Raw genomic sequence first — 72,089 nt, forward strand, 5'->3', positions numbered from 1 at the left:
GTTTAAATACAGTCTGGAAATCTTCAAAATACAACACCATAACCAAATTCAAGATTTAACAGAGCTGTGTACTTTCAACAGTACTTTATAGTGCAGAATGCTGGGGAATGAGAAAGTATGACATGTCCAAACTGTCTTCATTCCATACAATCTGCCTCAGAAAAATCCTCTGTATCTTTTGGCCCAGAACAATTTCAAACCAAGATCTATTGACACAGTGCAGCGACAAGGATCTGAGCACCATCATTGCCAGGAGGCATTGGAGATGGATCCGTCATGTGCTTCGGATGGAAACTGATTCCATCACCAGAGTAGCAATAAGATGGACACCTGAAGGCAAGCGAAAACGAGGCTGCCTGAAAACAACATGGCGAACAGCTGTGGAAGCCGAGCTGAAAAACCAGGGGCACAGCTGGGGAACCATTGAAAGACTTGCCAGAAACAGACAGGAGTGGAGGAGCTTCATCACTGCCCTAAACGCCAGAGGTGTAATAGGAACATGATGATGATTGATGATGATGATGATACTAGTATAACTGATCTCTTACTAGCAGTTGTACCACTTTAACTGTACCTGTGTAGTTAAAGTGATATAGCTTCCTTGTGTGAACAAATCCTTACTTCTTGGAAAGATAGAGCAGATCAGCTACAGCAGGGGACCTGTAACACACATTCACCATGAGTTACATGTACATACACAAATGTGGCTTGTATGGTTCTTGAGGCTCTTTCTGGAGATAAAGCTCAATATCAGTGGCCATGTAAAAATGTAAGTCATTACCAGTACACTGACAAGGCTAACTCAATCAGAACTGAAAATTTGAAGGTGGAGATAAAGCCAAAAGAGTGTATAATTGAGGAAACTATTTTAACTTGCTAGTGTAACTTTAGTGAGCTTGTGGCCAAGAAGGAGTTTGCTTTTCAGACAGCTACAGCCAAGAAAAGGCGAGTGCAGTAATGCAGCAGGGAAACTCCCTTCCAACTCAGGAGTGTCTGTTCCATATCCCCTGGAGTAAATACACATGCACCAGAATAGTACAAGGAATATAGGAAAGGGAAATACTTCATCACAGAGGGATGAATGGAGAAAAACAGGGGGGAAGATAGGAGGAGCAGTAAAACAGGCTTACATCCAACACAAGGCCCCAGTGGTACCACAGTCTGAAAGGGGTAGACACTGAGCAATGCATCTACACTCAGAGTTCAGGAGTCCTGGGCAATGTTCCAGTCTGGCAGTGAGTCTTTGGTGCTCCTGGTCATCTTCGGCACCAGTAAACTTTCCCCAGCAAACCCTTCCAGTGCCCTCTTCTGCCACTCTCACACAGAGCAACAACCTCCCCACTTAACTTGCTACAGCCTCCCTCTTTATTCCAACTGCAAGGTTACAAGCCCCAGTACTCCTAGCCCCATAGAGCTCTGGGTCAGGCTCTTGTTTGTCCTTCTTGAGTGATTCCTCCCTGGCACAGTGCTCCTCCTGGCTCCAGTCCCAGAGTGGCCCCAGTCAGTCGCTTTGTCCCTCCCAAGCTCCGGGCTCGTTCTCCGCTGCTTCATTACATGAGGGCCTGCTCGGTGTAGCCCTTTTGTCTGGACCTACGGACATACCTGCCCTGTCACTCTTCCGCTCCCCAGGCCCCTGAAACAACATGCACTACTTCTGCCTCAGAATGAAGTTTTAAAGGGGCCATGCTCCCTGAACTCCAAGGGAGCTACGCTGGCAAATAACTAACTAAAGAGTGTTAAGTAATTAACACTAGAACTATTTGTTAGAGTTTGAAAACAGACTAAGAACAAACAGGAACAGAATTCCTCAAGAATCTTCAGCAGAGACTGCAATTTATGATTTTTCAATCTATTCTCAAGAGACATGCTAAATGTTTTTATGACTGAGTCCCACCAATAGTGCACTGTGCAAAAGACTTCCTGTTGGCTTTGTGCTCTGTGATTGCCTCTGACTAGTGTTGTTAGTCTCTAACTTTCAGGAGCACTAATATTCAATCACAAAAAAACAACGTAATATCTACAGGAGAAAGAGATCCCCATCTTACACCTTATAAATTTAGGGATGAATTCATGAAATTTAAATGTCATTATGTGCAACAGAATGTTTACACAGTTGTCTGGAAACATAGTTTGCCCACTTTTCAAAGCCAATTTATATTCAATCCACATAGCCGCACACATGAAATTTCAGACAAAAACACAGATGCACAAAAAAATCCCAGGCATGCTATTATTTATTGTTTGTATCCCAGAAGTACCTAGAGGCCACAATTGGTACTCGATGCTGTTCTAATGCAGAGCAAAAAGGCAGTTCCTCCCTAGAAGAACATACAACAACATTTAAGATAAGACGCAACAAGTAATTGTAACAATTGAAAAGAATGAGGGATAAACAGTGAGGGTAAAAGAAACAAGATCATGAGTTTGCAGAGGCCAGCTATGTGCATGGATAGATGGTTTTGAGTTGGTTCATGTCTTTAATATAATTAAATACGATAAATATTAGAAGTTCCTACTGAAGAGATCTGCTTAGCTGTAATCAGTTGGCAACTTACCATAGGCATCTGGAAGAAGTCGGTCTTAAGGAGCTATTTGGAGGAGCACAGTGTAGTGGATTTATGGATTAGTTTAGAGGGAGTGCCCATGCGTAAGAGTCAGAATGGAAGAAAATGAGTGTATGTGTGACAGGTGAACTAATGGATGATGGGGGCTGACAGCATTGGCAGAGCAGAAGAGGCAGGGTTGGATACAAGAGTAGACAAGTGGGGAAGGGTCAGTTTGTGAAAGGCCATAAAGGAGGAACAAAAAGCTTGCATATGACATCTTCTATGGGACTCAAGAAGGGGACTGTCATTGTCACTGTGACAGGTCAAAAAGGTGACTTTGCAACATCGTTTTGACTAGACAGGAGAGTGAGGTGGGTGCCAGGAAGGTCAGAGAGGTGGCAGATAAGCACCAGAGAGTTTCAGTCATGTAGATTGAGGGAAAAGGCCCAATAGTGGAAATGCGAGGGAGAAAGAGTGGCGAGGCTGGGATACCGCTTGGATGTATGGCTCTACAGAGGGTGAAGAGTCAAAGATGACTCTCACGATGAGTCTGAGTGACAGGAAGGATGGTAGTACTGTCAATGGTGACTGAGAATGCAATGGAGATCTTGAGAGGAATGAAAGAAGCTCAATTTTAACCAAGTTGCAATTAAATAGATAGCAAAATATCCACAAGGAGATGACACAGAGACAAGATGCAAGACTGTGGAGAGGAATCGGGTCAGGAATGGATCTCCAAACAACTGAATTTGTGTCCAGGTTTTGGTTCATTGTAGTTTCACTCCCACTGAAGAAAAAGGAAGTTTTGTCATTTGCTTCAATGGAAGGCTCTTGCTTTCCTGTTGCATTGCCATTTAATCTGGCAAGCCTGTGCTGGGACTGGGGACACTGTGCTCCTCTTTGTAAATTGGAGAGTACCATGTCAGAAACTCATTTACTGTATGAGGCCATTGGGGCCCTACCCCAAACTAGGCACCTGCATGACTGTGAAGAGGCACTCTCTCTTTGGACAGTACAGAAAGGCATGGAACTGTCCAGCTGATGTGACACTCAAAAATTGCAAGTGGGAAATGCACAAAATCAGCTAGACTTGCCCTTTGCTTTAGTCTTTCTGATATTAGACACAGAGTGAGCTGACATTGCTATTCGGTAAATAAGAACCTCCTACACAAGAAAGTCGAGTGGTTTGGCTATGCCTGCTACTAGCAAGTTTGTTGCCAATCACAAGATTTCTCACAGTGACAATAATAAGATGCTGTAACAGCTTAGAACTAAGTAGTGGTCCAGTTTTAAACAGTCATTGGTGCAGGACTAGAACTTCGGTCTGTAACTAGATACTATAATCCCTCTACTACAGAGTCATTCTAACTACTTTTTGGCCTACTGACTATTTAAGTATTTCATACAAAGTGAAGCAGCTTCAACAGGTGAGATTGAGAAAGCCCCTCCTCCCACCCTCCGTGTAGTCCAGTGCTTAGCATACTCACTTGGGCAGTGAAAGATCTGGGTTCAAGTGCTTGCTCTGACACAAGAAGAGTGGGGATTTAAACCCTGATCTCCCACATCCAAGCTGAATCTCTAAATACTGTGTATAAAATGGCATCATAACCTCCAAGTTGTCTTTTCTTTTCCCCATTCAGACAAGGCTGACCTGGTTTAAACACCTAATTCCAGGAAAGGGTTCACAGCTGTGAATCCCAAGTGGCATTAAATGGACTCGAGCCCAACCCTCTACTCAGCTAGCTGGCTAGCTTAAGCAGCATCCCCCTCAGCTTCTGGGAATCTCATTCTCAGGTGCCTAAAACTCCGCATACATTTATGGCAGTGGTTCCCAAATGGGGGTTCGTGAACCCCTGGGAGTTCACAAAATGTTACAGGGGGTTCTCAGGAGAAAAAAATTCCCTAAAGGCAGACAGAGCTGTCCATAGGGACCCTGGGCAGCACGGGTGAGCAGCCCGGGGCCTTGGGGACTTCCAAGAGCTAAGCAGATCAAAGCAAGCATGTCTATCACACTGAGGAGATTTAAATTTCAAGACTCCTTATATGAAATAGAAAGGGAGGTGGTTTTCTTTTTTTTTTTTTTTTTTGCTGCTTTTATAATTAAATAGGCTGCTAGTGTTGTTTTTAAATTATTATGAAGAACAAGTTTAAGCTTTATTTGTTTGCCTGGACTGCTCAAGACCTCAATACTTGTGTAGGAGGAACTCTTTGAGTTGGCTTCTTAAATATTTTCATGCTGCTTCACATCTGATACTCCTTGATGAAACATAGGAGCCAGAGGCGCCAGTATGGGTCGTCCTCGTGTTGCCCCCCCCCCACGGGTCCCTCCCCTTTTTTTCTGGCAGATCCTGTAGGGCACCCCACTTTTCTGGCAGTGCCACCCCCCAGGATGTGGGGGGGGGGCTTTACCCCTGCACCCATTTTTTCTACTGGTACCTCTGATAGGAGCCTTGTCTTATAACAGGCTTAATCAAAAGTGATACAAGCTACAAAAGTGAGATCTTGGAAGGGTGTTCCCGTTTTCATAATGTAATAAAAATATTGTAATGATAAATAATAATTAATAGTGTGTAATAAGCATGTCATAAAAACAAATTTTAAATTTCCATGATCACTGCTTTTATAATTTACGCTGAGGTAAGGGAGAAAATCCCTGGAAATATTCATTTTTAGGAAGTGGTTCACGAGACTTGACATTTTAGTGAAAGGGATTCGTGGGTTGTTAAAGTTTGGGAACCACTGGTTTATGGGGAGCCTGTGTACCTGAGTCAGAGTAGAAGATTCCAGTAAGTGGCAGGGGACCTAGGTTCAGTGTTGCAACACCTAACTTTAAGTCCACTTTGTGGATCTAGCCCCAAATTTCTCCTTAAAATGTGATGCCATATAGAGCTGCCATATAGAGATGCATGTGATTAGGGCAACCCTTGGGAATTATTGGTTCGCCAAAAAATGTGAAGCAAGAAATATTCTATTAGCTTTTTTATTTTTAAACATCCTTCGGTAGGGCTATTGTGAATTCCTTATAGGCCCATGCTCATGGATCAGATTACTGTGCCAGTGCTGGCTGGCTTTCAAATTTATTTCACAGATTTTCAGGAAACAGATGCAGATACCTGGTAAACGGCAGCACCTGACTTAAAGATGGGTCATCAGCCTCAGACCTCTCTCCACCAAGTTGAGATTTTACTTGAATGTTAATCTAACTGATGAACATATTTCAATGGGTGGAAATAAAGTCCCTCATCTAGTTACTGACAGATTGATTCACACCTTTGTGTTGTTCTAGGAGCTATGGAGTATGATGATCTCTGTTTCCAATATTGTTTGGTCAAGCTGGCTTTTTGCTGCATCCCAAAAGTTTCCCAGCTGTCGCATAATGACTTAAATAACTGTAGGGTTTGGATTTTTAGAACACTTTTTAATTAAACAAAAATTAATCCTTCACATCTACTGATCCAGGTTATAAGAAAACAAAGATAGGGTTAATAAAATAAAACCAGCAAGCATTCACTGCATTTTCATAATTGTACACGTCAGTATTTCTGACATGATTACAGTACAGATATTGATAAAAAATATTATGTGGCATTTTAAAAATAAAGAGCATCTGACTGATTTTTTTCCTAACTTCAGTATTCTGTAACGGACAAATCATGTGCCAGATTCACCCCCCCAATGTAAAATAATTGAAGCCAATGGAGTTATACTGGAAATGAATTTTGGCTCCTTGTTTTCGGAGTGTTTTTGAAAGATGCTAATGGAGGTCACAGTAAATTGCAGAATGCTAAATGGAAGCATGTAGGGTGGCATAGTTTCTGCTCTACTGCAGCATATGGCATACGCCAAGGGACTGCCAGAGACTATTAAAGTCAATGGAACTCTTTCCAGGGTTTTCAGTGGGGTATGGCTCATGCTCCCAGGACACAGTGCTAAGAAAATGCAACCGTCCAAAAATGGGTAAGGTTTTTTTCCCAGGAGTGCAATCCGAAGAAGTGGGCTGTAGTCCACGAAAGCTTATGCTCTAATAAATTTGTTAGTCTCTAAGGTGCCACAAGTACTCCTGTTCTTCTTTTTAGGAAAGTAGTCCATTGGAGCCCTGCCATCTAAAATACATTGATGGGTTGAAAGGAAGGCGCCATGGCAACCGTTTGCATAGCTTCATCTTAACCGATGGTCTGCTCTTTGAAGATCAAGTCTTAATTCTCCTCTAATATTAATCTTTTAGTAATTGAGGCCAGTGATTAATATATTTATGGCCTTCCATATTTTGAGCACTGATGACAAAACAGCAGTTCAGTTTCCATGTTTTATCCAAATACAGACATTCCTCCAAATGCACATCAGTGTGTGAGCCTATTGCTATGCATGTTCTGTCCATCAATAAGTCATCTATTTATCTTTACAGCAGAGGCATTTCTAGTACACCTGTCACCATTGAATCTAAACACCAGTTAAAAAGCTAAGAACCCAATCTTGCAACTAGTTATTACCAGGCATAGAGGTTATTAGTGTAAGTAATCCCTTCACTGGGACAGCTCATGGTAATAAACCCTAGGCCCAGTAGCTACTCTTGGGAGGATTAGGACATTAACATTGTCCACAGGGATATAAAATTGGACTTTCTATGGTCTCTAGCCGTTATGTAAATTCATATCAGTGTAACGCAGGTTGAAAAATCAGATTGTATCTAACAAGGTAGCCATCATTGTAAACATACAGGATTTGGTCTGAGGGATTATAGTTGATACTCTGAACTGTTTCTAACATTTTGTCCATAATTATACTAATTCTACCTTCCTGTTCAGTGTTGGTGTCATACATGTAAAATATTTCCTCTTTCCTAGTGCTGACAGGTCTTGTGGCATATAGAACACCACATATGATGAAAGCGTTAGAAACAGATGGCTTGTACTGCCTTGTTTTCCAAGTATGGAGCACATCAAGTGTGGTCTCATTGAGTTTGCTAATCACAATGTTACCCGTGCTTTCCTCGGTTGAATAAATTACCCATAATCCACTTTCATCCACAGCAAAGTCTATATCTTGCCACCCAACACCAGCATAAGAGAAACGGTTACCATAAGCAGCGTTTGGCAGAGTTTTCCTCAAAGCCAATGTGTTTGTGTTTAAATCGAGCTTGCCCATATCTCTTGTACTATATATATTATAATACATGAAATTATTGTAAACTGCAATGCCACTGCCTTCCCCGTATGCAATTCTACTTTCTTTAGCGTTTTTGAATAGCAGCAAATCATCATAGGAATTATGAAGTCTGTAATATTCCAAGATTCTCCCATCTGGGTTCAAAGGTGCAACCCAGTATAGGTCCTTCTCTGGCGTCCGAAGAGAGTAATCCCTACCCCAGGCACCATATTTGAAGGAAAATCCTCTCCAGTTCAGCTGTACAACATAGGGCTGGCTGATATTCACAATTCCACCATGACCACAACTACCTGTAAGCAAAAAGAAAATGCGGGCTTTTCAAATGGCATGATTAGGGGAGAGGATTTACAGTGTGTGTTTTATAAGAATCAGGTTAGTTGCAAGGACAGAAATACATACATATCTTTGTCAACGACTTGCTTTGCACCATGTAAACAGCACACGGATTTCATTACTGTAGCTGTTCCAGTCTGACTGAGATACAGCAGTCAAAGGCCCATACCACTAGAACGGGGGTCATACTAAAAAAACAGCCAACAATCCAGCACCAAATTATAGGGACCTCTGTTTTCAGTCAGTACTCACTCGCAGTATATACGTGATCAGCTTCTGTTTCAGATAAATGATCAGTTTATGATCAGATGGGTTGGGAAATCACATAGAAAATACAATTTCAGAAGCATTTTAGGTCATTGGCTCCTGCAGTGGAGCATAATTCTGAGAATATAGGAAACAAGAAAAAGGAACATCTTGTCTCATTGTACAACAGTGAGTTTTAGAAGTTGGAGGGAGAATTAGCAGCGCTAGTTCTAGAGGCTCATTTCAGATTAGCATGCTGCTGTCAAAATCACCACTTTAAAACAATACTTCACAGTACCTTCCATCTGAAGCTCTCAAAGCAATTCAGACATTAATGAGCATAGCCTTACAACAGCTCTGTGAGCTGGAGTTAAATATCCCCAGTTTACATGTGAGGTAACTATAAAGTGACCTTACATAGTTTAAACAGGACAGTCCTGGTGTTTCTTATGATGTCACAGGAGCTTCAGGATGACTAAAATATTCTGGTGGTTTTTTTTCCATTTCATCAGCCAAAATGTTTCGTTTTTTATAGCTACACAATGCTTGTTCAAGATGTATTGCTATGCTGAGTAGAATTTACACTGTTTACTGAGAACAACCAGCACAGTGGAATGAGCTGTTCATGTTCATGTTTCACAATGAACGCAGAACACTACATCATTGGAACATAAGAACGGCCATATTGGGTCAGACCAAAGGTCCATCTAGCCCAGTATCCTGTGTTCTGACAGTGGCCAATGCCAGGTGCCCTAAAGGGAATGAACAGAACAGGCAATCATCAAGTCATCCATTCCCTATTGCCCATTCCCAGCTTCTGGCAAACAGAGGCTAAGGACACCATCCCTGCCCTGCTAATAGCCATTAATGGACCTATCCTTCATGAATATATCTCGTTCTTTTTTGAACCCTGTTATAGTCTTGGCCTTCACAACATCCTCTGGCAAGGAGTTCCACAGGTTTACTGTGCGTTGTGTGAAAAAATACTTCATTTTGTTTGTTTTAAACCTGCTGCCTATTCATGTCATTTGGTGACCCCTAGTTCTTGCATTATGAGGAATAAATAACACTTCCTTCTTTACTTTCTCCACACCAGTCATGATTTTATAGACCTCTTGTCATATCCCCCCTTAGTCGTCTTTTTTTCAAGCTGAAAAGTCCCAGTCTCTTATTAATCTTTCCTCATATGGCAGACGCTCTACACCCCTAATAATTTTTGTTGCCTTTTCTGAACCTTTTTCAATTCCAATATATCTTTTTTGAGATGGGGCGACCACATCTGTACGCAGTATTCAAGATGTGGATGTACCATGGATTTATATAGAGGCAATAGGATATTTTCTGTCCTATTATCTATCCCTTTCTTAATGATTCCCAGCATTCTGTTTGCCTTTTTGACTGCCGCTGCACATTGAGTGGATGTTTTCAGAGAACTATCCACAATGATTCCAAGATCTCTTTCTTGAGTGGTAACAGCTAATTTAGACCCCATCATTTTATATGTGTAGTTGGAATTATGTTTTCTAATGAGTATTACTTTGCATTTATCAACATTGAATTTCATCTGCCATTTTGTTGCCCAATCTCTCAGTTTTGAGAGACCTTCTGTAGCTCTTTGCAGTCTGCCTGGGACTTAACTATCATGAGTAGTTTTGTATCATCTGCAAATTTTTCCATCTCACTGTTTACCCCTTTTTCCAGATCATTTATGAATACGTTGAATAGGACTAGTCCCAGTACCGACCCCTGGGGGACACCACTATTTACCTCTCTCCATTCTGAAAACTGACTATTTATTCCTACCCTTTGTTTTCTATCTTTTAACCAGTTACCAATCCATGAGAGGACCTTCCCTCTTATGCCTTGACTGCTTACTTTGCTTCAGAGGCTTCAATGAGGGACCTTGTCGAAGGCTTCCTGAAAATCTAAATATACTATATCCACTGGATCCCCCTTGTACACATGCTTGTTGACCCCCTCAAAGAATTCTAGTAGGTTGGTGAGGCATGATTTCCCTTCACAAAAAACATGTTGACTCTTCCCCAACAAATTATGTTAATCTATGTGTCTGACAGTTTTGGTCTTTACTATAGTTTCAACCAGTTTGCCCGATACTGAAGTCAGGTTTACCAGCCTGTAATTGCCGGGGTCGCCTCTGGAGCCCTTTTTAAAAATTGGCATCACATTAGCTATCCTCCAGTCATTCGGTACAGAAGCTGATTTAAAAATTGAAAAAATCCTCCACTCCAAAATACACATGTCCCTCTCTGAGTCAGAAGCTGGCCGTGGTGACACCAGCACACTTTAAAATAAAAGTGTCCTTTTGTCTGACTCTTTCCAGCCCTAAAAGATGTCACCATGTACATGTGCCAGATTTCTTTTTCCTTTAAAAATATGGTCATCTGAGACACAGATGCTAAGTGACCTGCACAAGGTCACACAGCAAGTGAGTGGCAATGCCAAGACTAGAACAAACATTTCTTAACTAGGGTGCTTTCACCACTAGATAATGCTCCCTCCTTCTTAGAGATGAAGGACATTTTACCTGCCAAGACCTGAGTTTCATGTTTCTATTAATTGATCAATTCATGGCACCAGCTGATTACATAATAAACACCTAAATCAGTGTAGAGGTTGCACATGCTCTAGTGGGGGAGGGGTGTATCTTTGACACAAGTCACTTAAGAACATAAGAACGGCCATACTGGGTCAGACCAAAGATCCATCTAGCCCAGTATCCTGTCCACCGACAGTGGCCAATGCCAGGTGCCCCAGAGGAAGTGAACCTAACAGGTAATGATCAAGTGATCTCTCTCCTGCCATCCATCTCCACCCTCTGACAAACAGAGTCTAGGGACACCATTCCTTACCCGTCCTGGCTAATAGCCGTTAATGGACTTAACCTCCATGAATTTATCCAGTTCTCTTTTAAACGCTGTTATAGTCCTAGCCTTCACAACCTCCTCAGGTAAGGAATTCCAAGTTGACTGTGCGTTGTGTGAAGAAGAACTTCCTTTTATTTGTTTTAAACCTGCTGCCTATTAATTTCATGTGGTGACCCCTAGTTCTTGTATTATGGGAATAAGTAAATAACTTTTTTCCTTGTCTACTTGCTCCACATCACTCATGATATTTTATCTTTTCAGTGAATATCATTTGATGGCTGTTTGCAAGCCTATATGAAAAGAGTTGCTGGCCTTAATCTATTCCTAATAGAGAAGTAGCCACAGCACAAATAACACCATCACCCCCTTATTAGCATTGAGAACTGAGATAACACAAAGACAGAACTATGCTCTCATACCTAAAGCTGACCCCCTTAAGGAGGGTTGAAGAGCACCCATGGAGTAGAATAGGGAAACGCATACTGCCACTGACAGACCCAGACGAGCAGGTTCCTTTGGCCAGAAACATCTTCTGAACAGTCCACAAAATACAAAGCAATATGCAGAGGGGGGGAAACCCCTTATGGCCGGTCTGAAGATGCTCTCTCTGGGAAATGATTGGAACACACCTGCCACTTGGAGAAAACTGGCGCTTACAAATGCAAAACATTTCTTCTTCAGATATAGAGGGATCAAAGTCATCCCTGGCAGGGATGATTTATCGACATCTAGATAGAGGGATGCATTGCCCTAGAGGCAGGACAGTGTCTTTCTGGCCTTTCAGTCTAACTATTGGTAACATCTGCAGAATCCAATATTAATGTGCATTTAACTGTAATTGTAACATTTGTAGCAGTCTATGAAATACGGTTTTGCAGTGAAACTCACCATGTCTCCCTTCCTTTTGTCTTTCCACCTTTCCTAAGCTCCGCTGTCTCCTTTCTTCTGTTGTATAGCTTTTCCCACATCTCCCTAGCCCAGCCTGACCCCTGGTGCCAAAGCAGGTGGGGATCAGGAATTCACTCACTGCCCTCACTGTGGGGGGTGGGAGGCAGATTTCATTTCTTCGTGGGGCTTCTATGGAGCCCTGCTGATGGAAGCTGCAGAGAGACTGTGCTGAATTGTTGCCTCCCCTGGCCACCTGGGTCATGCCCCTTCTTGGTCAGCACCAGCCATCTGTGGGGCTTGGTTGGCCAGAGCAGAGGTTACAGCCATTCTGTGCCACTGTAACTTCCCCTGGATCAATTTTCTCTGAGGACACAGTGCTAGAAGATGGTGTAGCCCTGGGTTTTGCTCCCTCGTTGAAAAAACTATCAAATAATGCTCCAATTATAGCAAATCAGAATTCTAGGCTCAGATTCAGCAAAGCATTTAAACACGTGCTTAAGTGCTTTACTGACTGGGAATGGACCGCTGAGACCTGAGACCTCATTTCCAGATATAGCACACAATGCAGGCACTGTCTGGCCAGGCAGGCTGTAGCTCTGCAAATGGCAATTAGCATGGCCTCGGTACTTGGCACACATACTGATGTTTGGAGGTGCTCATACCTCAGCTAATGCAGTGCAAGAAAGATAATGCAGATGATGATGCACAGTGGCTTGCAGCCTGCCAACTCCATAAATCAATTTGAGCCATTTGCCTTATATCTCTATTGTGTATCGCTACCTCCGGCATTATGGTTTGTTCTTAACTGTCGACATATTGAATCTATTATTGAATTTAACTCACAGCAATCTTATTTCAAAATTAAATGGTTATTAAGTGCTTCTATAAATCTGATTTGTTCCAAATAATATTGCTGGTACTGAGGTACTACTAAACTCATATATATGCAACCTCAAATAATTTTTCATGTCATTAAACTGAACCCAATCCAGCTTTATTTTAATAATTCATGCACTGTTTCATAAATAAAAAACAAACGTGTGTTCAGCAGAGAGACCGTTTCTTACAAAAGAAATAATAAATTATTATTTCTTCCCTTAAAGAGATCTCTCTGCTGAACACTTGTTTGTTTCTTATTTATGAAACCATGTATGAATTATTAAAATAAAGTTAGGAGCATGTTTAGTTTAATGACATGAGAAATTGTGTGAAGTTCCATACAGTGGATGTTTGATTTTGATTTTTGAAAACTTTCCCAGAAAGAGTTTTAAAAAAAAAACCTCTGTGGTAGTCAGGGTGGGTTATCTGTCTTCTGCACAGGTTCAGAGGAACTCATTGTTGTTTATTTAATCTTAACTTGCCTTCCTGTCTGGATCTTGTGGAAAAAGATACACAAAAGAAACAAAGTGTCATGTCATTTTGTAAATATTGGGCGGCACTCGAAATAAATCCCTATGAATTATTCAGACTTTAGCATTTTAACTCCTTTTTTACTGTGTTAGACGTCTGATCATTGAAGTCCCAGGGCTAAAGCCGTGTCTTGTCTCTTTTTCAGAGGTGGGCTGCATGTTCACGTGGGGGAATAAGGTAGAGGGAGCTAAGAAAACACATACACTTTATTCCCCCACACAGGCTACCCAGACTTTGGGTCAGGATGCGCAGGGGGAAGTGGCGCTGCATGTCTGCTTGCTAACCCACTTCTGAGGGGCAGAGGAGTGAGCATGGAAAGGCGGGAAGCCATGGCTCCATAGCCCCAGTGTGCCAGTCACCACAGCTAAGCTGGCAGGCTGGGGGTTGTGACTGCAGTGAATTGATATCCTTGTGCCCATAGTTCCCTCTAAGCTGCGCGGCCAGGCGGCCGCCCAGCAGTCTATCAAGTGCCGCGCGCTTTAGGTGCCCTCTTCCCCCCACTGCTGCACTGCTCCTGCCCTATGCCTGGGAGTCCCTGGCCAGCTCCTCCCGGGAGCCTCCTGCTTGCTGTGCAGATCAGGAGGAGAGGAGGGGTGTGATGTCAGGGTGTCCCCCTCCCCTGCCCCACCATCCCTATATCCCATCTCTGCAGAGCGGGGGAGGGACACGACAGAGCTCAGAACTGGGACGGAGCTTGCTGGTGGCTGCTGCTGTGTCTGAACAAACAGGCTTCAGACTGGTGAGTGCCGATCTACGTAAAGGGGCAGCATACTTAAAGGGGCAGCGTCTGTCTCACACACACACACACACACACACACACTGTGTCTCTCTCACTCACACACACACACTGTGTGTGTGTGTGTGTCTTTCACACTCACTTCCCAACACATACTTGTGGTGTTGTTGTTGCTGTTACTTCTTAATACTTCCTGCAATGCACACATAGTCTCTGTAATTTTATTCTTTCAACATGCTGTTATTTGAGTTTTTTGACTCATCTGTGCATTTCATAATTTTTATTTCTCTTACGCTTAAATTTAATGCTTTGAGTAGTGAGTTCTAAAATGCCTAACCTGTCCTGGATGGAGTAATTATCCCTATGGTAACTTTTTAAATATATATATTATATCTAAGTATTTTGTTTCTACTGATAGCAAACATCCACACATTACCTCGATAATTTGGTGCACATAACAAAATTCATTCCTCACATGAATGGAAAAAAGTAGAGGGAACATTGCCTGTGCCCCCTGAAGAACAAGGCAGAAAGGGAAAATGTGGCTCCTTGCACCACAATTTTTCCTGTGTTGCTCCTGGGGCAGCCCGGCAATGTGCCACCTCTTCCAAAGGGCTGGGACACCATCCAACCCAGAAATAGTAAGCTCTCTGGGGAAAGGAACATATTATATTTTGGTCCTACTCCTGTGATCTGGCCCATGCAGGCAGATCCTTATACCCACATTGATTCCCACTGATATCAGGGGCACAGGGATCCATCCACCCAGATCAGCTTTTTGGAGTGGGCCTGTGTTTGTACAAACACCATGGAAATATCCAGCTCTAAATAAACATATCTGTAACTAAGGCATTAACATTTCAAGTGATAACTGGTACCTTACCCCAAAAGACAACCAGACTATAGGCATTTATTTTCCTACATCCCAGCTTTATTTAGATGGGGAGGGGGCATGAAATCAGTGTGACCCTCATACCAAGATGCCTGAGCTTCCATGGAGGCTAATTCCATGTTCCCACCCTGGTGAGAGCTGTTTGCCAATAACTTGAAGTCTGGTATATTAGTCCATGAAGGCACAACGGGGGAAAAAACCAGCTTTGCCTTTCCATTTGCCTGTTAATGTCTCATTTGGCTCATGACTCTCCGCTGACTACCAGATAATTTTAATCCAGTGTGACAAAAAGCCGGCTGCTGAGCCCTCACTGAACTCGTCTCTGTACTCCTGCCCTGATGCAATCAGTTGAAATCAACACAAATGAGAGACAGTCATTCAGTTTGTCAAAGGGATGGGAAGAGGTTGGATAAGTTTCTGCTGATTTGGGGCAGTAAATAGTGACAGAGGTGCTGGAAACTGCTGCAGGCATGGTAAAAGTAATGAGTTTTTATTATCAACACGTTTACTGAATCCCATCTCGGACTGGGCCATGCACTAGAAAACTGCAGTCAGAGAGCAGGCCAGATGGAGAGCAGTACTTACTTTCTGATAGGTTGCTTGAGAATAGGCCTGCTCTCGCTACACAGCGTGTCAGTGAGCAGCACCTTGGGATGCAGTGTTTGAGGGGCTGTATTCCAAAAAGCAAGAGCAAGTAACTTTAATTAAACCCTCCTTAGACAAGTTAGGGATTTTTCAGGCTCTCCCAAGTCCACTTTACCCAACCAAAATACGAAGTAGGGGAGGGGGGGGAACAGATGTGAAAGCAGGACAAAGGATCAGTGTAATACAAATATTATAAATATAGTATGAGCCAAAAGCAGAGGAAGTGGTTTGACAGGAATCAAAGTTGTGGAGGAAATGTATGGAAATCTGTGTGTAACTGCTTAAAGGCGTGCTAGGGAGTTTTGATAGTCTAGTGTGTGCAACTATTCGCATCCTCCAGAGGAACCCATCCAGGAAATCCACCAAGCTCACTTATTCACCCCCTGTTCCCAAACAGCAACTTCTCCCTCCCACTTTCTCTCTGTTAAGGAAATGAACTGTACTGTGTGCAATCAGTGTAGAAAGTTTTGAACAATATGACATGAAATGAAAGATTGCACCCACTGCAAAGAGAGTGCAATTCATCTGTTCCCCTTCCTTCTTTCCCTCCCCACCAAAGTCAGGCTAAGCAGGCTTTGTGTGGTCAATTATTCAGCAGGTTAGGGAACTGAATCTTTGTCTCTATCTAGGTATTTACACAGTAGTAGCTGAGCAACTCCACTCCCTAATAGACAGGAAAATTCCCAGGCTCACCATAGTTGCTATTCCAGTCTTGGGCTGGAGTAGGAACCATGGCACTGATATACTCCCCTTCAGCATGGTTTATTGTCATTGGATCTCCCCCTAATGGCACATCCAGAAATCACAATCCCACCCTGCTCCCAAACTCCCACCAAACCTTGTTTTGACCTATTTGAAATTGGTGGCAAGTTACCTCTACCGTTCACAAGACGTACAGAGTCCCTCCCTATGGCCTCTCCACACTTCACACACCCCTCAAACAAGAGAACCACTGAGGTTTCATTGCAGTAGGGGCCTTCTGAAGCCTCTGTGCCAATGGGGGAATTGAACCCAGAAACCATCCAAAAAGTAATCAGCTAGGTCCTCAACTGGTATAAACTGTCATAGTCCAACCAAAGTCAATGGAGCTATGGCAACTTATGCCAGCTGAGGAGCTGGCCTTCCATGTCATTCCCGGTGCTAAGAAAGCTGCTGTGCCCTCAGGGCTGGCTCCAGGATTTTGGCTGCCCCAAGCAGCCAAAAAAAAAAAAAAAAGCCGCGATCTGCGGCGGCAATTCGGTGGAAGGTCCTTCGCTCCGAGCGGGAGTGAGGGACTGTCCACCGAATTGCTGCCGAATAGCTGGACCTGCCGCCCCTCTCCGGAGTGGCCGCCCCAAGCACCTGCTTGCCAAGCTGGTGCCTGGAGCTGGCCCTGTGTGCCCTGCAGGCATGCCACATTCAAGTCAACCAGAAAGAGGTCCAGTCCACTAACCCTGAAATGAGCCCCTCTTCCTCTTACATACACCTGCTGAACACAGCACTATGGTTAAAGGTTTTAGCACTTTTTAACTGTAAGAAAGACTTGTTCTCAGGCTTGAGAAGAAAGAGGCAGCCTCTCTCTACACACCATCACCCTCAATAAATCAATGAAATGCCCTTCAAATGCTTTTTTAAACCCTACACTTTCCACTGAACAATTGGTAAGCCTTTCCTAAGGATTAGCAAAGGACTTTAGAGTGTATTTCCCTCCCCCCACCCCCGCATCATCTGACCCAACAGAGAAAGTGCTGTTCATTTTTCCTATCAGAGACAAACTGTACTGGCTGCAAGACCTGAAGAGGCCGCAGAGGGAAAACTTTTACTTCTACCAGTTCCTCTCTCCTGCTAATGGGAAGCTTGAAATAACTGACCTGAAGGTGGTAGGAGGCAAGTACCGGTAGGTAATACGTGAACTATCTGTACAGTGGAAAGTGCTCTGCTTTGTTCAAAGGTTTCTCCAAACTCTTTGTTAGTAGTCTGGTTCACCTCTGATTTGCTAGCCAAATTGTTAGGTATCGGTGAATAAGCAGTCTTCTTCCCCCATTGTATTATGAACATTGTAATACCTTCTGCTTTAAAATAATTTGGCAAAAAGAAGACATAAAAATGCATACAAAGGGAGTAACACTGCTTGAAAAATCCTCTTGCCTACTCATTAGTGACTGGGAAGCTTTCCCTTAAGGAGAGCTATCAATTGCTACAGAATTTAAACTTTCTTTAAAAAAAAAAAAAGAGTGAAATCCTGGCTCCATTGAAGACAATGGCAAAACTCCCACTGAGTTCAATGGGACTAGGATTTCACCCTAAGATTCTAGCCTTTATGTGTTAGAATAAATTTCTGCATATTAATGAAAAATGTAAACTACGCAATTTTGTCTTCTTGAGTCTGCATACAAACAGCGCCATGCATCAGCTGCTTCTCAAATTTCCCAAGCAGCAGTAGAGTGATGCTGACAAGACACAAATCACTTTAACAGAAGTTAATCATGATCAGAGTTAGTCAGAAAAAACATCTCTCTCAAAACTGGGTGACAGGGCAACAAAATGGCAGATGAAATTCAATAAATAAATAAATAAATGGAGATATCCTATCTCCTAGAACTGGAAGGGACCGTGAAAGGTCATCGAGTCGAGCCCCCTGCCTTCACTAGCAGGACCAAGTACTGATTTTGCCCCAGATCCCTAAGTGGCCCCGTCAATGTACAAAGTAATGCACATTGGAAAACATAAATCCAACTATACGTATAAAATGATGGGGTCTAAATTAGCTGTTACCACTCAAGAAAGAGATCTTAAAGTCTTTGTGGATAGTTCTCTGAAAACATCCACTCAATGTGCAGCGGCAGTCAAAAAACCAAACAGAATGTTGGGAATCATTAAGAAAGGGATAGATAATAAGACAGAAAATATCCTATTGCCTCTATATAAATCCATGGTACGTCCACATCTTGCATACTGCATACAGATGTGGTCACCCCATCTCAAAAAAGATAGATTGGAATTGGAAAAGGTTCAGAAAAGGGCAACAAAAATTATTAGGGGTGTGGAGCATCTGTCATATGAGGAGAGATTAATAAGAGACTGGGACTTTTCAGCTTTGAAAAAAGACTACTAAGGATATGATAGAGGTCTATAAAAGCATGACTGGTGTGGAGAAAGTAAATAAGGAAGTGTTTTTTACTCCTTTTCATAACACAAGAACTAGGGGTCACCAAATGAAATTAATAGGCAGCAGGTTTAAAACAAACAAAAGGAAGTATTTTTTCACACAACGCACAGTAAACCTGTGGAACTCCTTGCCAGAGGATGTTGTGAAGGCCACGACTATAACAAGGTTAAGAAAGGAACTAGATAAATTCATGGAGGATAGGTCCATCAATGGCTATTAGCCAGGATGGGTAGGGATGGAGAGATCACTTGATGATTACCTGTTCTGTTCATTCCCTTTGGAGCACCTGACATTGGTCACTGTTGGAAGACAGGATACTGGGGTATATGGACCTTTGGTCTGACCCAATATGGCTATTCTTATGTTCTTATATTATACCACCAAAAGAGAGTTTGGAAGAAGGGCAAAATGTTACTTTTTGACCTGTGCTTTATTGTCATTTAATTTAACTCAGTCTTCTTCCTACTTCTACCATCCTTTCTCATGTGATTTATACACGGAATGCTTACCTGGTGGGAAATAGGAGGGTGGAGTGGTTTGATTTCTATCCTTTTCACATTCCTTCAATCGATTCTGCAGTGTCACAATTTCTCGACGGATTGCAAGGATATTGTTTTTGTCCAATGATTCCAGATCATTTACCATAACAGTCAGATTCCTAATCTGGAGAAATAAAAATTTAGCATGACTTTAAATTACAGTCAAATTTATTTCACAAATATTTTAGGCTGAATTTATCATTTCACAAGAATATGTTTTAGCATAAACATCAGGTCTCGTGCGGATGTGTGTAACCACAAGAAAATGTTTGAGATTTTAGCACTCAATCATATACCGTAATGCTAAAGATCACCCCAAAATATCCAATAAGGCTTACTTGGTTATTAACTGTTACCTATAAATGATTTCAGCCTTGCAGATATGTCTTGAAAACTTACCTGCCTAGATAAATAATCTACTCACACACTCATTTAATGTTGAAGAGGACAGTGAAGAAACTAATGATATTTTACTTACTATCAAAAACAATTATTCACTCCAGGTGAATGAGTGATAATTTTGAAAATTTGATTTATTGAATATTGGGAAGGTATGAGTCTTTTCCAGTTCTTGATTTTATATTAATCGGGTCACTACCATAAAATGTTAAATTTTTAATTATGTTTATTAGAGCACAGAAGCTTTCAGGCATAGGTGCCCATAAATTAATATTTATTATAATAATTTAGACAGCATATTTATTTAATATAGCAGCATCCAAGAACTTTAACTTTGTCACACAAACGATAAAAATTGCCATTTTTTGCTATATATGAAGAAACATGCTTAAGGCCAAGATTTGCTTTAATTTACACTGATTTAAATCCAGACTAACTCCACTGACAATAGTAGAGACATTCCAAATTTCACTGGTGTAACAGAGAACTGAATGTTTCTGAATGGCAGAATAACCCTCATACTCTACCTCCACGTATAGTTGTTCAACAATCACATTGCTTCCAACAAGTGTGGATTTCAGCTGAGTGACCAGTCTCTGCATTTCATTGATTTCCAGTTTCAGTAACTGAAAGTCCAACTCAGTGTAAGAAACACTGGTTGACTCCATATGTTCCACCTTGATGGTTAGGTTTCGGATTTTCTGTTCATATATTTCAATTGCTTTGGTATATTGGCTAACCTAAAAAAAAAAAAACAAGCACACTTTCAAGTTCAGCTGAACAAATATAACAGGCATGTTTGACATCTTTATTACATGCATTTATATATAAATTTGTCAAATTCTGCCTTCATTTACCCCTGTGCATTACTGAAGGCAGAATTTCATTCATAATTTTCACTTTTTTATTCCTCACTGTAACAAGAGCAACCACACTGTGAGCAAGCCCCTATGGCCAGAGGTCACCCTGCAGCACCTGCGTGTTTCCCCCTCAAGGGCCCCTTATGAAGACTCCACACTCCTTTTCTGGTGTCAAAATACCCCTCATTGGAACCTAGGTTTATTCACAAAACAAACTCAAAATAAAACTCAGAGTCCCAAATTAAAGTCCAACAAGCAAACGTTTCTCTTCCTGCTCCCAAGCCTCCCTGCTTGGAGAACTTTGGCTGTCTTTCCCCTGCTCTCTCAGGGTCTTCCCTGCCTTAGCAGGCTATTGCCAGCACTTCCTAGCTGGAATCTTAGGCTACATCTGTACTGACCTGTGGTTCGGACTGCAGGGAGCACCAAAGAACTACTCTGTAACTCCCCTGTGTGGATGCCAGGGGTGTGAACTAAAAGGTTCCTTCTTCCCATTAATGTAGTCCTGTTTGAAGAGGATGACATGAAGGCAAACTAGGAACCTTATGGGTTGCACCTGCAGCATCTACACGAGTGAGTTACAGTTCAGCATCCTGGTGCGCATTGCTATTCACATCCCGTGGTCCAGACTCGGCCAATTCATTAGCCTTTTGTCATCACGTTTACATCATTTTAGTTTACACAAGTGTGTAAACAGACAATACTGTACATAGAAACAACCTATCTAAATACATACAACACAAGCTAAACTTCAAATATAAATCAATACATGTAACTTTAAATCTTATTAAAATATGTAGAATCTGTTTGGCCCACATAAGGTTTATGTGGCACTCCTGTGTAATAAGGTTGGGCACCACTGGTATAGATAAACCAGAGTCACAAATCCCAGGACTCTGCTGGAGCCTCCTCACTCCCGGCAGTCTTTGCTCTCCCTGAGTTTTCCCCTCACTTCAGCTTCCAGCTACTTTTTATAGGGGGATCACCTGATGCCGGGCCGGAGCCGCTGGGGCCGGGGCTGGAGCCACCGGGGCTGGGGGTGCTCGGCCAGCGCTGCTCGGCCAGGGCCGGGGCTGCTCGGCCAGGGCCGGGGCTCCGGGGCCCGAGCCAAGCCGAGCCAGGCCGGAGCCGCTGGGGCCGGAGCCGGCGCGCTCGGCCAGAAACGGGGCCAGTGGGGATAGTGGAGCATGGCGTGGGGAAGTTGGTCCCCAGAGCGAGGGGCTGGCTAGGGGCAATGGGGCATGGCATGATGGGGGTGTCCCCACTCCGCCCAGCCCAGTGCAAGGGCACTGTTTACAAACCGGCAGTTGCCAGATACACCATGGCCCACCCAGCCCTGTGCTGCCAGCATGCCTCTTCCCCTTAGGGGCGGGCCTGGGCCGTGCCCCACGGTTCCCTGCCCAAACACCCCTCTGCTCCCAATGCCCAGCATCCCCTGGACCTGCTATGCCCATTTGTGGTGCCCCTCCACATCTCCCCCACCACAAACGCACAGTGACCTGCACACAACCACCCACAGCCCCACCTAGGGTTACCAGATAGCAACTGTGAAAAAACACGACAGGGGGTGGGGGATAATAGGCGCCTATATAAGAAAAAGTCCCAAAACACGTGACTGTCCCTTTAAAAACGGGACATCTGGTCACCCTAGCCCCACCAGAATATGTTTGGCACCAAGCCCACACAAGGTTAATCCGGCCTTGTGCCCCAGGCCCTCCAGCCTGCACAGGGCAAGCCACCCGCTTACACGCACTAATGTTCCCTCTTGGAGTTAACTTTATCCAGGATTATATAGAATTTCAGGGGCCAGATTCTACCAGGGAATCTGCAGTGATTATTTCAGATAAGTGATGTACATGAAGAATTTTGGGGTATGTCTACGCAGCCCCCGTCTGTGAGTCTCTGAGCCTGTCGACAAACGCGGGCTCTCACTATCGTGCTAAAAATAGCAGTGCTAAAAATAACCCCCTCCCTACACCTCAGAGCCTACACTCCAGCCTGAGCTGCAACACCTACACAGCTATTTTTAGCACAGCGTGCAAGCCCAAGCCTGTTGACCTGGACTCAGAGACTCACTGCTGCGGCCTGCCACTTGCTGTATAGATGTACTCTCTGGGGCTGAAAAAGATAACGAAAGATCCACCAATTTCTCCAAGATGACTTTCTGTTGACTTCCGTGGGCACTGGTCAGGCCACCACTCCGCAACTAGCAAAAACAAGTCCTGTGGTACCTTGTAGACTAACAGATGTATTGAAGCATAAGCTTTCGTGGGTGAATGCCCACTGCATCAGAAGCATGACTCTTTGTTGCTTTTTACAGATCCAGACTAACACAGCTACCCCCTGATACTCTGCAAACAGTATCTAATCTTTTCTGCATTAAAACTAATTGAGTCCCCTGAAGAAGGGGATATTTTAGCACCGTGCACTATTACAAATCCGATCCATCCATCCTGAAACTGATTTAAATGAAGGCCAGTTGAGGTGAAATAGTTATTTGAGCCTTTAGGTAGAATAACTGTTGCGCAGCAGCCTCTTCAGATGTGGAACCACTAAACAGATGGCTGGATAAATATACTTTTGCACATGTCTCTACTAATGTAAAGGTCATGGTGCAAACACTGTGAAGAAGAATATCAAGAACATTATGTGGATTTGGAGCATTCTCTGAAAAATTTGAGTTCCATACAAATGGAACATCTTGGGAAAGATATAATCTTCCTCCCACATGACTTAAAACTGTTCCCATTTTTCCTTAATGGCATTCCAAAAGGTAAGAAGTATCTCTCAGCAGGAATAAATAGAATTATATTATTGTGTCAAATTAGCAACTCTGAAGTTATGGACTAGAAGGCATTTCCATTATAAGCCCCAATTTTCAGGTGCTTATCACTTCCCTAAATATTACTTCTGGACTGAAATTACTCATGCATATTCTCAGACTTAAAATGAATTTGTTGGATTAAAAATCAATTTGGCAACTTTTGCATTATCTTAACATGAATTAAGAGCAACAAAGAGTCCTGTGGCACCTTTAAGACTAACAGAAGTATTGGAGCATAAGCTTTTGTGGGTGAATAACCCCACTTCGTCTAGGTATTCACCCACGAAAGCTTATGCTCCAATACTTCTGTTAGTCTTAAAGGTGCCACAGGACTCTTTGTTGCTTTTTACAGATCCAGACTAATACGGCTACTCCTCTGATGAATTAAGAGTGTTTTGCACCAGTCACAATTTTTTTCAGCTTTATTTTAATCAAGAGGACAGCTCTGAAATGGACTTTTAAAAATTTGACATGGGTACAGTTTTTCATTAAGACTAGAGCTTTGCTGTTCTACTGTCCTGGTGATATTGCCTACAGATTTCTGACCAGGGCTTTGTAACAACCAGAGAAGAGACTTCCCCCTAATAATTCTTTCCAAGATATACACTGAACCTCAGTACATGCTGGGGCAGGTCTTTGGGAGTTTAGTCAATGGTACATCAATTCTTGTGCAGGGCAAATACAATCGATTAAACAAATAATAATGTGTCTGACTACTGAATCTCAGTGATTTAGCTTAAGGAGGCAAACCAAAGATAAGAGGACCCTCTTTTCAGAGTTACAATTTTTTATGCAACTGTGACTGAACTACTTTTTGAGTCTGAGGGAAGCCATTTAGCATAAACCCATAGAAATGTAGGATTGGAAGGGACCTAGATAGGTCATCAGTCCAGAACCCTGCACTGAGGTAGGACTAAGTATTATCTAGACCAGGGGTCGGCAACGTTTGGCACGCAACTCGCCAGGGTAAGCACCCTGGCGGGCCGGGCCAGTTTATTTACCTGCTGACGCGGCAGGTTCGGCCGATTGCGGCCCACACTGGCCGTGGTTTGCCATCCCGGGCCAATGGGGGCGGCGGGAAGTGGCACGGGCGAGGGATGTGCTGGCCATGGCTTCCTGCCGCCCCCATTGGCCCAGGACGTCAAACCGCGGCCAGTGGGGGCCACGATCGGCCGAACCTGCTGCGTCAGCAGGTAAATAAACTGGCCCAGCCTGCCAGGGTGCTTACCCTGGCGAGCCGCATGCCAAACATTGCTGACCCCTGATCCAGACCATCCCTGGAAGATGTTTGTCTAATCTGTTCTTAAAAACCTCCAGTGATGGAGATTCCACAACTTCCCTAGGCAATTTATTCCAGTGCTTTATAGTTAGGAAGTTTTTCCTAAAGTCTAACCTAAATCTCCCTTTCTGCGATTTAAGCCCATTACTTCTTGCACTGTCCTCAGTGGTTAAGGAGAACAATTTTTCACCCTCTTCTTTATAACAACCTTTTAGGTACCTGAAAACTGTTTTCACCTCCCCCCTCAGTCTACTCCTCTCCTGATTAAACAAACCCCATCTTTTCAATCTTTCCTTGTAGGTCATGTTTTCTAGACCTTTAATCATTTTTGTTACTCTCCTCTGGACTTCCTCCAATTTGTCCACATCTTTTCAGAGTGTGGTGCCCAGAACTGTACACCATACTCCGGCTGAGGCTTTATCAGTGCTGAGTAGAATGGAAGAATTACTTCTCGTGTCTTTCTTACAACACTCCTGCTAATACCTCCCAGCATGATGTTCAGGTTTTTTGCAACAATATTACATGGTTCACTCATGTTTCATTTGTGATGCCACATAACCCCTAGATCCTTTTCTGCAGTATGTGTTCCTACACAGTCAAATCCATTATGTATTTGTGCGATTGATTATTCCTTCCTAAAGGTAGTACTTTGCATATGTCTTTATTGAATTTCATCCTGTTTATTTCAGACCATTTCTCCAGTTTGTCAAGATCATTTTGAATTCTAATCCTGTCCTCCAAAGCACTTGCAATCCCTTCCAGCTTGGTATTGTCAACATATTTTATAAGTGTACTCTCTATGCCATTATCCAAACCATTTATGAAGATATTGAATAAAACCAGACCAGGACAGATTCCTGCAGGACCCCATTCAATATGCCCTTCCAGCTCAAATGTGAACTATTGATAAATACTCTCTGTATACAATTTTCCAACCAGTTGTGCACCCACCTTATAGTAGGTTCATCTAGGCTATATATCTCTAATTTTCTTATGAGAAGGTCATGTGAGACAGTATCAAAAGCCTTACTAAAATCAAGATATATCACATCTGCTGTGTCCACACTATCCACAAGGTTATTACCTTGTCAAAGAAGGATATTAGGTTGACGTAATTTTTTCTTCACAAATTCAGATTGACTGCTACTTATCACCTTATTTTTTCTAGGTGCTTGCAAATTGTTTAATTATTTGCTCCTTTATCTTTCCGGGTACCAAAGTTAAGCTGCCTGGTCTATAATTCCCTGGGTTATCCTTATTCCCCTTTTTATAGATAGGTACTATATTTGCCCTTTTCCAGGCCTCTGGGATCTCTCCCATCCTCCATGAGTTCTCAGAGATAATTGCTAATGGCTCAGCAATATCTTCAGCCAGTTCCTTAAGTATTCTATGATGTATTTCATCAGGCCCTGCCAGCTTGAAGACATTTAACTTGTCTAATTAATTCTTAACATGTTCTTTCCTTATTTTAGCCTCAGATCCTACCCCATTTACACAGATGTTCACTATGTTAGTCATCCAATCACTGCTAATTTTTTTGGTGAAAATATAAACAAAAAAAGGCAGTTAACACTTCAGACATTACTGTGTTTTCTGTTATTGTCTTTCCCTCATCATTGAGTAATGGGCCTCGCCAGTCCTTGGTCGTCTTCTTGCTTCTCATATATTTGTAAAATGTTTTCTTGTTACTCTTTATGTCTCTAGCTAGATTAATCTTGGGGGGGTTGGCCTTTTTTAATTTTGTCCCTTAATGCTTCTGTTGTTTTTTTTTAATATTCATCCTTTGTAATTTCACCTAGTTTCCACTTTTGTATGACTCTTTTTTGAGTTTCAGGTCTTTGAATATCTCCTGGTTACACCAACTGAGTCCCCAATTTATACCAACTGAGGATCTGGCTCTCATAGTTTTAGTCCTGTATAAATTCAAGCTAAGGAATAATAAAATGTATTGTAGTTGGAATCAAAATAAATAGTGTCTGTTTAACTGTATTTCTATATATGGAGCTAACTGACTGGACATTCACCATAGATATGTCTAAATTTCCCTACCTCCACCCTAACATGGACCAGTCCATAGAGCAAGATCCATGTTGTTTGAAGAGAGGATGGATTCTGACTACCTTGCTACTCCAGTGAGAGCTGGGAGCTTTCCCCAGTAATCTCTGTGGGGAAGATGTTTAAAAGTTAGTGTCTAAACTGTGCCTGTAAAATTTGCACATGAACCCACCGCATGCACAAAAATACATTTGCATTTGCAAACTGGTGAGCACAAAGTAGGCAACCATGTGGAGAAAACGCGTACTGATGTGTACAATTACCTATACCACAGGCACAAACGTTCAGAAATGTGAGTATCTATCCCAATGCTAATAATATTAAAATACTTAAAGAAAATAAATGCTTTAAAAGAAAATCTAGTTGCCAAAAATATGCCAAATCTGCAATCCGTTGAAGTCAGTGGACTACCTGCATAAGTAAGGGCTACTCTCATAAGTAAGAGCTTCAGGTCTGAGACCAGCAACAGAGAGTCCTGTGGCACCTTTAAGACTAACAGATATATTGGAGCATAAGCTTTCGTGGGTGAATGCCCACTTTGTCGGAATGCCCAGTCTTCCTTCTACCTCAGACTGTTTTTTCCCAGTTGGCCAGCCAGGCCATCTAGGAGAATGCCTCCCATGAGGCTGCTCTATTGCTTGGCAGTTAGACCCATTTTGCCTTAATAGCTTGTGACTGTATCTACCTGTGGGGGATTGTGTTGAAACCATCTGCTCCCCTCTAACAGGCCAGCACACCATCTCTGAAATCTAGTACATAAACCACATTTTGGGGTACAGATCAGTATTCACCATGCATCTCACATTCATCACAGAGCTTTGCAGTGGGGTTTGAGTAGTGCATAAGCCTTGTGGTGGACCTCTGCAGGAGGTGAATTTCACCCTTAAAGAAATATAAAATTCATCTATTTTTGGCATGCGTAAGAATAATTCCTATCTAGTTTTTTCTGCTTTGCAAGCATTGTCACACTAAGGGCCTGAAAAGGGCAGGGAGAAAATCTGTAATGTTCATTTATTGTGTCAGTTACCCAAAACTGGTATTTATCAACACAGGTTTCTCAGCATGCAAGCAGACACTCCTCCAGCATGCAGGTGGAGGGTGGGGGTGGAGGAATGAAGAAGCAGAAGGAAGGCATAAAATGAAAAAAGATGGAGAGGGAGAGAAAGGGGGATAGAAATGAAATGAGCAAGCAATTCACGTGCAAGTGCATTGGCCACAGGCAAGACTGACTTCCATGATCACATGGTGAGCATGCCACCCACATGTCATATAACCCAGCCTGAGATCAAGAGGAATATTTCCAACAGAATAATCTATCTTGAATATAGTTTTCATCTTTGTTGGGCAGGTGTGTTTGCTCTTCCTGTTTTTATTGCTCAAGCATGTTCTGGGCATTGTGGTCAAAGCACTGAAAGGCACATTCTCCCATTGGATTAAAGTTGCTATTCTTCCCTTTTAATGAGATGCACAAAGAGAGCCATACTCCTCTTCACTGTTGTGATCAAAGCTGATTCCTGCATTAGTCTAACAAGTTAATTTTTTCATCATGATAATTACAGATGAAAAAATTAGTCCAACATTTTCAGGCTACAGTTTTTTACTGATTTGGAATATCAGAGTATCTCTTTGTGAAATTCACTGCCTGCTGATTTTATAAAAGGGCCCCCCTTGCTTGTTGAATTAGCAGCCTATGATCAGACAAAAGCTTAAAGATTCAATCAGGTTGTATATCTGGGACTTCTAATACATGTATAGCACCTCTTAAGGGGCTGGATCCTCCAAGTCTTACTCAGGAAAATCTCCCATTAGCTTTAAATGGAGTTTTGACTAAGCAAGTAAGATAAGATTGAACCCATCCACAATGGGATGCTGAAATATAGTTATGGCATTTGGGTCACATCCTCAGCTGGTGTAAATTAGTAAGTTGTAAACTAACTTCCATGGTGCTACATCCATTTAAATTAGTTGAGGATCTGTTTGTTATTCCAACCCTCTTTGTAAAGTGGTTCTCAGATTCAAAACCAAAATCCACGTGTTTATGATTTGCCTAGTTGTTTCAAATTTCACAGTAGTTCAGTAGACGCTCCCACTCCATAATGTGTAAAGACGAGTCTGGGCTGCAAAATTGGATGTAGATCTGAACATCCTCATAGTTAGGGGGTGCTTGGAACCCAGAATTTTGGTTCAGACCCCTCTATCGCTAGGATGAGTTGGGAGATCTTTTGGTTTTATTGTTTCATTTTGTCCATAAGTATTTTCAGGAAACAGCAGTACATTGGGTTACACACTGAGGGGTATCTTTACAACTAGAAAGGTAAGAAACTCATTTCAAAGAGAGCCTGAGAAATATGTTTACATGAGACAAGTACAGATATGCACATAGATTGAAGCATCTTCTGCCCATCTCCAGACATTTCAATTTTACTTGAACTCAGAGACGAACAAGTCAACGCCTGGTATCTTTTTCGTTCTATGGTCAAGCAACATAATAACTAACTATGAAATTGTAACACCCCTGTAGTTAAACAAAAATACAGTTTGTTTGTTTTCATTTCTGACCTGATGTCTCTTTGCCTGGGATCACATTGGAGGATCTGTCACACTATATCTAACTGGATGCATTGTAACACTGTTTGGCTGATCAAACTCAACATGATAAAGTGCAGTGAAACTCGGATTAGGTCAAGATTTTTTTTTGGTATCTCCCACTGGAGTTGAAAAGTGAGGGCCAACTCCTGAACTGGTATACACTGCCAGAGCTCCATTGACTTGAAGAAAATGACATCAGCTGAGGATCTGGTCACTAGAGTCCAGCCATTTTTTTAACAGAGAATGGCTACAGGGTTTCAAAAAATCAGCCAATTCCTGCCATCTGTACTTGGTCCTTAGTCAGGCAGAACTCCCAATGCAGAGTTTCACTTCAATAGGAGATTGGCTTCAGTTGGGTCTTATTTCAGTCCTCTCTGATCTGGGAGGGCCTTGCAGAATTAGTCCAAGTTTCAGGATGGGAATTATAGACCTGATCCTGTCCTACTGCAAGCAATTGAAATTTTGCCACTGATCACAGTGGGAGCACTTTGGGGCCCTTAAATACCTAGTGTTTTCATGGATCATTAATGTCAAGTTCCATATTCCTCCTAAAGTGATCAGGTAGCTCTTGTGCCGAGAGGCACTGAGATTTGTCAAATTGCCCCTTCATACCTTCACTGACAACTGAATGTATGTCATCGTTAGCGCTAGTTATTTCAAAGCAAATTATTTTAACTGAAAAGACCTTCTATAGGATTATGGCCCCACATTGTTGTGTTTTTATGCATAACTTCTTATCTATTCTTGATTATACTAGAAGAGAGTTATGAATATTTATGGTTAGAATTTATAATTTACTGCTGTGCCTTTTCTACTGATTAATTCAAGGACACTTCATTTCTTAAGATGTCTGGCTCCTGGAGAAGTCAAACACTTTCTCATGGACACCTAATTTAAACCCTGAATATTCATCTACCAGCAAAAATCAAATGTAGGTTCTCCTTCTCTCAAGAAACCACGGTAGTCCCCTAGTTTTGCCTGATTTTTGCAAGAAAAAGGAGATCTGAATCCTCATAACAAACAAGCAAAGTAGTGTAAGGGTAAGGAGTTTGTCTTTAACTAGAATGCATAATTCAACAGTCATTGCTAGAGCATCAGATGTTGACAGAGAAAATAACTGATTTTTTTTTCAACTGTTATGGGAATGGAGGGGGTCAGGGGGTGGGTTTTTGCTTCAACCTGGCTGAGCTGACATTTGCTCTCTTTTCCCTCATTCCCTCCCATAAGCTGGTTACATACAAGTAATAACCAGGGCTCCCGAGAGCAGGTTCGGGCCCCGGTGAAAAAATTTTTTCGGGCCCCCCAGCAAGGGCGGACCGGCTAAACAGGGCTGACGAGAGGGGGGGAAGCTGGACCCCGGGCCCCCTTCTGGACCGTCGGGCTCCAGTAATTTGTACCGACTTCCCCCCCCCTCGTCGACCTTGGTACACAGGAGGGAGCCGGAATCATGGCTTCCTCTGTGACTGTATATAGCAATTACAAGCCAACAAGACTGTTCCATGGTTCATAAAGAGTAGCATAGCTCTTCCTCCATCCCTCCAAGAACACCATGTGCCTATAGGCAGAGCTGTCCCTTGGGTAGGGCGAATTGGGATGACTGCTCCGGGCCCCGTGCTTTGGGAGGCCCTGCGGGCCGGTGCGATTGGCTGGCGCAGTAGGTCCCGGAAGAGACAAATCCATCACTTCCGCCCCAGGCCCCGAACCTCCATAGGGACTGCCTATAGGCCCAGGAATGAGGCCTGAGGATACTTGAAACTCATGTTGTTATAAGGCCCTGCTTGCATGCTACAATATTGAACATTTTATGTTTAATCACCCTTTTCCTTACAATTTTTACATGCCCCTCACTGCAGTGCTTGGAAGGCAGGCCCTGCAAAGTTCTGACTGCTGGACTGTTTCACATTCACTAAAAATAGGACTGGTAGATTTTTTTAAAAGAAAAACCAAAAATCCTTACTTTAGTAAGTTCTATTTCAAATTTCTCAGAAAGCACTCGGGCTGTGATTTCCAGCATCTCGACCTTCTGCACAGGAAACGCGGTGTCTGGCAGGTACACTGAGCATTGGCACACTCCATTTTCATTCAAAGAGCCGGTTACGTTGGCAAATGGCTGTAAGAACAAGTTTGTTTCAGAAAGCAAATAAAAAATTGTCAATATGCTACTAGGAAACAACAGCAAAGGACTGACAACAGTCCCCAAGCAGGGGAAAGTTGAGCGTAATAATTAATAATAATACTGACCCTGAAAGCATTTATTAATTATTATTATTACAAGTTTCTCCCAATAAACTCAAAGTATTTTCCTATATTAATTCATTAAGCTTCACCACACCTCTATAGAGGTACTTAAATTCTATTATAACTATTTTAACACTGGCAAAACTGAGGTACAGGAAAGTTACATGATTTTTCTAAGATCAGACAGTGAGTCAATGGCAGAGCAGGAAATAATCATATTAAATCTTATAGGGAGTCTTTCCATTGCTTTTAATGGTCTTTGCATCAGGTCCAGTTAGTGCTTTTAGTCCATTAATTTCAGAGCACTTTACAAAGTTTTGTTTGGATTTTACTGATGGAAGAATCCACAGAAATTGATCTATTTTCATGGAAAATGTTGATTTTGACTTAACCCTATTTTCCCCACTGGGAATATGTTTCATTTGATATTTTTCAGCTACCCCTGGTAAACAGGTTGCATACTCAACCACATGCACATGAGAGCTGGTATGCCTGCTACTGCAGGGTATTGAGTGGAGTAATGGACATTTATCACTGCTCCATCAGTGCATAGGAACATAAACAAGTTTTTTAATTGGGGCAGTCAGAGTTAAAAAATAATAAAATATTGGCTGTTGAATATCGCTTTTATGAGTAGTTTTGTACCATGACTAAATTTGTCCACTTTCAATAAAGTGAGATAAACAGGCTTCTGTTCCACATTCCATGCTTCCTTTATTGATTAACACAATCCCTAAATTTGGGCTCCTAAATCCCTTTTGAAAATGAAATTGAGACACCTAAATTGGTTAGGCATTGCAAAACTGAGTGCAGCAATGCTTAAATAGTTTTTAAAAATCTGGGCCTAGGTCACTATTAAAAATGGGCCTTGGGCTCCTAAGTCCCTTAGGTGCTTTTGGAACTGTCACCTTCAGACTCCTCACATTACTGGATTTGCATTCTGCTCAGCAGGAATGATGAAAAAAGGAGCAGAGAGGAAAATATCCAATGACCAGACAAATATGGTTATTGTACTTACCTTTCATAAGGTCCCATCTGTGCTAGCCTGTGAGGAGGGGACATTATTTTATCCCTGATATAGATTACAAACTGCCCTTTATCTATGTTTATTTAATAAATTAAATAACTATTTTAAAAGTGGATTTAAACTATCAAAAACCCACCAAACGTCAATGGATGGATTCAACCACTTATTAAAAAAATATTATTTGTATTGTAGGAGTGTCTAGTTACCCCTTCTGAGGTTCGGCCTCATTATGCTAGAAGATGTACATATACATAGTAAGAGACATCCCCTGCCTTGAAGAGGTTAAAGTCTAAATAGACAAGATAGCTAAAGGGTGGGAGGAAGAAATATTGTTATCCCTGTTTTACCAATGAGGAGCCCCATTGACGGAAATGGGAATTTTGCCATTGACTTCAACAGGAATCAGCATTTGACTCAGAAAGTTTAAGTGACTTGGCCAAGATCACACATGAAATTTGTGGCAGGGGCAACAATTCTATCTTTTATGGCACCCATTGTCCTACTATCTGAGCACCTCAGAATCTTTAATGTATTTGTCTTACAACACCTCTGTGAGGTAGGGAAGTGCTATTATCCCCATTGTACAGATTGGGAACTGAGGCACAGAGAAGTTAATGACTTGCTCGAGGTCACACAAGAAGTCTGTGGCAGAGCAGCGATCTGAATCCAGCTCTCCAAAGCCCCAGGCCAATGCCCCAATCATTGGACCATCCCAAATTCCCTGAGTCCCAGGCTAGTGCCTTAACCATAAGAATATCCTTCCTCCACAAAAATAAATGGTATCAATAGGTTGAGTCAGGGCCGGCTCCAGGCACCAGCTTAACAAGCAGGTGCTTGGAGCGGCCAAGGGAGAGGGGCGGCACCAGTGGCAATTCGGGGGCAGCAGGTCCCTCACTCCCTCTAGGAGCGAAGGACCTGCCGCTGAACTGCCGCCGCAGATCGCGGCTTTTTTTTTTTTTTTTTTGCTTGGGGCAGCAGAAATGCTGGATCCGGCTCTGGGTTGAGTCATTCAACTCCTGTAAGACCTAAGAATTAAAGGCTGATAATGTTTAACAGGAATTTAGAGGGGCAGGTTTCAGTAGAACTATTCAGCATGAAAAATGGTTGCAGATTTCAAGACCTTTGCACGTTAACATCACATCAAGTTCATATCTTCCTCAGACTTAATATGATGTTGACAGAATTCTTTCATTTCTTCCATTGACATTATTGTATGCCGGGTTCATGATATTGATGAAACCATAAGCAGTATTAATTAATTATTATAAAGATCTTCCTGGGTCCCTGACTCCTTTGATCACAGTGCAATGTCAATCGAATTATTAATTTTGGTCATAACGTCTTTCCAAGTCCTATATAAAAATATGCTGAAGCTCAGCTCTTTTTGGTTGGATGGTTTGTGGTATTTTTAAAAGCTAAATAGGCTTCATTGAGTATTTAACAAACTGTCCTAGCCTGCAGCAAGGACTTGACTGCAAAAGTTCTGTTTGTAAAATTAAATCATGTAGTACATGAAGGTATCTGAGTCTAAAAGAAATATTATTCAACCTGATCCAAATATTTGTAGCTTAATAAAGTAAATGAGAGCTGCGGGGTGCTGAGCATTTCTGAAAACCAGGCCATTTATTTGGGCGACTTTATATGGATTTAGAAGCCTAAATTTAGGAAATTAATTTTGAAAATCCTGCACTCAAATTTCAGCCTCAGCAATTTGGCATAGGACACAGAGACCTGTGACAGCCAGGATTAGACCTCTAAACTACCTGATTGCTAGTCCTGCACTTAATATACTAGACCACGCATCTCTCTTATCTTAATGATGATGTTTACTATAGCTTTCCAAGAACAGTAAACAATGGTATACCTCTGGCATGAACTGAGGTTTGTTGAGTGTGGCCTGAGGTTCAGTCAGATATTCCACCAGAGTAGGAAGAGGTGTAGGCTGGAAAGGAAACAAAAATACCTGTTACAATGTAACATACTACGTGTCCCATCCCTATTTAAATCATGACCCCCTCTCCCGACAGACAATCAGCATTCCAGATTCCTCAGTATTCTGAAACACTTTGATTTTGTGAAGGGAGCCATCTCCAGCAGCTCTAACATTGATTGGGATTTCTGACTGACTGCTGAGACAGTTAATGTTTCTTCTGGTACAACTTTGTTTCATGGAGTCCTTCCTTTGAAAAAAGCTTCATGTGATCAATGGAAGGCCGCAAATGCTCAGTCTATCCAAAACAGTGTGCATTATTTATGCTAAAGTAATATATACCCTCTCACGGCCATCTTATGGAATAAGGTTTCAGGTCCTACCCCTCCAGAGCACTGGCAAGATTGGATGCCACTCTTGAATCTTAACATGCATCCCTGGGAGCCTACAGTAATCAAGGTCCTGTGTACTGCACAAAACACTATATCGCAGGGACGGAGCCCACCAATGTACACAGCTGAGCTCCACCAAATGGGAACTGTGGCAATCTCCAATGCTTGCAAAACCATTTGACATGATAAACCTGAGGCGTGTGGGGCAGGAAGGGGCTTGCACAAGGAGGCAGCTGCTAGTCAGCCATACAAAAGCAATGCGCCATTCCTGCAGGAGCTCTGTGTGGCAGGGGTCATCCCCGGCTGCACAACTTCAAAGCCACGCGGAAGCAAAACTCCATTCTGACAGAGCTCTGGAGCCCCAGTTTTAGCCAGCTTCCCCTGCAGGCCTCCTACTACTCCATCCAAGAACCGGTTCAGTGCCTCATGCCACTGCATCCCCGTCACCTGCTCCCTCACTCCCCCATCCAGTCAGACAGTCCCACTCCTAAGGAGCCCCTAAAACAGCCATCTGGACAGCTGAGGAACTGGAAGATGGCAGGAAAATGGCCACTTGTTTAAATTGATTCAGAAAAAACAGGGTTTTTTTGTGCCAGCTGGTCAAAAAGATAACGTACGCAGCCATTTGTTTGGCCCCCTGATAGCGTTGTACAGGGGAGGCTGATAGTGATTAACAGCAGAGTTACAAGGAGCATCATAAATTTTACAAATGTCTGCAGAAATTATGGTTTACCCAGGAGTGAGCATAATGAGGAGAAATTTCTGACATTCTAAATTCCCCCGTCCTCAGCTTATCATTATATATTTACACTTCAGCCTTGATTTTTACTGCCAGGAATTTCCACTGCTTAATCATGCTGCAGTGAAAAACATTCCCTCCCCTTAGATGCTGAGTTCACTACCTGAGTCCACAGCACTTTTAAGGCCTACTAGACCAAGAGACTGCATTAATAGTATCACCTAGAACTCATATAGGGCATTATGTTTTCAAAGTGCTGGGCAAATGAACCTGAGACACTGAGATCTAAATCCAGATCTTCAACACTCCAAAAGGCTGTGTGGTGTTTGCATCTGTGGTTTTGGATTGAGCTCATCTCAGGTACAAACCATAGTTAATTAATTACAACCTGCATTTTGCATTTAAACTCTATTCCAATTCGCAACGGGAGTTGCATTCACCTAACTGAAAGCAGAATTTTGTCTTTTTAAAACAGTGTAATTTGTTTTCAGATTTATAATTAAATCCCAGCACATTTGTTAAAGGTGGTATTTTACACTTGTTACTTACAGAGAGTTCACAGAACGAATGGAGATCTGAAAACTTGCCTCAAATAATTTTAAAAGATTTTCCTAGCAACATGAATAAGTGAGAGGAAAAAAGAATACATTAGAGCCTGTGAAAATCATAATACGCATCTTACCACATTCTGGATCGTGGTGGTGGCTGCATTCTGTGCAATGGCATTTTGTAGAAAGACCAGCAGCACAGCCAAGTTTGCACACTTCATCTTCTCAGCAAACAGGTATGATGGAGAAAGGACAGCGGGAGCCCTTTTATAGTGTACTCTGGGAATTCCCCCAGTAGGAGTTTGGTGCTTTGAAAGAGGAACATGTATAATATTTATTGACACTTCTCATAAAGGTGAGTGAATCATGGCACAGAAAGTGACTGAACAGCTATTATACAAACATAATAACTTTTTTTTGCCTGCTGTCAAAAACAAAGCCCTTCCTCATTCCCAATATCTAATCTTGTGCTCTGAGAGGCACAAAGGAATAAGTACATAATGGACAGATCAATTAATTTGATAGGACTGCAATAATTAAAATGCATTCTTGGTTGGGTTTTTTTTTTGTTTTTTTTTGCGGGGGGGGGAGAATAGCTGCTTCCTTTTACGGGACTTTTATCCATATCTTTATTGTAAATCCTTTCAGGAGCACATAGACAACCTGGGCCACATCATCTTCCTAACCCTGCTTCTAAACTCAGATGGGGTGAAAGCAGCTCAAGGTAGGTCATTTCACATACAATGTCAAAGGACCATCTCTACCTTCCTCTAAGCCTCTGGATGCCTTTTAACATGAGCATAATGCACATGGGGCTCCACAAATTTGGGCTAAAAACCAACCATTGGATGGGAGAGGGGGCCGAGCTGAAGAACAGCCACAACAGACCTGCAATTCAGTGTTAACGCCCATCCTACAGCTTTGGTACCATGGCTCCTGATACAGGGGAGATCAGGGAACAGCACACAGTGGAACAGCCCTTTGCATGGGAGCACAAAGATCTGCATGGTTTGCCAGCAGATTTCAAGACATTCAGGCAATTGATGAGCTGGTCTCAGGGCATTTAGGCACTTCCACTTTCAGTGCTCACTGGAGCCAGGTATAGAGGCAAGCAAGAATGAAAATGGCTATCCAGACATTTCTAAACTGGCATGAAGGCAAGGTGTGAGTTTGGGTGGAAGTTCAGGTCAGTTCCCCTACCTTTAATTAGTGTCTGCAGCTGTATTTTTAAATAATACATACTTATTGTGGAGAATGCAGCTTGGGTTCTGTTTTCTGAGTACTGCTTCTTTAAGTGTAAGAAAATGAGGGAGAGGGAGGATTCTGAGACCTTACACAGAGGGTACACAACACCTGAGTGCCGTAGAGCTGTGTTCCATATGAGGTCCCCCAGCATGCAGGTGAGGCAGAAGTGGCACAGGCTGAAGGAAGCCACTATGACAGCTGTAGGCTCTTTGGGGATTCCCCTTATACAGGAGAAATCCCATCAGCCAGTTCTGTCAAGTTTCTCACCTGCTTTGTGCTGGTGGAGCAGTGCAAAGGGGCCCCATATCGGAACATAATATTCTACCCCACCTATTTCCTGACTAACAAAACAAGTTAGAAACTCTGTGTCCTTCCAGATATGAGGTTATTCCAATTCCTCTAAGTAATAACAGCATTTCACATGTACCACATCTTCCTTCTGAAGAATTTAAAGAGCTTTTCAGCAGTGGATTACTATTATTATCATCTCCATTTTACAGAGGGGACAACTAACTCTTAGACCAGATCTACACTAGAACCTTTTGCAGGTATAATAATGTAGATTAAGGGTGTGATTTTTTACAACATTTCTATACTGATAAAAGTCCTAGTGTAGGTGCAATTAAACCAGCATAAAAGTCCTTATTTTGTTTGGGGAACTGGTATAAGCTATACCAGCAAAAGCACATTTTTGCTGGTAGATGCTGAATGTACACTAGAAGGGTTTAGTATAACTAGACCTGTATAGCTGTATCAACAAACCTTTTTCTGCTGCAGCATAGACCCTCAGAGAGGAAGCCAGTGTGACAAAGTCAAGAATAGAATCCAAGTCTTCAAAGTTCCAGCCCCTCTGCTTTATAGGTATGATCTTAGGCCCACTGTAGTTAATGGAAAGATCCCACTGATATAAATGAGCTTTGGATCTGGCCCTATTACCACTTGACTGCACTTTCCACTAGGGCAGCGGTGTTGCATAGATAGCCACAGGATATGCTATATTCTGTGGACAGCACAAATTGTTTTTCATCAATTCTTGGGACATACAGTTCTCAAAATCTGTCAGATTTCTATGTTTACCTTCTATTGTTGACTTTGAATAAGCACATAGATTTATTTTGTATTGATTAACTCTATTGCAAATTTAGAGCTACACTGTTGGTTTAACTTAGTGCACAAAACATTATGCAGTCTAAACTATGCTGGGGGAGGGATAGCTCAGTGGTTTGAGCATTGGCCTCCTAAACCCAGGGTTGTGAGTTCATTCCTTGAGGGGGCCACTTAGGGATCTGGGGCAAAATCAGTATTTGGTCCTGCTAGTGAAGGCAGGGGGCTGGACTCAATGACCTTTCAAGGTCCCTTCCAGTTCTAGGAGATGGGATATCTCCATTAATTTAATTTAAAAACATCTGACAAGTGACAGCAGTTGGAACACAAACAAACTGGCAGCATGGGAATTGGGAGGACAAGGTAACTGAAATATTTGCTTGGCTGGTTCATTTCTAATCACAAACAGGCCACCCAAGGTGTTCCAAACATTCTGCTTACTATGCGGGATTCTGTTTTAATTGAGAAAATTATGGGCCCGATTGTCCCATCTGTCTTTGTGGGTGGAACGAATGAAAACTTGGTGGATCTCTTGCTGAGAAGAGCAGAACAGTGAGGTGCTTCCTCTGTGGCCTTGTAGCTTCCCTTCTCCCAGCCTTCGTGGTAGTCCCTCCACAGGTACATGGATCCATGCTGTTGTCAGGGGTAGGCATAAGGGAGCAGGGCTTGGGAGAGGGTGGGAAAATCATAGTGTCTATGCACCATCCCCCGCACCAGCACTAAGGAGAATCCTCACCAAAGTGAATATTGACCAATGACCTGATCCAAACCCTCATCCAAACACTCTCACTGTCTTCAGCAGGCCTTGAATCAGGGTCCTAGTGAGTATGAACTTTTGCGCGCACCCTCTTTAGTCTGTGGAATGTCCCCAAGGGAATCTGGCATCTAGGGGAGGCAGAAGCTCCCTGCCAATGGGAGGGGGCAAAGGGATAGGAGAGGGAGTGAAGAGCAGTGTTCATCAGGGGGAAGGGAGAGGCAGGCGGCTCCAGGCTGGGAAGGAGGGTTTCAGGTGTTCCCACCTGCTCCTGGGCTCATTCCAGCTCCTCTGGATCCCTGCTCCCTGGCCCCATGGCAGCCACTCCAGCCACTCTGCATCCTGCTCTCGCCTCCGTCCCTCTGTCCCTTTCTCCCCCCACAGACGTGTAAGTTTACCTGGGGATGGAGCCCCCACAATATTTCCATTGCAGGGACGTCAGCCCGCCCCCTCCCATCTCCACCCCCGCTTCTGCCACCCCTGCTGCCACCAGCAGGTGGAGGAAAACCCTGACAAGAAAGCATATTTTTATTTGAAGGTGCAAGATGTTTTTAAATGACTCCTAAGCACAGGTGCAAAAGCATTTTTAATCTAGTGACAAGCCAGCGTGCAGGTTAGCCTGACACTAAGGTTAATTGTTTAATATTTACACAGCAGCTCATATATATAACCCTACTTAAATGAAATAAATTACAATAAGCAGCTTTGTTGCCAGCTTTCCTTGGACCAGAAGGCTGTAATACACACGGTAGTTACTGAAAAGAAGACCAAAGCACCTATCAGACAGCCGCAAATACAAGTACACAAACTACCAAGCAGCCCCAAGTGTAAAAGTGACAGCCCAGCAGAAGGAGTCTCAAAGTATAAACTCCAGGAAACAAAATAATTAAAAGCAGAGTGGCTTAAATGGGACTTAAGCACATGCTTAAAATTAGTACAAGCTTAAGTGCTTTCCTGTAGCTGGCCTGGAGAGATCTGACAAAGGGAAGATGAGAAAGGAGGAGGAAGGGGGTGGAAAACACATTGAGAAGGATCAACTGAAGGAAAGGTGACCTGTACCAATTTGATTCATTATACTTCATTATTATGAATACATAAGATCTTAAACTTTCTGTGTAAGGATAAGTCATGTCCCCGAAGCTTCACCTGGCATCTAGAATTTGATCTAACACAGGCTGTAACCAGCTGCGTTGGCATCTAGGTTTCTGGGCAGATGAGCCTTCTGTGGATGTCCTAGTCCAATGTTCTGGCCACCCTATTGGCCTTGTTATGTGCCTGATGAGTAGAGCTAGCTGAAAATTGGAGGGAAAAAATCATAGAAAGGTGTCCCTTTTTTCATCAAAAAAATATGTATTTTGAAATGTTCTGACCAGTTCCACTGGTGAGTCACAAAGGCAATGACAGATCCAACCCATTCACTGCATGTAACATCCTTCTGCCAGACCCTCTCGAGAGCTGCGGGAAGGCATTCATTAAGGTCGCAGCTCCAACCCCATTCCCTATCTAGCCACTTCTGCAAATGGGGCGTTAATGGTGGATCCTAAGAATTTCCCGGCTTAAGGTAAAAGCCGTTGAAACATATTTTGTCAGTCTCAGGATTCAGAGTCCCATTTTATTTATCAGGTCTCTTGGACCTTTCTACCACTTTTGCAGGATGTGGCTTGCATTCTGCGTGAGGATAATGACTTTATCCAGGGGAATTCTGTCTGAGTTATCATGCTCTGTTTTAACCTTAAAGAGAGAGTTCCTCAAGGTCTAACTGCCCCGGCATAGTATGGTCATCATTACCACTGCGTTCTATGGTGGTAAGACATGTTCTATAGTTCAGTATTCTTACTCCGCTCAAAGTTTACCTAAAAATTAAGGCCTATAAGATCATTTATATCCGTGTTGTGTATGATTAATTCCTGTTATGGTTATTCATCTCTTCAGCTCTGTTTGAGAATGACATTTTTAACCTGGGTCAGTGTTATAAGTTCCTGGACCAGTGCCCTCTTTTGGGAGTATTCATACTGCTTCAATTTGTTGGCATCAAGAGACAATTCCCTTCAACTAGAGACCATAGAGTCATAGAATCATAGAATATCAGGGTGGAGGAGAGTCCAATCCCCTGCTCAAAGCAGAACCAACACTAACTAAATCATCCCAGCCAAGGCTTTGTCAAGCCGGGCCTTAAACACCTCTAAGGATAGAGATTCCACCACCTCCCTAGGTAACCCATTCCAGTGCTTCACCACCCTCCTAGTGAAATAGTGTTTCCTAATATCCAACCTAGACCTCCCCCTCTGTAACTTGAGACCATTGCTTCTTGTTCTGTCATCTGCCACCACTGAAAACAGCCTAGCTCCATCCTCTTTGGAACCCCCCTTCAGGTAGTTGAAGGCTGCTTCAAATCCTTCCTCACTCTTCTCTTCTGCAGACTAATTAACCCCAGTTTCTTCAGACTCTCCTCGTAAGTCATGTGCCCCAGTCCCCTAATCATTTTCATTGTCCTCCGCTGAACTCTCTCCAATTTGTTCACATCCCTTCTGTAGTGGGGGGACCAAAATTGGACGCAATACTCCAGGTGTGGCCTCACCAGTGTCGAATAGAGCAGAATAATCAATTCCCTCGATCTGCTGGTAATGCTCCTACTAATACAGCCCAATATGCCGTTGGCCTTTTTGGCAATGAGGGCACACTGCTGACTCATATCCAGCTTCTCGTCCACTGTAATCCCCAGGTCCTTTTCTGCAGAACTGCTGTTTAGCTAGTCGGTCCCCAGCCTATAGCGGTGCATGGGATTCTTTCTTCCTAAGTGCAGGACGCTGCACTTGTCCTTGTTGAACCTCATCAGATTTCTTTTGGCCCAATCCTCTAATTTGTCTAGGTCACTCTGGACCCTATCCCTACCCTCAAGCGTATCTACCTCTCCCCCAGGCTTAGTGTCATCTGCGAACTTGCTGAGGGTGCAATTCAACCCATCATCCCGATCATTAATAAAGATGTTGAACAAAACCGGCCCCAAGACCGACCCCAGGGCACTCTGCTTGATACCAGCTGCCAATTAGACATGGAGCCATTGATCACTACCTGTTGAGCCCGACAATCTAGACAGCTTTCTATCCACCTTATAGTCTACCTCCTGGACTTCTTTTGAGTTTATATATTACTCAGTCTCTGGGGATTCTGACATTTCAATTAATTTCATAGGGCTTGGTTTTCGGATTCTAGATTCTCTGTAGCATTTCCCAGATCTTTCATTATAATTTATGGTCTGTGAATAAGTCAATGGCCGTGCTAATTATTTTCTCAGAGCTAATTTATTTCTCAGTTTTTTCTGGCAAAACCAGAGACCTTTCTGTACCTTACCAGTATTGTGTCTCTACCTCTAAAATTTGTCTTTAGAAGATCTTTCAGGTCCCAAATCAGAGAGGACAATAAAGGTATAAAACACACATTAGTTAAGTAGTTTTAATTAAGCAGTTACCTATGCCACCTTTCGCACGGTTCTTGTGCCTCTGTTCCTTAGCTGAAGTACAGACTGGAGGAGGATTGTAAATGTACAAGTTTCATTAGCAAAAATAATTTGAGAGAATTACAGAAAACAAAATAAAGAAGGTTATTTGGTAGGGTCTTTTTACGAAATTAAAAAGAATGAATTTGACAAGAAAAGTTAAAATTTGTCCAATAGGCAATAGACCAAATCAGTTACTCCAAGTCTGACAGTCTTGTTACATAAAGAAACTATCCTATTCTATATAAATCTGGGCTGGCAATTTTTGTCCCAACCCAAGAATTAGGGATTCCCTTAGATTCCCAGCCCTTGTCGATTTACCAATTAAGTTTATATGCCAATTATATTATGGGAACATCCATAACAGTTCAACCAGTGTAATGCTAAAGTTAAAACTTAGGAATTTGGTCAGTTACCTAATTACTAAAAATGTCAATTCTGTCCAAAATCATCCTTCCAAAGGTAATACTCATAGCTAAGACCTTCACTCTCTCACATACAATATTACTGTTCATTAAACCCCCAAATATAATATACAAGCAATGATTTAAACAGTGGTAAGACGTGGAATTTTCGAAAATACTGATGAGAGCAAAACTCCCAGTGACTTAGGTACTTTTGAAAATCCAACCAAAGTCTCTAGCTTAAAGATCAGTTCAAGCTCCACCTTCTCTAAGATGAATGCTGTCACTTTTTTGTGACCACAAAGTGTCACTCTTAGGCTGTTTGCTTTAAACTAGGGCTGTCGATTAATCACAGTTAACTCACGCGATTAACTCAAAAAAATTAATCATGATTAATTGCACTTTTAATTGCACTGTTAAACAATAGAATACCAATTGAAATGTATTAACTATTTTTGGATGTTTTTCTACATTTTCAAATATATTGATTTCAATTACAACATAGAATACAAAGTGTACAGTTCTCACTTTATATTATTATTTTTATTACAAATATTTGCATTGTAAAAATGATAAAGAAATAGTATTTTTCAAATAACCTCATACAAGTGCTGTAGTGCAATCTCTTTATCGTTCAAGTGCAATGTACAAATGTATATTTTTTTTGTTACATAACTGCACTCAAAAAACAAAACAATGTAAAACTTTAGAACCTACAAGTCCACACAGTCCTACTTCTTGTTCAGCCAAGCACTAAGATAAACAAGTTTGTTTACATTTACGGGACATAATGCTACCGGCTTCTTATTTACAATGTCACCTGAAAGTGAGAACAGGTATTTGCATGGCACTTAGAATCATAGAATCATAGAATATCAGGGTTGGACGGGACTTCAGGAGGTCATCTAGTGCAACCCCCCGCTCAAAGCAGGACCAATCCCCAACTAAATCATCCCAGCCAGGGCTTTGTCAAGCCTGATCTTAAAAACCTCTAAGGAAGGAGATTCCACCACTTCCCTAGGTAACCCATTCCAGTGCTTCGCCTAGTGAAAAAGTTTTTCCTAATATCCAACCTAAACCTCCCCCACTGCAACTTGAGACCATTATTCCTTGTTCTGTCATCAGGTACCACTGAGAACAGTGTAGATCCATCTTCTTTGGAATCCCCTTTCAGGTAGTTGAAAACAGCTATCAAATCCCCCCTCATTCTTCTCTTCCACAGACTAAACAATCCCAGTTCCCTCAGCCTCTCCTCATAAGTCATGTGCTCCAGCCCCTTAATCATTTTCGTTGCCCTCCGCTGTACTCTTTCCAATTTTTCCACATCCTTCTTGTAATGTGGGGCCCAAAACTGGACACAGTACTCCAGATGAGGCCTCACCAATGCCAAATAGAGGGGAATGATCATGTCCCTCGATCTGCTGGAAATGCTCCTACTTATATAGCCCAAAATTCTGTTGGCAACAAGGGCACACTGTTGACTCATATCCAGCTTCTCGTCCACTGTAACCCCTAGATCCTTTTCTGAAGACCTGCTGCCTAGCCACTCGGTCCCTAGTCTGTAGCAGTGCATGGGATTCTTCCGTCCTAAGTGCAGGACTCTGCACTTGTCCTTGTTGAACCTCATCAGGTTTCTTTTGGCCCAATCCTCTAATTTGTCTAGGTCCCTCTGTATCCTATCCCTACCCTCCAGAGTATCTACCACTCCTCCCAGTTTGGTGTCATCTGCAAACTTGCTGAGGGTGCAGTCCACACCATCTTCCAGATCATTAATGAAGATATTGAACAAAACCGGCCTTTGGGGTACTCCGCTTGATACCGGCTGCCAACTAGACATCAAGCCATTGATCACTACCTGTTGAGCCTGACAATCTAGCCAGCTTTCTATCCACTTTATAGTCCATTCATCCAGCCCATACTACTTTAACTTGCTGGCAAGAATAGTGTGGGAGACCATATCAAAAGCTTTGTTAAAGTCAAGGAATAACACGTCCACTGCTTTCCCATCATCCACAGAGCCAGTTATCTCATCATAGAAGGCAATTAGGTTAATCAGGCATGACTTGTCCTTGGTGAATCCATGCTGACTGTTCCTCAAACTCCTTTATCTTCTTCCCAGAGCCACGTAGTCACAGTTATCCACTCAAGGTCATTCTTGGCAGTATCATTGGTGCCCACGTGGAGAAGCAGGAAGGGATAGCGATCCGAAAGCTTGATGAGTCTCATGCCCAGTCTTATTAATCTCTCCTCATACAGAAGCCGTTCCATACCCCTAATAATTTTTGTTGCCCTTTTCTGAACCTTTTCCAATTCCAATATATCTTTTTTGAGATGGGGAGGTTGTGGAATCTCCATCATGGGAATTTTTAAGAGCAGGTTGGACAAACACCCGTCAGGGATGGTCTAGATAATACTTAGTCCTGCCTTGAGTGCAGGGGACTGGACTAGATGACCTCTCGAGTTCCCTTCCAGTCCTATGATTCTATGACATCCATGGATATTGCAAAGATTCTATCTGTTTGTTACCCTGGGAAGCTAGGGCTGGTTGCCTCGCAAGGAGGGAAACTCCTCGTGGGGTCTCCATTTCCCTATGCGGGCTTTTCCCATATGCCTGGGGTTCTCATGGCTCTCAGGGTTTTCATGTCTTCCAGGCTTCCTGCTGCAGAGCTGAGAACCAAGTCCAGCTAGATCTGGGGCTCCCAGGGCTTTCAGGAAGCCCTGTAATGGTTGATGTAACCAGGATTCTCATGGTTTCTAGGCTTCCTACTCCACAGCAGGGAGCCTGATAGATCTGGGAGCCTAGAAGCTTCAGAGCCCCAGCTCTGGTGCTGACTTGGTCCCTGCTGCAGCAGAGCAAGGACCCTAGCCAGCCCTGAGAGTCCCAGCTCCAGCCAGGGCTCTGGGGGCTGGGAAGCTGCCTACTGTGGAGTGGCAATCCTAACAGCTCCTAGAGACTCGGCTCCAGCCAAGGCTCCCTTGGCTGCCAGACTGTCTGCTGTTGGGTTGCCCAGCCTGGAACACCAGGACCAAGTTTAGTCAGAAAACTTCCCATCAGCTATAGCCCAAGGACATATAGCAGGCTAATGGCAGAATGAAGAGCAGACAGAGCTTAAATTCAGCTAGAGCCCTCCAGAGAAGAGCTCCTATAAATATTTTCAAACCCATGGGGCAGAAGCCCCAAACCCCGGCATGTCCCGTGAGGCAGAAGCCCCTAACCCCAGCAAGCCCCATGAGGCAGAAGCCTCTGAACCTTGGCGCACCCTGCGAGGCAGAAGCCCCGAGGCTCCAGGAAATAGTGTGTGAGAATTCTAAGCCCTGAGAATGTAGGTCCCATAATTTCTAAACCTCGGCTCTACCTGCTAGACAATGTCAAATGACACATGTAATCTAGTTGATCTGAGATTTCCAAATTGTTTGTGAAGTGTTCACAGTCCAGCTGCAGCTCAGGTTTATGACGTGACTTTTTTTTAAATAAATACCCCAAACCAGGATGTAATATTTAATTGTGCTAACCTGACAGAATAGTTCAGTGTGAGAGTACATTGCATTGTACTTAACATTTTGCAAGCCTAATGTAAAAGAGGCTCTGCTGTTTTGCCTGCAGAAGAGATAAGCCCCAGAAACATAAATTCAACCGTCCAATGTGTTTTGTCCAGTACACTGTATATTGTGGATTTAACAAAGCTTGTCTAAAGCTTGTGAAATACGCCCCCCAAAAATATGTATTTTTGACCCAAGGGCAAAAAAACAGCGAGAAAACATTATTCCTAAGTCATATTGACTAAAAATCATATAAGGGTTTTGCCAAGGACATTTCCTTATCCAACATGATTGCAAAATGTTTTCTTTTGAAGCTAATGGGGTCAGCTTCTTTTATTATAGAATCTGCATCCAACAAGGATCCATGTATTGCAAAATAAGAAATTTCCAGGAGGCAGGATATCCTCAGTAAGACATTAGTCAAGAATTCACACCAGAGTTTCTACACTATTTCATAACATGTATTACAGAAGGCACATTGTTCTGCTGAGTTATCTACTTACTTGGTTATTTATTTACTCCCTGAGTACTCTAGTAGAGAGAGAAAGTCTAGAGCGCTGGGCCTGGTGCAAGGCCTGAGGCCTGAACCAAACTCAGCAAAAGCCATGCAATGAGCAAAAGTCAGGCCCTGTCATAAAGCAGAAGCTTGCTTACAAGTTAACTGTCCGGTACATGAACTTGGCAAAAGTATGGCTGGCATTGCTAAAACACAGCACTTCTGAGGTGTACTAGGTACTAGGTATTCATGTAAACAAATGCCAGAAGCACGGGTGCCAACTTGCCAGTGTGCCGGGGGTATTCGACCCCCAGCTCTACCCCAGGCCCCGCCCCCACTCCACCCCTTCCCCCCAAGGCCACACATACCCCGCCCCTTTCCGACCCCTCCCCCAAGTGTACTACATCCTTGCTCCTCCCTCTTCCTCCCCCAGAGCCTCCTGCAGACAGCGAAACAGCTTATCGTGGCGGGCGGGCGGGAGGGGTGGGGAGGGAGGGGGAGGTGCTGATCGGTGGAGCCCACCGGCGGGCAGGAGATGCTGGGGGGATGGGGAGAGCTGATAGGGGGCTGCCGGTGGGTGTGCAGCACCCACCATTTTTTCCCAGTGGGTACTCCAGCCCCAGAGCACCCACAGAGTTGCGCCTATGGCCAGAAGGTCAGTACAGTTACACCCCAACATAGAGTTCTGGCATAAACACAATTCTGGGAGATGGTACAGTATCGCACCGACCCTGAGTAAGACAAGGATAGGAGGACAGGATGATGGATGGAGATATTTGTTCGAACCATCAGGTAGAAGGTGTAGGGATAGTAACTAAACATGTCAGCAGTGTTATACGTAACTTGTTTGTATCAATGGATAAAAGAGAAATCATAGGAGGGTCACCTTCATCCAGCTTAGGGGGCAGCAGAAAGTCCGGCTGCTGACTGAGCTGAGTCCATTGTCACAAGCATGCATGTTAGTGTACCTGTAACCACGGAGCCAGGGTAGTAGGACCATGCTTCGTCAGCAATAAACCTAGATAAGTGCCTTCGCCACCGAGGCTGTAGTCTTTCTGGGTAGTACTATCGAGGTCTGCTGAACCAGCTTTCTGCTCAGAGCTGGGACCGAGAGAAAACACACACACATGCACGCCAACTGACACCATATACCTTTTCCTTTGTGTAAGCTCAAAGGTTATCTCTTTCACCAACAGAAGTTGGTCCAATAAAACATATTACCCCACCCACCTTGTCTCTACTTAGTTACTTCTCTTTTTCCCACACCAAGTGATTTAAATGCTTGTGAAATACACTGCGGTGTCAATTACCATGAAGCCAGTCTTTTGAAAAAGAAAATTTCAGAGGGGAAAAAAAGTGAAGCAAATGCTTTCGCTCAATCCCTTTGTCACCATAATGTTGCCAGGCCCAGGATGAGAGAGAGCAGAAATGTTAATGGCTGTAGAGGGGCAGTTACCCCGCTCCTAGGGGAAAAAGTTAAAGGCAGCTGGGGTGGGCTGCTTGGGGAGGCAACCACAGCTGTGGCCACACCCAATCAGGCCACAGCTGGCCCTGATATAAGGGCTAAGAGAGGAGCTGGGTCAGTCTCACTCCAGCTTTGGAGTGGGCAGGACCTAGCTGCCTGGGAGCACAGGGTACCACCACCAGCAGCAGCAGCAGCAGCAGCAGCAGCAGCAGCAGTGCTGTGCTGTGCTGTGCTGTGCTGTGCTGTGCTGGGGAAGGGCAAGAGGAGCTGGGGAGCTCCAGCCTGGCAACTCCCCAGGCTGAGGCCTTGTATAAGGCCTAAGGAGGTACTGGTGCTGCAGAGGTGTAGCCTGGGGATAGGCCAAGGCAGCTGATCCAACCCCCTTTCCAGTGATGAGTGGCCATTACAGACTGCAGTCTGCCCCAGAGAAAGGGGGCTAGATGATGACTGGCAGTAGCCCCTGAGGCAAGGTGGGTTGGGGGTTCTCCTGGAAGGGGAGACCTGGAGCTGGGGGACTGCTGTGGGGCAGGACCTCAGGGTAAAGGGCACCAGGGTCCAGGAGGGACATGGGGCCTGAGGCAGGAGAGACACCGGCCACCTGGAGGTGCTCTGGGGCTGAAAGAGCTAATTCCCGAAGCAACCAGCAGGAGACGCCGTGGCAATGAGTGCTCGATCTGCTACGATGCCCAACAAAATAACTGGTCCAGCAAAGAAGGATTTAGGTTCCAGAGACTGTGGGAAGCAGGGAGTTTTTACAATAGGAGGGGCCTAATGCAGGCAGAATGATCTGAAACTGAGCACAAAGGACACCATTGTATTTGCAAAGAGGGCACAACTCTCTTCTCAACCTTAACAATGTAACCCCAACAATGTAATGGATTGAACTGCCATGATCAAAAGGAAAAATTGGTCCAGGGTGTTTACACTAATGATCATCATAGGTAGGGCCCTACCAAAATCAGGGTTCATTTTGGTCAATTTCACGGTCATAGGATTTTAAAAACTGTAAATTTCATTTTGCATATTTAAATCTGAAATTTCATGATGTTGTAATTGTAGGGGTCCTGACCCAAAAGAGGGTTGTGGGGGGAGGGGGGGAAGGTTGCAAGGTTATTGTAGGGGGGTCATGGTATTTCCACCCGTACTTCTATACTGCTGCTGACGGTGGCATTGCTGGGCAGCTGGAGAGCGGCGGCTGTGGGCCAGAGCCCAGGTCTGAAGGCAGCACCACTGCCAGTAGCAGCGCAGAAGTAAGGAGGGTATGGTATGTGTGACGTTGCACTCTATATGATTTTATGAAAGTATGCTGATGAGTGTGAACATAATGTAACTAAAATATGCTTCATGCAAAAGATCTCTTGTAAGATATCATTACAAAGCTTATAATCTACTGAGTGTGGTCATCCTATTTGTATAAATGTATCACTCTTGTATCTGAAACTAGAAATATGAAATATAACTCTGAGGGCCTATTGTAATTATGAAAAGTGCGGACCATTAATGATGGTTTGGAATCTTGATGGCTCCCATTAACCAGGACAATTGGCTGTAAATGGCTCTGTTTTACTTGTAAGTCTTCCTGTATATGTGTGTGCTGGCAAGTGGGTAATGAAGGATTACAGTGACATGTGATCATGTCACCTGAACTGGAATCAATCTTTAACCTGGTGCTTTTCCAGTGAGAAGCAGAGGTGGGAACCCAGAGAGGGACAAAGGATTCCCACCTTATGCAAAAAATAGATAAGTGGGTGGAACAGAAAAAAAGAGGCAGCCATCATGAGAAATCCCCTAGCTACCACCTGAGCTGGAACAAGGGCTGTATCAGGAGAAAGGATTGTGCCCAGAATAGGAAGGCGTTCAGTCTGTGACAGAAACTTATTGAAACATCTCTGAGGGTGAAAGTTTATCTGTATTGAGTTTTATTACTGTATTAGGATTAGATTTGCGTGTTTTATTTTATTTTACTTGGTAATTCACTTTGTTCTGTCTATTACTACTTGGAACCACTTAAATCCTACTTTCAGTATTTAATAAAATCACTTTTTACTTATTAATTAACCTAGAGTATGTATTAATACCTGGGAAGGGGCAAACAGCTGTGCATATCTCTCTATCAGTGTTATAGAGGGTGAACAATTTATGAGTTTACCCTGCATAAGCTTTATCCAGGGCAAAACGCATTTATTTGGGGTTTGGACCCCATTGGGAGTTGAGCATCTGAGTGTTAAAGACAAGAACACTTCTTAAGTTGCTTTCAGTTAAGTCTGCAGCTTTGGGGCACGTGATTCAGACCCTCGGTCTGTGTTGGCGCAGACTGGCATGTCTGGCTCAACAAGACAGGGTGCTGGAGTCCCAAGCTGGCAGGGAAAGCAGGGGCAGAAGTAGTCTTGGCACATCAGTTGGCAATTCCCAAGGGGGTTTCTGTGATCCAACCCGTCACAGTATGGTATTGCCATCCTTACTTCTGAGCTGTTGACTTCAGAGCTGGGCCATTGGCCAGCAGCCGCCACTCTCTGGCCGCCCAGCTCTGAAGACTGGAAGTAAGGGTGGTATGGTATGGTATTGCCACTGTTACTTCTGTGCTGCTGCTGGTGGGGTGCTGCCTTCAGAGCTGGATGCCCAGCCAGCAGCCACCGCTTTCTGGCCACCCAGCTTTGAAGGCAGCACAGAAGTAAGAGTGGCAATACCGTGACCCCTCTCCCCACAATAACATTGGGACCCCTTTTTGGGTTGGGACCCTTGGTTTGAGAAACACTGGTCTCCCTTGTGAAATCTGTATAGCATAGGGTAAAGGTAGAAAAAGACCAGATTTCATGGTCCATGACGCATTTTTCATGGCTCTGAATTTGGTAGGGCTCTAATTATCGGGAAAGAGGCAGCTGTAAAGGGTGGATGCATAGAAAACATAAGAGGAAAGAGAGGGGTTGATACACATGCATCAGGCAGAGTAAAGAGAAGTGATTCAAGCGCTTAGGAAAATAACCTGCTATCTGTTAAAATTAAGCGAACTGGAGAGCACTTGGTCCATCCATTGGAACCAGCCTTGATCTGCTAACAGTGTCAAAGCCAAAGGAAAACAAATAACCCACAGAGAGATGAAGACAGTAAGCAGGAGGGCTATATGAAGATCAGGAAAGACAGCATGGAAGATAACTGGTACACTTTGTTAGGAGGCATTAAAATGCATGAAGAGCATTAATAGAGGAACTGTAAGTGCATGCATGGAACAATGACAATAATGTCACAGGCTATAATGAAACATGCTAGGAGTGTGCGAATTAATTCCAACTGAGAGGACACTTAAGAAAAAGAAATAACTAGCTATTTAAAAGAAGCAAGAGTGAAAGCAGGGAGCAAAATACCTTTGTACAGCATGACAAAGAAAGGCAGAAGACAAATCTGAGAACATGAAAATAAAAAGGACTCTCCATTGCTAGAAAACAAATAAATGTGTAATAGGAATATGCTACAGGTGGGACTAGGCAAGTGGATAAGGAGGTGAGAAGCAAAAATGAAAATGCCTTTAAAGAAGGAAGAATAAACTGCTCATCAGTAACTTGGGACAGAGCAAAGACAGATGGCATACTATTGGGTAAGGTACATAATGGATATGGTGTGCAAACCATCTTGGAAAAGGAGCCAGGATGGAGTTAACAAGGCATTAGAGGTATTGCGTTATAGAGATACGTCTATTCACAAGGCTAATAGGGAACGATTAGGAAAGAGAGAGCATAAGCTAATGGCCATCATCTACATATATTATAGATTCTAGGACTGGAAGGGACCTTGAGAGGTCATCGAGTCCAGTTCCCTGCCCACATGGCAGGACCAAATACTGTCTAAACCATCCCTGATAGACATTTAGCTAACCTACTCTTAAATATCTCCAGAGATGGAGATTCCACAACCTCCCTGGGCAATTTATTCCCGTGTTTAACCACCCTGACAGTTAGGAACCTTTTCCTAATGTCCAACCTAGACCTCCCTTGCTGCAGTTTAAGCCCATTGCTTCTTGTTCTATCCTCAGAGGCTAAGGTGAACAAGTTTTCTCCCTCCTCTTTATGACACCCTTTTAGATACCTGAAAACTGCTATCATGTCCCCTCTCAGTCTTCTCTTTTCCAAACTAAAGAAACCCAGTTCTTTCAGCCTTCCTTCATAGGTCATGTTATTAGTCATAGTTTGTTTAGCAGTGTGGTACAGTGGTGAGTTCAGGCTGTCCGTATTCCTAGTTTCATTTTCTGTCCCTTCCACTGACTCACTATGTGGCTTTGGATAACATGGTTAGCCTCTCTGTGCCTCCTTTTCCACATTCGTAAAATGGGGACATGACTTATCTCACCAGGGAGTTGAAATACAAACAATTTAAAGTGTAAGATAATAATAATGGTGGTGATGATGATAATGATGATGCCTGTGAAGGACCTGTCACCCCTACAGGTGTGCCTACAGCTTGTGAATATAAATACCCATCTTGATCACACTGAAGGCTCCAGGCTGCTTGTATCATTTCATATACTCCAGGCAAACTGCTACCTTTATCATCTTGCTGTCCCTTGTGGAGTGGTACAAGTTTCACCCTAATGGTACCATACAACCTCAGTTCCATGGTTCTCAGTATTTCCACTTGCTTTGAGAACCATCCCCAAGGCTATCTTGATGATCCAGAAGTGGAACCTAGAGAAGCAGCTGTAACAGCAGCAGCACAAGTTCTGACCTTCAGACTATAAAAAGGCTCTTCTCCAGTGTGCATTAGGTAGGCAAGCTAAAGTACAATGAGTTCATTAGCACAAGAAGCATTAGTGACCTCTTGCTAGTGGTATTCTCTTCCCAAGCTATGCATTCCCTCTTCTTGAAGTTGGCATGAAGGGAAATAGGTCATCTTACAGATCGTCTTCAACAAGCTACCACAAGAAAGAGGAAATTGAAACAGCTAAGCTGGCCAAGGGATGGGACATGCATAGAACTAAACCCACTACTCCATACTTCAGAAATTTCACAACATCCCTACATGCCACAAAGATCAAAGGATCAGATTGTGAATCCCTTTCTTCCATTTTTCTACAGCAAGGTTAAAGCTCATCTGTGCAGGGAACAGGGGTTCTTAGAGGCAGTCAGAGAATGTAAAACAAACTCTCACAGGAACCATCACAGACTTCACTACCTTCTACTCCAAATGCAAAGTGCATTCCTTCAGCCTTTCCAATATAAACACATAGTACAGTGTACATATAACATACTAAATTGTTTAGTTAAAAGAGACATTTTAAACCCCTCCCCTCCATTCCACAATTTCCCTCTGGAGAGTGGAGGGAAAAAGAATGAACCACGTGTGACAGACATTAATCACATCACGTAATGCACTGCCAGAAAGCATTCTGATACTACAGTGAGGAGGAATAAGAACCAGAATAGACTAGAATAAGTGAACAGCTACTCACATGAGTAGTCTCATTGACTTCATACTCAGTTTCAGTCATTGCTGAAGAGGTCATAGAGATTGGTGAAAAGAGAGCTCCCTGCCCCCCTCCTTTCCACCACCACCTCCCCCCACACACACTATTTAAGCTAAATGAAGAAATCCCCTACCCTTTATTTATTTATATATATATAGCTAGTTGAGCCAGCCTGAATATATATATATATATATATATATATATATATATATATATATATATATATATATTCAGCTACAAAGTACATTATTGTTAGATTGTGCAGGATTTTGGCTTACCTGTAGACCATGGAATATACGTGCTTCCAGTCAAATAATGAGCATGATGATCCATTCTGACCAATAATGTGTTTTGCATAATGGCACCTGCAGGTGACACTGAACTAGCTATTCTAGTGGAATTATGCATACAACAGGGAGACATATAATCAAGGTGGAATGGGGGCATGGTCAGTGGGACTGTGAATTTTTTTTCTGATTTATTTGAGTTGTTACTGGAGCACCAGTCAGGTTCCTGAGAATCTTGGTATGGGATAGGCTGAACGTCACCCTGTGGTATGCAGAATTCCAGTAGAACAGGCTGGCTCAGTGTCCCCCGCAGTTGTCATTATGCAAATCATGTTACTGTTCAGAATGAATTACCAGGTCAGTTTTCAAACCTTGTGACAACTGAAGCAATAGAGTCAAAAGAAAACAGAGTGGCTCAGCAGCCCCAGGAGGCTCTTGAGAAAGGATGGGATGATTTAGTTGGGAATTGGTCCTGCTTTGAGCAGGGGGTTGGACTAGATCACCTTCTGAGGTCCCTTCCAACCCTGATATTCTATGATTCTATGATTCTAAAAGAAACTTCTCTGAGAATAGTACCCACATTACAACCTGAATTTTCACTAGCTCCCTAAGGAAATGTTATGGTTACAGCTGTAGACATTATGAGCCCAATTCTATAGTCTCCAGATCTTATGAACCCAATTCAACCTCAATTTAACTGAAGTTACACCAAGGAGGAATGTAACCCTATGATATAGGAGGCGCTGATAAGGCTACCTAGCACTTCCCATTACAGAGGCCTTGTTTTGAATTGCTTATAATTTTGCCAAACTTTAACCATCTGGGATGAAATTTTTCTTGTTCAGTCACTGCCTCAGGTTAATTTCATTTTTTTAAAGATTCAGCAAAAGCAGAACAACCATTTTAGAGAATAAGATTAGGGGAAAATAGGTAGTTTTTCCATTGTTAATTTTTTTCTGGCAGATTTTAGACAAGCTCAGTAGGTTGCAGCAGTAATTTGAAATGTGGTAGAGGCAGAGTCCTGGGGTGAGACAGGTATCTTATGCTGTCTCCAAGATGATCCAGTCAGATTTAGCCAAATTATAAGCTTAAATTTTACAGAAGAAGAAATATCTGAAGTATTACACAAGGTCAGTCTTGCAGAGCTGAGAAACAGAAGCCAGGTTTCTAATATGCAGATTGTTGATAAGTTGTCACTTTATAGGCAATGTATAGTCAATTACTTGGTTACACTTTGGTTATTTGGTCTTTTGAGTATATTTCAAAACAAATCGACGTCCATCCGGGTTCTTATTATAACGCAATAATAATAATATCGTACAGAAAAAAAGGTTCTATATGATACCAATCTCTGGGAAGCCATATTATGCAGCATTGTTACCTTCACCTTCCACAGAAGGTGTACTCCTAAAGCCATTATTTTATACCCTACCTGTTTACAGTAAAAGGTACTGAGTGCGTCATCTGAAACTAGATTTAACCAACTAGCTTTCTACCTTGTTTTTCTGGTACCTCAGGGTACACGTTATCTCCTTGATCTGAACATATGCATTTTAGGTGCCAAAGGGCATGAAGGCACCTTCTAGGTTTGTACTAGGGTAGAACAATTATATATCTTGCTCTTTTCCTTTAGGACATTCTTATACACGCCTGTGAGAGTAACTCCCTTTCTATTTCTATGGTGAAGCATTCATCTGTCCTGACCTTGACAGCTTCCCTTTTTGCTCAGGCCAAAACTTCTTTCAGTGAATGCAAGGGATTATTGGCTACTTAGCATAAGTGAGCTGGGTTATATAGAAGTCATAGGCCAATGTAGGCTATGAGAACCTCCCTCGTCTTCCTCTCCTCCCACTCGGGAAAAGAAGTCAGCATTCGGCTGGGCGGTGAAGTACCTCAAATTCATAGGGCTGCAGGGAGAGGTACCACCTCATAATCCTGGCATTAGCGCCCTTCATAGAGTGGATCCATTGAAGAGGCCATAGATCTGTGATGAGCTGGAATGGGTTCCCCAGCAGATAATAATGTGGGGCTTCAATGGCCCATTTCACCACCAGTGCCTCCTTTTCTATTGTTGAATATTTTGTCTCATGGTGAAATAACTTTCTACGTCGGTAGAGTAATGGCTGTTCTTCCCCATCCTGCTCCTGGGATAGGATGGGTTGGGGTCAGGGGAATTTGCAAGTACCCTTTCATCATCAGATCCAGTGTAGCTATAAACTCAGCATTCCCTACTCTGAGCTCCTCTACCCAAGGCATACGGTAGGCGTTGAATTGGGAGATCACACTGACTTTCCAGAAGTATGTGCAGAACCTCATGGATCCGTCAGGTTTTGGAACCAGGACGATGGGGCTCCTCCACTCACTGCGAGATTCGTCTATGACCCCCAGGGCCAGCGTCGCCTCAAGCTCTTCCCAGACGACACCCCACATCTTCCTGAGCAGTGTCCAATGATAGTCTTGCACCTTCTGCCGCTATGACAGTCGCAATCATCAAACGTAATTGGATAGCTTTGGTGTATCAGGTCGCATAGTCTACCACTACCAGTATGTGGAGGAATTGTTGTACTTAAACTACTGCACAGGATCTTTTCACGGGGAATAAGGCAGAGTGCCTATTTTATTGGTAATACATGTATCAATCAACACCGTATCATATGCATATGATATATATTACACTCATGCACTCACACACACACACAAGCGTACTCCGTCTTGTTGTTGTTACCAACTAGTTGCTCCCCTTAACTTCACTGGCCAGGTGCGTTAGATGGGGGAGGGGTGAAGCCGGGCTTCTGTTGATCCGGCTCGATGGTCCCATGTTAATAAGATGAGACCCAGGGTCCTCTGCAAGACACCTCATATTTATAGCAGCTTCCCTCTCATGCAAATTTAGACCAGATTCAAAATCTGTATCTGTGTCCATTGGTCCTTGTGCTGCTTCATTCTGGGTGTTGTCCCACTGCTGTTCAAAGAGGGTGTTTTCAAACGAAGGTGCTTGCTTTTAACCCCCAAGGCCATCAATATGTCTGATCTTCTTTAGTGAGCCCACTTGACAAGTTTTATTGTTCTTGGGTCTGGCTTCCATCCCCTCTCCAACTGTTGCTGCTGTCTGGAGGTGCTTGCTTTCTATGCCTTACTCATTCACACCTCGTTCATTCAACAGGGCAATTGATTAAAAGGTGCGGGGGAGGGGGGGGAGAGGGGAGAGATCTTATTCAACTCCTAGCAAAAAGACATTTTTTAACATTATACCAAGGCTCAATACAAAGTTTTCTACATAAGGATCTGATACAAAGTTGTATGAAAATAGAGGAATAATATAAAGTCATATGAATGTTATGTGAAGATGCTTAATGCAGAGATTTATCTACAGAATCCTGACCTGCTTTTCTCTAAGCATCCCACCAGGTCCATACTGATCCTTTCAAAAGGCACTCCGACCACAGGGAGAGGGATCAGGGGTGCCTTGGGTATTCCTTTAGGGCCAGCATGTTGGCATTCCAGACAGGAGGCACAAAATAACTCACTTCCTTGTGAATGCTAGGACAGAAAAATCTAAGGGCCACCTGCTGTAAAGTCGTCTTCCACCCCAGGTGTCCATCCCAGGGCACTGAGTGAGCTAGATGTAGCAGGCCCTTCGGAACTCCGGGGTACCAGCAGCTGTTGGAATGCCTCTTGGGTTTGTGAATCCTTGGTCACCCAGTATAGGCTGTCATTGTGGACCTTGAAGCGGGCCCTTTGCGGTATCCATTGGTTGGTGCCCCCTCCTCCTCACTGTTGGTCACCTGTTCCCATGCACAACTCTCTGCTCCCTCGTGAAATCTCCATTGGTCATCAGCCACTCATGTTCGGCTTCCTCCAGCTCTTCTGTCTCTATGGAACATGGTCCAGGGTCTTCCAAATGGTCAGGGGGCTCTCCTTCTGGGCCTTCATCCTCCCTTTGGCTTAGGAGCCCCCTCAACCATGGTCTTGGGTTCATTTCCGCCTACAGTCAGTTTCCCCATTCGTGCATAACCTCCCCGAACCATCTCCAGTCATATCCCAGGACCACGGGGTATGCGAGCGTTTCAGCCAGGCCGACCCAGCATGTTTCCTCATGACAGCCAATCTCCAGGTTTACTCCAGGTTATGGATGCACTGGTGACATATAGGAGTCTCTATCTGGCCCAGTGCCTTCACTAGGTTGGACCATATGTGCACCCTGAGTCAATCAGACCTGTTATGAGGGTGCTATTGACCCACATAATGATCAGAAGTTTGGGCAGGACTCTCTTCCAGGCCCATGAGGCTGCCACCCAGGCTTGTCCATAGTTACAATCCATAAAGGAGCAACTGAGTCTGAAGTACCCCTCCTGGCCACCCTTGTAACATCTGTTCCTCATTGTTTCTGTTGTGGAGTTCTGTCATAAGCGTGCAGGCCCACCAGGTGGGGTTTTCACCCCTCAGGTTTCATGTTGGGGTTCCATGTAGTTCTCAGGTTTGGGGCTACTATACGCTGCCCAAATCTAATCTGGGGTCCCTCTTCTTCAGATTTGTCCTGTCTCTCATGTGGATCTCTCCTACAGCTCCCAGGGTTCCCTGGTTTAGGTGTCCATATCCCGGGACCCTATGCAGCTAAGTGATCTTCCATTAGAGATACCGCTTCAGCAAGCATCATTGGACAGTGTCGACAGATCCACTACTTCCCCCACAGGAAAACTGTTCCAGAATGATGGCCTCCATCACTTGGGTTCCTATCAGCTTCTCAGGGTCCAACCACCACTAGCAGTAATCCCGGAGTTGCTGAGCCTGAGGTCGAGCTCCAGGGTGGGTATTTTTCCCATCAAAATCACTGTCAGCATGTCTTGGGGTTAAACCAAGCTTGGTCCAAGATGGCAGCTTTGGCATAATCAAGTGTGTCAGTAGGGTCTAGGTTCCGGTAGGCAGTCTGTGTGGACCCAGTCAAGTATGGGGCCACTAGGGTAGCCCAGTGCTCCAGAGGCCAGTGAGCCGCAGTGACGACTCGCTCAAACGTGACCAAGAAGGCCTCTGGGTTATCCCCAGGCCACATCTTAACTAGTCTCACCAGTAACCCTGTCAAGATGTTCTCTGTTCCCTGGTCCATCTTGGCGGTACCAGGCAGCCTAGATGGTTGTAGGAGCACCACCATCTGCTGAACCAGGCACTCCTGTTGAACTTGGTGCTGTGCTGCTGTCCCTGATCAACTGCTGTTACTGTTCTTGGTATTGGGCCATCTATTGTTGTTGTGCAGCCATTTGCTGCTGCGGTTGGGCTTGTTGTTGCATTTGTTGGGTCGCCTGCTGTGCTGGCTTTCCAGCATCCATTTTAGTACCTTTTCGTTATCCATGTTTAATCATGTAGTTCTCCCCTTGTTGAGTCTCTTAACAGGACCCAACCATTTCCTGCATTCTCCACCACATATCATGGGGGTCACCCCCATTTGTCGGGATTCCCTGTTGAGTCAAACAACCATGCTCACAGGATACTGGAACCTTGATGGGGCAGATCCACCAAGTGGTATGCAGCCCCTGCGGTGGGACAGAGAAAACACTCAGTCTATAGCCCCTCATCCTCCTGGCTGGAGCAGACAATAGCAGTTAAGGGGCTCTGACCCTCTGGACGGGGCAGAGCAAACAATCAGTCTGTAGCCCCTGGGCAGGTCAGAGCAAGCACCCAGTCTATAGCTGGAGCCCCTGGTAGCCACGCCTAGAGGCAAGTGAGGCAGTGGGGAGGTAGGGGAACCTGGGCCCACCCAACTTCACCAGGTTCCAACCCAGGGCCCTATGGAGCCGGTAAACTCCCGATCAAGGGTCCAGGCATCATCTCCTAACATCCCCTTGGTCACTTCATACCAAAAAGTCCATCTTGGGCATCTCCTCAGCTGGCAGCGGCTCAGGATCCCAGTCAGGCTCCATGGTTGGCTGGTCATCCACAACACAGTTCGGATCCATGGTCCCTACAGCCTGGAGAGTCAATGGTTTCTTTGCAGGAGACTGCAGCACACATCCTTCCTCTTCCTCTACTAGCCCCAACTGAGCAGGGCTGCCTCCTTTTGTCTGTCTCCTCCACCTGGAGCATGTGCAGCAAGGGTGCGGGAGCGTGGTCTCCTGGGCCCACAGTGATTGGTCAGCCCCCATTGGCCCAGTTCAGGGTTGATACACCCTGTCACACGCCCATTCAAGAAAAGAGCATTGCATGAAAAATATAGGATGTATATAGCATGAAATATACTAAATATGGATAAGAGTGATGAGTGATCAGTTAGGTAACACAGGCAAGAGCAAGGATGCAAGATATATGGGTTATATAAGGCCAGGTCTACACTAACCCCCTAATTCGAACTAAGCTACGCAACTTCAGCTACGTGAATAACGTAGCTGAAGTTCGAAGTACCTTAGTTCGAACTTACCTCGGTCCAGACGCGGCAGGCAGGCTCCCCTGTCGACTCCGCGGTACTCCTCTCGTCTAGCTGGAGTACCGCAGTCGACGGCGAGCGCTTCCGGGTTCGACTTATCGCGTCCAGACAAGACGCGATAAGTCGAACCCGAAAGTTCGATCGCTCGCCGCCGAACTACCGGGTAAGTGTAGACCTACCCTAAGTGTATAAAAGGAGAGCTAGCTTCAAACCCTAGGGAGAGCAACACAGAATCTACACAGCCAAATCAGTATGGATCTGATAATTACATGCGCAGCCTACCTGTGCCCATAGATGCAGGAAGTAAGGGTGTGGGGGGTGCTGCAGCACCCCCTGACTTAAAGTGGTTTCCATTATAGACAGGGTTTACAGTTTGGTTCAATGGCTCTCAGAGCCCCCACTAAAAAAATTGTTCTAGCACCCCTGCCTGTGCCCAAAGACTTGCTATATGTTGTGCTATAATATTTGTGCTTAATGTATGCTAATATAAATATGGTGCGGATAATACATATTATTAATATGATATGTATATATGATAACCAACATATATTAGTCAACAGGCCCCCACCTTATCACCTTGATAATTATTATAGCTAAAGAGACACCTTTGCCAGACTAATATATGGAGCAGTGATGAGGGCCTGTCACAGGGTAGCTGGTCTCTGGATAGACTGAGCCCAGCTCCCCTGGACTGGAGCAGGTGAGGTGAACCTACTCCAGCCAGTTAAAGAGGGCTGGGCTACACCTAGGCCTATAAATGACAGCTAGTAGGCAGCTGAAGAGGAAGAACTGAGATAGGCTGAACCCTGGGCAGCAAAGGCCACACTGGAGTGGAGCTAATTCCTGTGGTGGGTCAAAGGAGCAAGGGGGCCAGGGGCTCAAAGAAGCAACCCTATGACTGCAGCTCCACGAGCGGAGCAGAGCTGGCAGAGGCAAGGAAGCTGCCAGGACCTGGTGTGCCAGAGACTCCTGGGAAGAGTGGCCCTGAAGTCTGGGGGCCAGGTATTGACTAAAGACTGCATTCTGTTTCTTTAACGTTTGTCATAAAAGAATAAATCTCCTTGACTGAGACTGGGAGTGGCAGCGAATGCTTGGAGCTGGGGAGCAGCGGTGGCCCCGGTGACAGGATCTTTATATGTAATTTAAAGTGTTTTACCAAACTGCATGAGCAGCACTACATAATTAATAGAGCTAAAATTAATGCACCTTGTAACACAAACAAAGCTTTACATGCAACTTCTATCCAAGTGTGGGAAATCTGTATTTTAAGTTCCCCATCGTGGCATTTAAGGCTAGTTTTGCCTTCTGCGAGTCCTTGCTAATTTGACTAACACGTGTGTCTTTCCAATCTAGTAACGTTTTTAAATTTAAAGTAAGTGAATTAATACATACGTTAAAACCTGGTAAGTAAGCTTCAACTTCACCCTGACATTGGGACTCCCTTTGGACAATAGATTCATGTAGAAAAACTGGGGTAGGCATTAATTATAGTATATCCTACAGTGTTACGTACATGAGGAGGAAAACAGAAAATTGGAGTAGTGACATTACAAGAAATTTACATATGGAGCTCTCACTTGTAATTGGTTATGACACAGTACTGTCCATTCATATTATGTTACCCTTACTGCTGTCTGTCACCATGTGGTAAGCTTCACCAGGCAGGAGAGAGGAGCAGCTAGCTTCTCTGTCTCGTTGTACTGTAACGAATCATTGTGGCCACTGAAGTTATAATGTTAGATTGTTTCTGGCACAACAAGCCACATGCAGCGCTCTTTAGATTTGCATTGCTACATGATACACCAGTAGCTGAGGTAGATCCATCTGTTCCTTGTAGATGATGTCTTCCAGATAGCTAATGTCCATTCAGTAGGTTAACTTGTTAAATATTGTTGTGTCAGGATCAAATATTGGTATATATGGAACCAAACATTGAGCAAGATTGTTTTGAATAATTTGCCTCGATTAGGGATGAGGTGCCACTGACCCCAGATTATGAATGGTACCAAAAGGGGATCTGTCCACACAATTTAACACTTTTCCAGTTTACCACTGTTTTCGTTATACACTAAGGACAATACCACTTAGCTAAATATTAATTGCTAATAAAGTTAGGCTATTTTCCTTTTTTAATATCCCCTAATGAATTGGTTATTGTACTTTACACAACTCCCATAAATAGTACAAATTTCTCTACCAACACAATTTTCCTCTTGCCTTCATATTATATACTTCAATTAATTTATTACATTTTGCTTGTATTTGGTTAAACATCTTAGCAATGTTAAGTATATTATATACTACATTCTGTTGACACTGGGCTTATTTTTGGTAGCTAGGTCCTCAGTGCCAGGGATTATGGATTTAGAAACGGTTTCCGCTGCCTGATGCTCAGATGTTAGATTTATAGCTTTTTAAGGCCAGAATGGAACATTAAGATCTTCTGTAGAGCACAGGCCATAGAATTTCACCCAGTACTCCTTGTGTCAAGTCTAATAGCTTCTGGTTGAACTACAGCATATCTTTTAGAAAGACATCTAATCTTGATTTTTGAAATACTTCAAATCCACCCCAACCCCAGGAAGTTATTCCATTAGTTATTTAACCTCACTGATAAAAATATGCACCTTATTTGCAGTTTGAATTTGTCTAGCTTTCTGCTGTTTGACCTTGCTATGCCTTTGTCTGCTAGATTAAACAGCCCTCTACTATCAGAAATCTTCTCCCTGTATAAGTACTTATAGACTACGATCTGGTCATCTCTTATCCTTCTCTTTTATAAATAAAAGAGATTGAGCTTCTTAAATCTCTTACATGTAGCAACAATTACTGTTATATTAAATAGGATAAAAAGTAAAAATCACCAGAATTAGGATATAAATGTACTCTGACTTATTATTTAAAGATGAACTATACTATAAATAAAACTCTTGTCACCAGTATGTCAGAATGAAGTCTTAGCCTCTTAGCCACATGACTTCTCAGCAAAACCCTGACAAAGCTAAATGCTAATATATAATCTATATGTCTAATATAATAATAGCATGGAAAGGTACTTAAAAACATATGGTCATTTACCGAGCAAGCTCTAGAAAACCAGACTGAATACAGGTAAGAAGTTGCCAACAAAGTGTTAAGAGAATCAAAGTATTGGAATCCCATGTAAGAAACTGGGTAAACAGAAACTGTGGGAGTAGCCAGCTATCTATAGATAACAGTATGGAAAAACAAGTGAGTCAGTTTGACAGGTCAAATGAATAAGGCCACAAAGACGGATAAAATAGAGAGAAACTGGAAAACACCTAGGCCAAAGAAGAAAGACATGGAGATAACAATATGAGTAGGGGCAAGTACGAAAGGCATGCTAAAAGTCTGGCCCTGTCACGGGGTCTCAACGTGTTGAGCGGAGTCGCCTTTGTTTGCCCAGTGCAGGGTTGATAAACCCTGTAGCCAGGGCCGGCTCCAGGGTTTTTGCCACCCCAAGCGGCGGGGGGAAAAAAATGCCACGATCACGATCTGTGGCAGCTCCACCATGCCACTTTCTTCTTCGGCGGCAATTCGGCGGCAGGTCCTTCCCTCCGAGAGGGACCCTCTGCCGAATTGTTGCCGAAGAGACCGATGTGCCGCCCCTTCCCCTTGGCCGCCCCAAGTACCTGCTTGCTCAGCTGGTGCCTGGAGCCGGCCCTGCCTGTAGCATGGTTGTCAAGATTCCCTGTTGAGTCAAGCAATCACGATCAGGGGACCCAGAACTCCAAAGGGGCAGAGGAACCAAGTGGTCTGTAGCCCCTGGGGCAGGGCAGAGCAAGGCAAACACTCAATCTATGGCCACTGAGCCTTCTGGCTGGGCAGACAATGGAAGTTGGGAGAGCTCTGACCCTCAGGACAGGGCAGAGCAAACAAACTGTCTGTAGCCCCTGGGGTGGGGCAGAGCAAATGAATTTATTACAGTCTATAGCTGGAGCTCCCGGTAGCAATGCCTAGTGGCAAGTGTGGAGGGGGTGGGGGATTAGAGGAACCCAGGCCCATCATACTCCACTGAGTTCCGACCCAGGATCCTATGAAGCCAGTAAATTCCCGATTAAGGATTCAGACATTGACTCCTAACACATCCCCTGGGTCACTTCCTACCAAAAAGCCCATCTCTGGCATCTCCTCAGCTGACATCAGCTTGGCATCCCAGCTGGTCATCCACAATGTAGTCCAGGTCCACTGTCCCTACAGCCTGGAGAGTCTACAGTTCCTCTGCAGGAGCCTGCAGCACACATCCTTCCTCCTGCTCTGCCAGCTCTGACTGAGCTGGGCTGCCTCCTTTTATCTGTTTCTACCACCTGGAGCAGCAGGGGCAAGAGGGGGGAGGTGTTCTCCTGGGCCCAGAGTGATTGGTCAGCAGTGTCGGGTTGATACACCTCGTCACACACCTTCCCCCTCAAATGAGAACCTCCCTCGTCTTCCTCTCCTCCCACTCGGGAAAAGAAGTCAGCATTCGGCTGGGCGGTGAAGTACCTCAAATTCATAGGGCTGCAGGGAGAGGTACCACCTCATAATCCTGGCATTAGCGCCCTTCATAGAGTGGATCCATTGAAGAGGCCATAGATCTGTGATGAGCTGGAATGGGTTCCCCAGCAGATAATAATGTGGGGCTTCAATGGCCCATTTCACCACCAGTGCCTCCTTTTCTATTGTTGAATATTTTGTCTCATGGTGAAATAACTTTCTACGTCGGTAGAGTAATGGCTGTTCTTCCCCATCCTGCTCCTGGGATAGGATGGGTTGGGGTCAGGGGAATTTGCAAGTACCCTTTCATCATCAGATCCAGTGTAGCTATAAACTCAGCATTCCCTACTCTGAGCTCCTCTACCCAAGGCATACGGTAGGCGTTGAATTGGGAGATCACACTGACTTTCCAGAAGTATGTGCAGAACCTCATGGATCCGTCAGGTTTTGGAACCAGGACGATGGGGCTCCTCCACTCACTGCGAGATTCGTCTATGACCCCCAGGGCCAGCGTCGCCTCAAGCTCTTCCCAGACGACACCCCACATCTTCCTGAGCAGTGTCCAATGATAGTCTTGCACCTTCTGCCGCTATGACAGTCGCAGTCATCAAACGTAATTGGATAGCTTTGGTGTATCAGGTCGCATAGTCTACCACTACCAGTATGTGGAGGAATTGTTGTACTTAAACTACTGCACAGGATCTTTTCACGGGGAATAAGGCAGAGTGCCTATTTTATTGGTAATACATGTATCAATCAACACCGTATCATATGCATATGATATATATTACACTCATGCACTCACACACACACACAAGCGTACTCCGTCTTGTTGTTGTTACCAACTAGTTGCTCCCCTTAACTTCACTGGCCAGGTGCGTTAGATGGGGGAGGGGTGAAGCCGGGCTTCTGTTGATCCGGCTCGATGGTCCCATGTTAATAAGATGAGACCCAGGGTCCTCTGCAAGACACCTCATATTTATAGCAGCTTCCCTCTCATGCAAATCTAGACCAGATTCAAAATCTGTATCTGTGTCCATTGGTCCTTGTGCTGCTTCATTCTGGGTGTTGTCCCACTGCTGTTCAAAGAGGGTGTTTTCAAACGAAGGTGCTTGCTTTTAACCCCCAAGGCCATCAATATGTCTGATCTTCTTTAGTGAGCCCACTTGACAAGTTTTATTGTTCTTGGGTCTGGCTTCCATCCCCTCTCCAACTGTTGCTGCTGTCTGGAGGTGCTTGCTTTCTATGCCTTACTCATTCACACCTCGTTCATTCAACAGGGCAATTGATTAAAAGGTGCGGGGGAGGGGGGGGAGAGGGGAGAGATCTTATTCAACTCCTAGCAAAAAGACATTTTTTAACATTATACCAAGGCTCAATACAAAGTTTTCTACATAAGGATCTGATACAAAGTTGTATGAAAATAGAGGAATAATATAAAGTCATATGAATGTTATGTGAAGATGCTTAATGCAGAGATTTATCTACAGAATCCTGACCTGCTTTTCTCTAAGCATCCCACCAGGTCCATACTGATCCTTTCAAAAGGCACTCCGACCACAGGGAGAGGGATCAGGGGTGCCTTGGGTATTCCTTTAGGGCCAGCATGTTGGCATTCCAGACAGGAGGCACAAAATAACTCACTTCCTTGTGAATGCTAGGACAGAAAAATCTAAGGGCCACCTGCTGTAAAGTCGTCTTCCACCCCAGGTGTCCATCCCAGGGCACTGAGTGAGCTAGATGTAGCAGGCCCTTCGGAACTCCGGGGTACCAGCAGCTGTTGGAATGCCTCTTGGGTTTGTGAATCCTTGGTCACCCAGTATAGGCTGTCATTGTGGACCTTGAAGCGGGCCCTTTGCGGTATCCATTGGTTGGTGCCCCCTCCTCCTCACTGTTGGTCACCTGTTCCCATGCACAACTCTCTGCTCCCTCGTGAAATCTCCATTGGTCATCAGCCACTCATGTTTGGCTTCCTCCAGCTCTTCTGTCTCTATGGAACATGGTCCAGGGTCTTCCAAATGGTCAGGGGGCTCTCCTTCTGGGCCTTCATCCTCCCTTTGGCTTAGGAGCCCCCTCAACCATGGTCTTGGGTTCATTTCCGCCTACAGTCAGTTTCCCCATTCGTGCATAACCTCCCCGAACCATCTCCAGTCATATCCCAGGACCACGGGGTATGCGAGCGTTTCAGCCAGGCCGACCCAGCATGTTTCCTCATGACAGCCAATCTCCAGGTTTACTCCAGGTTATGGATGCACTGGTGACATATAGGAGTCTCTATCTGGCCCAGTGCCTTCACTAGGTTGGACCATATGTGCACCCTGAGTCAATCAGACCTGTTATGAGGGTGCCATTGACCCACATAATGATCAGAAGTTTGGGCAGGACTCTCTTCCAGGCCCATGAGGCTGCCACCCAGGCTTGTCCATAGTTACAATCCATAAAGGAGCAACTGAGTCTGAAGTACCCCTCCTGGCCACACTTGTAACATCTGTTCCTCATTGTTTCTGTTGTGGAGTTCTGTCATGAGCGTGCAGGCCCACCAGGTGGAGTTTTCACCCCTCAGGTTTCATGTTGGGGTTCCATGTAGTTCTCAGGTTTGGGGCTACTATACGCTGCCCAAATCTAATCTGGGGTCCCTCTTCTTCAGATTTGTCCTGTCTCTCATGTGGATCTCTCCTACAGCTCCCAGGGTTCCCTGGTTTAGGTGTCCATATCCCGGGACCCTATGCAGCTAAGTGATCTTCCATTAGAGATACCGCTTCAGCAAGCATCATTGGACAGTGTCGACAGATCCACTACTTCCCCCACAGGAAAACTGTTCCAGAATGATGGCCTCCATCACTTGGGTTCCTATCAGCTTCTCAGGGTCCAACCACCACTAGCAGTAATCCCGGAGTTGCTGAGCCTGAGGTCGAGCTCCAGGGTGGGTATTTTTCCCATCAAAATCACTGTCAGCATGTCTTGGGGTTAAACCAAGCTTGGTCCAAGATGGCAGCTTTGGCATAATCAAGTGTGTCAGTAGGGTCTAGGTTCCGGTAGGCAGTCTGTGTGGACCCAGTCAAGTATGGGGCCACTAGGGTAGCCCAGTGCTCCAGAGGCCAGTGAGCCGCAGTGACGACTCGCTCAAACGTGACCAAGAAGGCCTCTGGGTTATCCCCAGGCCACATCTTAACTAGTCTCACCAGTAACCCTGTCAAGATGTTCTCTGTTCCCTGGTCCATCTTGGCGGTACCAGGCAGCCTAGATGGTTGTAGGAGCACCACCATCTGCTGAACCAGGCACTCCTGTTGAACTTGGTGCTGTGCTGCTGTCCCTGATCAACTGCTGTTACTGTTCTTGGTATTGGGCCATCTATTGTTGTTGTGCAGCCATTTGCTGCTGCGGTTGGGCTTGTTGTTGCATTTGTTGGGTCGCCTGCTGTGCTGGCTTTCCAGCATCCATTTTAGTACCTTTTCGTTATCCATGTTTAATCATGTAGTTCTCCCCTTGTTGAGTCTCTTAACAGGACCCAACCATTTCCTGCATTCTCCACCACATATCATGGGGGTCACCCCCATTTGTCGGGATTCCCTGTTGAGTCAAACAACCATGCTCACAGGATACTGGAACCTTGATGGGGCAGATCCACCAAGTGGTATGCAGCCCCTGCGGTGGGACAGAGAAAACACTCAGTCTATAGCCCCTCATCCTCCTGGCTGGAGCAGACAATAGCAGTTAAGGGGCTCTGACCCTCTGGACGGGGCAGAGCAAACAATCAGTCTGTAGCCCCTGGGCAGGTCAGAGCAAGCACCCAGTCTATAGCTGGAGCCCCTGGTAGCCACGCCTAGAGGCAAGTGAGGCAGTGGGGAGGTAGGGGAACCTGGGCCCACCCAACTTCACCAGGTTCCAACCCAGGGCCCTATGGAGCCGGTAAACTCCCGATCAAGGGTCCAGGCATCATCTCCTAACATCCCCTTGGTCACTTCATACCAAAAAGTCCATCTTGGGCATCTCCTCAGCTGGCAGCGGCTCAGGATCCCAGTCAGGCTCCATGGTTGGCTGGTCATCCACAACACAGTTCGGATCCATGGTCCCTACAGCCTGGAGAGTCAATGGTTTCTTTGCAGGAGACTGCAGCACACATCCTTCCTCTTCCTCTACTAGCCCCAACTGAGCAGGGCTGCCTCCTTTTGTCTGTCTCCTCCACCTGGAGCATGTGCAGCAAGGGTGCGGGAGCGTGGTCTCCTGGGCCCACAGTGATTGGTCAGCCCCCATTGGCCCAGTTCAGGGTTGATACACCCTGTCACACACCCATTCAAGAAAAGAGCATTGCATGAAAAATATAGGATGTATATAGCATGAAATATACTAAATATGGATAAGAGTGATGAGTGATCAGTTAGGTAACACAGGCAAGAGCAAGGATGCAAGATATATGGGTTATATAAGGCCAGGTCTACACTAACCCCCTAATTCGAACTAAGCTACGCAACTTCAGCTACGTGAATAACGTAGCTGAAGTTCGAAGTACCTTAGTTCGAACTTACCTCGGTCCAGACGCGGCAGGCAGGCTCCCCTGTCGACTCCGCGGTACTCCTCTCGTCTAGCTGGAGTACCGCAGTCGACGGCGAGCGCTTCCGGGTTCGACTTATTGCGTCCAGACAAGACGCGATAAGTCGAACCCGAAAGTTCAATCGCTCGCCGCCGAACTACCGGGTAAGTGTAGACCTACCCTAAGTGTATAAAAGGAGAGCTAGCTTCAAACCCTAGGGAGAGCAACACAGAATCTACACAGCCAAATCAGTATGGATCTGATAATTACATGCACAGCCTACCTGTGCCCATAGATGCAGGAAGTAAGGTGTGGGGGGTGCTGCAGCACCCCCTGACTTAAAGTGGTTTCCATTATAGACAGGGTTTACAGTTTGGTTCAATGGCTCTCAGAGCCCCCACTAAAAAAATTGTTCTAGCACCCCTGCCTGTGCCCAAAGACTTGGGAACTGATCATTATCCTATCCTGGTCTATTTGCTTTATTTATGCTTTATGCTTGATTAAGATGGTGATATCTTATCCTAAAAAATGTCTCAATAAATCTTTAAAATTGATTAAGGTGAATAATTGGGTATGGACTGTGCTTTTCACCCAACCACAGCAAATAGCCAAAAAAAACGTATACGGGAAGAAAACGTGAACATAGAAGCACTTGAATTGCCATGTGTGCCTTTTGCTAATAACTCTGCATGGGCTTCCCTGCCTGTTTTTGTGCAAAATCTCAACTAACAGCTTTATAAATGCATGTTTCGCCACGAATCCTACCTGCGGAACCTGTTTTTTTTTCCCTTGTCTGTTACATCACAACCTCATTCTTATATATACATCGTTCTATATATTTAATATTGAAGAGTGCCAATTATGAACTTGGCACAGGAGCCCATTTGCATTTCCAAATCATTAAGAAATAATCCTCTTTGGTTAAAACATCTTCTCAGAAACATGAATTCATTTCCCGTAACCACTGGATGTTAATTCTTGCTATCAAATTTCCTGTCAGTCTGGTTTCAGCCTGATCAAACTTCTGAAAATGACACCAATTGCACTTGTTGTGATTTATGCTGTTGTTAAGAAGTCACTTTAAGCCTGAATTAATGAGACGTGGTATTTACATTAAAACAAAACTTGTTCCCAAACAAACTCACTAGATAGGGACAATCAACTTCATCCAGTTTTCTTACAAAGAAATGAATAAAGCCATTGCAGAGAATGATTCAACACATTCATTTATAATAAACATGCATTGTTCTACTGGTTTTATTAAGCTTTACTGGTACTTTTAATATTGGTGCATTGCCATTCTAGTCAAATATGATCTCTCCCTTCCCGCCCCATCTAATATTTCTGTTTAATTCTCTCTTCAAATAATAAAGTCACCTCTCTAACATATTATGTTATATAAATCACAATGAAAGCTCAGGGCTTGTTCCTGTTCCCATTAAAAGACAATTCAAGTTTTGAGTTCTGATTTCAATGAAAGAAAGATTGGGCCCTGGGTCAGCTAACAAAGGGGATGAACTGTTTGTTTGACACCTTTCATTTAATACTTTGCCAGACCAGACTCTCCTCTCACTTATACCAGTCTATATCAGAGTAATTCCAAGTAGGTCAATGGAATTAAACTAGTGTAAATTTGGTGTGAGTGAGAATCAGGCCCACTATCTACAACATGAAACACAATAAGTCATTGTTAGAAATACAAATAGTGCAGTCCTAAGGCAGCAATGTTCTACTCAGTGTTTATTTACATGTCCCTCTATCCATTCTAGTAACTAACAAATGCAGTTGTACCCAGATTGTAATCTTTTAAGAGGTTTATACATTTAGCAGGTATTTGCCCTAGTGCAAACTCTGCACGGTGTGTTGCTTATTCTGCAACCAAATGTTGTGCAATTTAAGGACCAGATGCTGGAAGACTTAACTAAACATGTCAGTGGATTTCTGCACTCTATTTCTATAGGCCATGTCTATACTTACAAACTTACAGCAGCACATCTGTACCGATGCCGCTGTAAGAGCATTATGCCAACATGAGAGAGCTCCCCCATCAACATAATTAAACCAGCTCAACAAGTGGCAGTAGCTACGTCGG

At 43.9% G+C, this 72,089-nt stretch overlaps 1 protein-coding gene across 1 annotated transcript; it reads right to left on the reverse strand.

Moving 5' to 3' along the window:
* Nucleotides 1-6,838: 6,838 nt before the first annotated feature.
* OLFM4 (olfactomedin 4) lies at nucleotides 6,839-38,351 on the reverse strand. The gene is made up of 7 exons (XM_054013738.1): nucleotides 38,319-38,351; nucleotides 36,446-36,619; nucleotides 34,567-34,644; nucleotides 31,395-31,547; nucleotides 20,361-20,573; nucleotides 19,405-19,558; nucleotides 6,839-8,002 (listed from the first exon to the last, which is right to left on the reverse strand). Exons 1-7 carry the CDS (start codon nucleotides 38,334-38,336, stop codon nucleotides 7,200-7,202), a joined length of 1,593 nt encoding a protein of 530 aa, XP_053869713.1. The 5' UTR covers nucleotides 38,337-38,351; the 3' UTR covers nucleotides 6,839-7,199.
* Between the last annotated feature and the right edge of the window lie 33,738 nt (nucleotides 38,352-72,089).

The sequence above is a fragment of the Malaclemys terrapin genome, chromosome 1 (assembly GCF_027887155.1).
Source record: "Malaclemys terrapin pileata isolate rMalTer1 chromosome 1, rMalTer1.hap1, whole genome shotgun sequence".
NCBI classification, from domain to species: domain Eukaryota; kingdom Metazoa; phylum Chordata; order Testudines; family Emydidae; genus Malaclemys; species Malaclemys terrapin.

What these genes read in the sequence shown, in the direction of transcription:
- OLFM4 (XM_054013738.1), bottom strand. An exon ending in CCACCACGATCCAGAATGTG is followed by an intron (nt 34,645 to 36,445) that starts GTAAGATGCGTA and finishes TTTCCTTTCCAG; the next exon opens with CCTACACCTCTTCCTACTCT. An exon ending in ACCCTCCTATTTCCCACCAG is followed by an intron (nt 8,003 to 19,404) that starts GTAAGCATTCCG and finishes TTTTGCTTACAG; the next exon opens with GTAGTTGTGGTCATGGTGGA.